At 36.0% G+C, this 62,032-nt stretch overlaps 1 protein-coding gene and 1 long non-coding RNA gene across 2 annotated transcripts; one reads left to right on the top strand and one right to left on the bottom strand.

Moving 5' to 3' along the window:
• The first annotated feature begins 9,920 nt into the window (after positions 1-9,920).
• Positions 9,921-25,297, top strand: LOC140822955 (uncharacterized). The gene is made up of 8 exons (XM_073183983.1): positions 9,921-9,935; positions 10,059-10,111; positions 10,173-10,337; positions 10,392-10,540; positions 10,877-11,017; positions 11,965-12,036; positions 22,497-22,566; positions 22,650-25,297. The coding sequence occupies exons 3-8, from the start codon at positions 10,229-10,231 to the stop codon at positions 22,922-22,924; spliced, it is 816 nt and encodes a 271-aa protein (XP_073040084.1). The 5' UTR covers positions 9,921-9,935; positions 10,059-10,111; positions 10,173-10,228; the 3' UTR covers positions 22,925-25,297.
• A 174-nt stretch (positions 25,298-25,471) lies between these two features.
• LOC140822956 (uncharacterized) lies at positions 25,472-33,612 on the bottom strand. The gene is made up of 3 exons (XR_012116079.1): positions 33,411-33,612; positions 27,347-27,387; positions 25,472-25,931 (listed from the first exon to the last, which is right to left on the bottom strand). It is a non-coding gene; the product is annotated as an uncharacterized lncRNA (long non-coding RNA).
• Between the last annotated feature and the right edge of the window lie 28,420 nt (positions 33,613-62,032).

Here is a 62,032-nt window from a genome sequence, read left to right as displayed (position 1 = left end):
CCATTGGTCCTTAAAGCGTATTCTCAAAATCCCTATATCTACAGCTATAGTAATCAGGGCATGATTTGGTAAATGCCAATTTGAGCATTAGTCGTATATAAAATGATTTCTTTCACTTTTGAATCCCAAACAATTCGATTAGGGGTCAGTACACAAAGATTTAAGGTCATTTCTTCAAATTGATCTCGATTTCTAAGTTCACAACCTTCGTGGTAACTTCATCGATATTACCTACCAAATAAAAGGCTTGTTCAGGAAGACCATCTAATTCTCCGGAAAGGATCTATTGAAACCCTCTAATAATTTCTGCTAAATCAACATATTTACCTGAAGAACCGGTAAATACTTCTGCTACAAAAAAGGGTTGTGATAAGAAAACGCTCAGCTACAGTTAAATGATCCTCTTTGGATAATTCGTCCAAACCGAGGATATCTATAATGTCTTCAAGTTCTTTATAACGTTGTAAAGTTTCTTAACTGTTTTCGTAGTTTCATACTTTCTCAATAGGAGGGAAAAAATTCATGTTTTTCCTATAACATAATTTAACTGAAGTTTCATCAAAACGTTCAGTCGAGCCAAAGCCATATATATGGAACAACCGTAAAACAAAACCCCATCCTTTGTGGTTTTTTATGCGTATCCAAATCCATGCAACTCAATTTAAACAAGTAACAAATTGAACTACTAGATTCAATTCATCGGATATATCAGATGATTTCAAAAGAAAGAAATTCATCTTTTTTCAATATTTGTTGGAATTGATACTTTAGACGCAGATAAATCCTATCGTGTAAATTATTTTTGTCAATTGACCCTTTAATTTATCTTTTCTTTTGTGTTCCATTACTAATATTAACCAATAAAGTGGTTTTCTTAATAATGAAAACCGGTCCATCTCTGTCTTGTTTTACAACTTATATTTTTTATCATCACAATATCTTTCTCTCAATTATCTCATGGGTAAAAGAAATATTCGATCACATAGAGTCGACGAATGAAGTGGTTAATTAATAATTCACTGATGAAAAATGGCAAAAAAAGAAAGCATTTATTCCTCTTTTGTGTCTTGCATCTATAGTGTTTTTGTCATGTTGGATTTTTCTCTCATCATTTACTAAAAGAATGGAATCTGGGGTTACTAATTGGTCGAATACTGATCAATCCGAAATCTTTTTGAATGATATTCAAGAAAAAAGTATTTTAGAAAAGTTCATAGAATTAGAGGAAATCCTCTTCTTGGACGAACTGATCAAGGAATACTCGAAAATACATCTACAAAAGATTCCTATAGGAATCCACAAAGAAACGATCCAATTAATCAAGATACACAATGAGGATCGTATCCATATGATTTTGCACTTCTCGACAAATATAATATGCTTTGCTATTCTAAGTGGTTATTCTATTTTAGGTAATGAAGAACTTGTTATTCTTAACTCTTGGGCTCAGGAATTCCTATATAACGTAAGCGATACAGTCAAAGCTTTTGCGATTCTTTTATTAACGGATTTATGTATCGGATTTCATTCACCCCACGGTTGGGAACTAATGATTGGTTCTGTCTACAAGGATTTTGGATTTGTTCATAATGATCAAATCATATCTGGTCTTGTTTCCACTTTTCCAGTTATTTTCGATACTATTTTTAAATATTGGATTTTCCTTTTATTTAAATCGTGTATCTCCGTCACTTGTAGTTATTTATCATTCAATGAATGATTAATAAATGATCCACCAATATTAATCTAATCAAATAGAATGTTTCTTAATGTATAGTTCTACATAAGCATTAAAAACTTTCTATCCCGGGGGATTTTCATCCTATAGCATTCCAGTAAAATGATTCCAGTTAATAGCAGAATCGTGGATAGGGAACTATACGAGCGACCTACCCAATTTATTGTAGAAATTTTCGGATCAATGATTAGACCATGCAAACTATAAATACTTTTTCTCGGATAAAGGAATAGATTACTCGATCTATTTGAGCGTATCGCTCATGATATATATCATGACTCGAACATCCATTTCAAGTGCATATCCCATTTTTGCGCAGCAGGGTTATGAAAATCCACGAGAAGCCACTGGACGTATTGTATGCGCCAATTGCCATTTAGCTAATAAGCTCGTGGATATTGAGGTTCCACAAGCGGTGTTTCCTAAGATTGTATTTGAAGCAGTTGTTCGAATTCCTTATGATAAGCAAGTGAAACAAATTCTTGTTAATGGTAATAAATGGGGTTTGAATGTAGGGGCTATTTTTATTTTACCCGAGGTGTTTGAATTAGCGCCTTCCGATCATATTTCTCCCAAGATGAAAGAAAAGATAGGCAATTTGTCTTTTCAGAGCTACCGCCCTAATAAAAAAATAGTCTTGTGATAGGGCATGTCCCTGGTTAGAAATATAGCAAAATCGCCTTTCCTATTCTTTACCCCAACCCCGCTACTAAGAAGGATGTTCACTTCTTAAAATATCCTATGTACGTAGGGGGAAATAGGGGAAGGGTTCAGATTTATCCCGACGGAAGCAAGAGTAACAATATAGTTTATAATGCTACAGGAGCGGGTATAGTAAGAAAATCATACGAAAAGAAAGGGGGGGGTACGCAATAACCATAACAGATCCGTCGGATGGAGGTCAAGTGGTTGATATTATCCCTCCTGGACCAAAACTTCTTGTTTCAGAAGGTGAATCCATCAGATTTGATCAACCATTAACGAGTAATCCTAATGTGAGTGGATTTGGTCAGGGAGATGCAGAAATAGTACTTCAAGATCCATTACATGTCCAAGGTCTTTTATTCTTCTTGGCATCTGTTATTTTGGCACAAATATTTTTGGTTCTTAAAAAGAAACAGTTCGAGAAGGTTCAATTGGTCCGAAATGAATTTCTAGACTCGCCGATTTATCGACATCAAGTTCGTAAAAAGAAACAAATTATTGTTGTCGATTATGTTTCATCAAAAAAAAAACTGAAATTCTGAAAAAACCTTTATTTACTTGTTTATACTATTTTTCTACGAGCTTCGGGGAATCTCTTGTACCGCATTCGTAGTCATATCATATATAGGTAGATCTTTTTTGAAGAAGACTATTTTATTTGACTTTACCACCACTTTATTTGTTTTTTTAGCCAAATTGAATTCGTACGACCATGTTACTATACTATATGCCGGATTTCAAATAGAATAAGATTGGGATAGATAGTCGCATAAGTAAGCAAGGAACTATAAATGCGGGAAACAAATAATTCTAGGAGGGATTATTTGTCTTCCTATTCTTCGACACAAGAATAGGGGTGGAGAAAATTCCCCTTCTTGTGTCGAAAAGAGTAATGATTTTTGATCATGTTCGTCAAAAATTCCTAGTCTTGGTGTCGGTTTTCAGATTAGAACTTTCTTTTTTTATTTATTATGTACAATAAAAATAAAGCAGTGGACAAACAAAAAAGGTGGGAATCTCATTTTTTTTATTAAATAGAAGTTATTCAATGAACTTGTAAAAACTGAAATCTTTCTGAGATAAGAAAATAAAATAGAAATTAGAAATAAAGTTGAGAGTATAGAAAAGTATTTGTACGATATCCAATCTACAGAAATATAGATAATCCGAAAATTGAGTAATTCCCCCTTTCTTATAACTTGTAAAGTACCCATAGATACTATCAATGAGCAGGTGAATCAATCAATGAAACTAATTTTTTCAAAAGGATCATCAATCAGAAAAAACGAAATGGAGTTTTTTGGAATAGTAGAAAACTAAATCAACTTTGTCATTTAGACGAAAATAAGACTCTGATTCTTAAAAACCCAACGGGCCCTTTCCCCTCGAATCAGACAAACAAAGAAGGGAATCCCGTCGGGTTCTTACATCTACAACGCAATTCATCCGATTAATACAGGGATGAACCTAATCCGGAATATGAACCATAAAAGAAAATACCTATTAAACCAATCACAAGAATACCAGTTATAGTACCTATTATCCATAGAGGAATCCTTCCAGTAGTATCGGCCATTTACTCCATTTCCCTCCAATTTTATCAAGTGGTCGTGCTAGAGACATAAACAGTCATGGATAATTATGAGATGAGATCCTTCCGAATGAACTAATACAATGCCTAGAATTATTATTATTTTCTTTCGTTTTCATAATTGAAGAAATAATTGGAAAATAAAACAGCAAGTACAAACATGAGTAATAATCCCCAGTAGAGACTAGTACGATTCAATTCAACATTTTGTTCGTTCGGGTTTGATTGTATCATAGCTCTATAATTCGGGATTAGGTTTATCGTTGGATGAACTGCATTGCTGATATTGACCCCAAAAAGAAGACGGTAGGTACAGCTAGACCATGAACAGCCAACCAGCGTACTGTAAAAATGGGGTAGGTTCGATCTATAGTCATTTGATTAGGGCCTCCTAAAATGATCTACTAAATTCATCGAGTTGTTCCAAAGGATCAAAACGGACCTGTTATTAATGGAATTCCTTGGCGGCTATCTGTGAAATATTCGTTTGGCCGAGGGCTTCCAAATACATCGTAAGCCAAACCGGTACTCACAAATAACCAACCTGGCAATGAATAAGGAAGGTATAGTAATGCTATGAATGACCCAATATCGAATACTGGTAATAATATCAGCAAAAGAACGTTCTCCTGTGCTTCCAAACATGCTCAACTCCATGTATTCTTGTACAGTCAAAGGAGATTCGATTCCGCAAAAGATGAGATCAGTAAAAGGCAATCACAAAATTAGATCTTTATAGGATTATCAATATAGTACCGAGGGCATCTTTAGAGTATACCGAATCAGTATAGCTCTCTTTCTTCTGACACAACAACGCTATTTGCATCAGTATCGAAAGGAAGTGTGAAATAATTGATTTATTGCTTTCCTTTAACCTGTTGTTGTGAAACAATGCTGTATTTAATATAAAATTCTTACAATGAAATATATTTTAATATTTTCACAATTTTAAGTAGATCCGAGATCTAGAAATTTATTTTTCATGATTGTAGAGACAATTTTTTTTTGTTGGAATCCCATTTTCCCATTTTAAGGAATTGTTTAATCGTCCAGTAACAAATACGAGTAGTAGATTTTATTCGCTGAAAGAAAGCGAAGAAAGAATTAAATAAATAGTTGTAATGAGGATATCAATCTAAATCTTGATCTATTTAAAAGGATGATGCTTTATTTTCCAATATAGAAATAAAAAATGTCAAAATGGTATTCCATACAAATCGAATTCACAATTAAGAATTCAAAAGGAGTTTCGTTTTTGAATGAAGTTACACGATCTAGTTTGTATTATTAGTTTACGATCAACGAATCGGTTGATAGGAATCACGCGATGGGTAGATGTTAGAAATTATGAATCGGTTTCTTTATATGTCTGGCACTTTATCTTTGTTCGTGCCGTCTATAATGATAGATGAATGAAAAACTTTCAATTGAACTTATTTTTTCAATTGTTATTTTTCTATATTTTCCTATTTTACAAAAATAGGAAACTTAAGTAAATGCTTCAGAAACATATTTATAAAAATACCGTATTTCATTTAACCCCTTGATGCTTACTATAACTAGTTATTTTGGTTTTCTACTAGTGGCTTTAACTATAACTTCAGCTCTATTTATTGGTCTGAGCAAGATACGACTTATTTAACTATTTGAAAGAAACAATTCATAAAAAAATCTTTCTGTGAAATTCTGTATATTCTATAGTTCCTTATCAATTGTAAATGTTTAGTCATTGAGATTCACGTCAATTCGGATTACTTTTTAGGTCTAGATATTTCCTATTTTTGTTCTCCTTTTCAAAAAATTGAGATGATTGAAGTTTTTCTATTTGGAATCGTGTTAGGTCTAATTCCTATTACTTTGGCTGGATTATTCGTAACTACATATTTACAAACAGACGTGGTGATCAGTTGGACTTTGATTTATTAACATTTATTTTTTTGATTGACCTCCTCATTTCTTTAATTCACACGGGTTCAAATTTGAATTACTGTGCAAGTGATTGAATCGATTTCAGTCTATAATTCGATCTACGAAGAAAAAACCACGCTCTGTAGGATTTGAACCTACGACATCGGGTTTGGAGACCCACGTTCTACCGAACTGAACTAAGAGCGCACTTTATCAGGATAAATAAAAGACTGTAAAGAAAATGATTCTTTTTGTAACCCTTAAATATATAGTTTCATAAAAATGAATGATTCCGTCCAATTTGATCTCAATTGATTCCTCGTTACTACTCCTTTGAGTCGTAAAAGGTATGGATGACAGGATTTGAACCCGTGATATTTTGTACCCAAAACAAAGTCTTGTTTTCCATATCCATAGTTCTTGCTGTGAGAAACACAAAATTTCTGCTCATTTCGTCTTTTCAGTTTTATTTAACATATGATAATAAGAAAAGGAAAATCTTATGGATCATTTTACATTTCAATTTTAATTAGGGATTTCGTGTACAACTCTAAGTGGCCCTTAACTACATATGCATCTGATATATATGCATTATCATTATTTTATGTATTACAATAAATAAAAAAAGAGGTTTTTCAATGCGAGATCTAAAAACATATCTCTCCGTGGCCCCAGTACTAAGTACGCTATGGTTCAGGGCTTTAGCAGGTTTATTGATAGAGATTAATCATTTTTTCCTGGATGCGTTGAGATTCCCCTGTTTTTCATTCTACTTATTGACATCAGAAGGAGTGAAGAATATTAAATATACAATCAAATATCTGTGACTAATCCTCCCCCTCCTTTTTTTTCTATTTTTTTCCATTTATTTCTTATTTTTAGAATAAGGGACGAAAGAGAAAGAATAAATGTGTATTCAGCGTCTGCGAGACTCGGGTTTAGGTTCGAATTAAAAAAATTAATAGAGGAACGGGGGTGGGGTAGAGTAGAAATGTGGGTTTAGGATAAGAATACATGATCTTTAACTGCAATACCGTGCTTGGGATTGAAATACAGTTTCAAAAGCATAGTCTTACTTCTTTTTTACTACAACTTTACTTTGATATATTATTACTTAAATTGAATTTATTTTTGTCTTTTAGTTGTGGATTTCAAGTTAGTAACTTCTCTTTTTTTCTTCTTTTCTTTTTCTTCATTTCGAATAAAAAAAAAGGAAGATGATATTAATGTACCGGTTGTATTCGATGATATTAATGTACCGGTTGATATTAATAAAAAAAGGAAGATGATATTAATAAAAAAAAAGGAAGATGGCCAAGAGGAAAGATGCACGAGGAACGGTGATTTTGGAATGTACCGGTTGTATTCGAAATGATATTAATGTTAAGAAGACATCAACGGGCATTTCCAGATATATTACTCAAAAGAACCGGCACAATACCCCTAATCAATTAGAATTGATAAAATTCTGCCCCTATTATTAAAAACATATGATTCATGGGGAAATAAAGAAATAGATATAACCAAGCCTTTCAAGGACTGTAGTAAAATCACGTTATATAGAACATATTCATATTTAAATCATCCTATTTTCGGTTAAAATGACAATTCAGAACTAGGATTTTCGGAATAAGAAAATAATAAATAAACTAAACAAAAAAAACCATGGATAAATCCAAGCGACCCTTTCTTAAGTCCAAACGATCTTTTCGTAGGCGTTTGCCCCCGATTGAATCGGGAGATCGAATTGATTATAGAAACATGAATTTAATTAGTCAATTTATTAGTGAACAAGGAAAAATATTATCTAGGCGAGTGAATAGATTGACCTTGAAACAACAACGATTAATTACTATTGCTATAAAACAAGCTCGTATTTTATCTTTGTTACATTTTCTCAATAATGAGAAACAATTTGAAAAAGTCGAGTCGGCCGCTAGAACTACTAGTCTTAGAATCAGAAATAAATAGGCTTATTCTTTGTTCACTTGAATCAGAATTCCAATCTGAACTCAAACTCAGATTGGTATTTTGTTCGACAAATAAGAAAAAAAAGCGGAGGGAGCGACTGGTCTAGATCGTGTTTGCTATTCATGAGTAATCAGGTTCGCATCAAACCAGGTTCCATGACTATTAATTTCATTCTTTTCAAGTTGTATTTCTGGCTCCAAAAGTCATAAATAGGGCATTGGGAAGCAAAAGCAATTGAACCTAGACAAGAGTTTATACATTATTAAGAACTTTGACTAATAAAAGGCTTAGCTAAACTAAGTAAATTAAGAGCAGATTTTGCTTCTTAGGACACCGCAAGGACATGGAAGCCTTCACCCATAACAGATAGTTAAGTATAATAATAACAATAATAATAATAATAATAATAATAATAATAATAATAATAAAAGACTCATATTTCCAACCTCTTGCAGATTGAAGTCACTAGAATAGCTGTGAAATTTCTAAGACTCTAGTGGTTGTTGAAAAATTTGTTTCCCAGTCATTTTGCAACAAGGAATGTCATCACTGATGGAATCAATTGGTGCAGCTAATGGATACAAAACGCAGACATAAGGAATTGGCACCTGCCGCATGAATTTCAAGCACACTCACAAACATTTCAACGTGAAACCTCTACCTTAATGGTTTGGAATTACAAAAAATACTGCTACAAATATCAAGTATGCAAAATGAAGTGATGCAAGAACATAATGGTAACATCTGAATCAACTATTATCTCCTCTTATCACCAAATTAACAACTGGTTCTTTTTGCAACTTAATTAAACGACAAGTCAACTCTCAATGGGCCTAGTATGAAGAAACTAGTTCACGATTCAACCAATTATTCAAAATTTAATATCACATTGGATGATCTAAAATTAACCCAAAAAAATAATGCATATAAGGTTTGAATTAACTTAATACAGAGCAAGATCAAGAGTTCAACTATGTTATAATTTTTTTATTACCCCTTAAATTTTTGTGATTGACAAAATAAACAACATCGAGTGTTTTTGGGATTCAGCCACTCATTTATTTTTAAAACAGTTTTTCAGACCGTTGGATCAAATCAAACATTTCAAGTAGTTCTAAGTCGTTCTGTCAAAGAAGTCAAACTGCTGTATTTATTGAACTCCAGCTACAAGATATAATCTGCCAATCTGATCGGTCCTAACACTTATTGCAGTACACATGTTCAAACCGATGAAGCTTTATTGTATGCAAACGGTCAAAAAAAAGTATTTCAAAACTTTCACGTCCCGAAACCGAGGTTAGTCGACACCGACATTGTTTAATAATTTAACATCGAAACAATAAGCCTCATAGTACAAATCTTGCCAAAACCAATCTATTTCATAATTAAAAAAAAAAACATTGTCTTTCCAATGAAAAATACGGAAATGCAGAAGCGTAAAAAGTATTAAAAGCAAAATAAGAAGTGACTTATTCACCATGCAATTGTGATCTTAAAATTTTTCTTGTTCGAGTTGGTTTGTCCGTGCCCGTAGTTGTATGATTTAGTGTAAACTTGAAAATGTATAATTGCTCGATTACTTGTCCTCGTATTTTAGATGTGATAACACATAACATTGAATATTATATTTAAATTTAGTCAATTGCCATTTTGCTATAAAGCAGTACATGTGCATACAATATCACTAGTTTATTCTCAATTATTTATTTATTTATTTATGTTTATCTAAATGTTGTGGTAAATAATAACAAATTAGGGAAAAGTAACCACACACAAGTTTTTATGATATACTAGAATTGTTTCATCATCCAAAAAATTTAATCTTAGATAAATCTTAATTAGAAATATTATATATTGGAAAATACCAAAAAATGTACAGAACACCACACCGTCAAATTCATGGCAATTTATTTGGTAAAACATCAAAATTACATAGTTTATCATGTAGTCAAAATCTCAATTATACTATATTTAATAATCGGAAACAAATTGTGTATATATATTTGAATTAAGCGCGGAAACGTATGATCTCCTTAATCTTGGTTGAATATCTTTTTCAAGTCCGAATAAAATCAAACGTACCTTCAGCACTGCACTCACTTTCTCTTCTTCCACTTCCATGGCTTCTTCCTCATCTTCTTCTAGCAGCGGTGACGGTGGAGAGCATGCGAGAAGACGAAGACCAGTTCGAGTTTTAGGTTTAATCTTTCATTCTTCTTTCTTTTTCATTTTTGATTGATGTACTCATAATAATTTCAGAGTTCTTGGTGCGAGGTGAGCAACGGATACGTAGGGTAAAAAACCACAGGGAGAAGATGGAACCATTCAACAAGCAATTTTTCAAATGGAAAAGGAAGACGAAACAAGAATTCTGTCAAAGATGCAATTTCCTGTTCCGAAGCCTTGGACAGAAGATAAGATTAGGTAATTAGTATTTATTCTTTGTGTTTCTATAGTTCATTATGCACGAAATTGCAGAACTCTACTCCTTCCATACCAATTGGAAATTTAGAATGGTAAGCGTGAGGTTGGAACAAGAAGAAGAAGAAGGTGAGGAACATGACCTGAACGAGGATGAGGAAGATGAAAGTGATGGGCAAGATGGAGAAGATGAGGAAGAGCATCAGGTATGAAACTACGTGTTCTTCTTCTCTTTTTTTGCATATTAAGATTGAATGTCTTTTTTAAAATTTTATCGGAACCAAAAACTAAAGTGGAACGGGAACATGAACAGAACCCCAACCTGAACCTGGAAGGGTACCCCGAGAACTATAACCGTGGCCTGAACCTGAACGGTGATGAGGAAGATGAAAGTGATGGGCGAGATGGAGAAGATGAGGAAGAGCACCGGATATGAAACTACGTGTTCTTCTTCTCTTTTGCATATTAAGATTGAATGTCTTTATTAAAATTTTATCGGATCGGGAACCAAAAACTAACATGAACTTGATGAACATGAACAGAACCCGAACTTGAACCTACAAGGGGACCCCGACCTGAACCTGCAAGGGGACCCCGAGAACTATAACCGGGGCCTGAACCTGAACGATGATGAGGAAGATGAAAGTGAAGGGCAAAATGGAGAAGATGAGGAAGAACACCAGGTATGAACATAGTTGTGAAAAGCGCTCGCCTCGCTCGCTTAAGCGCGAGGCGACGCGAGGCGGCCTACTTGCGCTTCGGATTGTCCCGAAGCGCAGCAGGTTAATGAAGCCCACGCTTTAGTGCGCTTCGCCTGGATTTCTGAGCGATATCGCTAGGCGCTTCAGCCCATATGTGTTATTTTAGTTCTGTCCAAGCCCAAGTCCAGCTCCAAATGAAAGCCCAGCCCATGTATATTAAAATATTTGTCGTTTAGTGCTTCTGCCTCTGCCAAGTCTACTGCCTTTGCATTTGTGCGTGAATCTCTTCTGCCTCTGCCTTGTCGCCACTGCTCCGCCGCCGTCGCCGCCGACCCTGCCGCCGCCGCCGCCGCCGCCGTCGACCCTGCCGCCACTTCTCATTTGCTACCCAATTAGTAAACCACTAAACCCTAATTTTAGGATTTTTTTGTTTAAAATTACAAATTGTGTTTTTTATTTTTAATAATATAATAGATGAATTGTTTTTTATATTTCAGAATTTAAACATGTTAAACATGTCAAACACACCAATTGATTTTTTTGATAATATTTTGTTTATTGTGGCGTGACGTAGATTTGAAAGATGAAGATGACGATTATAATGACATGATATTTCATGTATCACATTTTCAAAGACTTTTTATTTTATTTTGAATTTTTGGATGATAATTTGTTTGTTGCGCTTTTTTCCGTAAAGCGTGCGCTTCGCTTTGCGCTTTGCGCTTGAAGCCCCAAGACACTTGAGCGCTTTTTTGCGTCTCGCGCTTTTGACAACTATGGGTATGAAACTACGTGTTCTTCTTCTCTTCTATTACATATTAAGATTGAATGTATTCTCATTTGGAAAAAGAATTATCGACTGATTTATTAAAATTTTATCGGATCCGGGACCGGAACCAAAAACTAACGAGGAAGGGGAACATTAACAGGAACGGGAACATGTACAGGAACATGAACAGGAACGTGGACAGGAACATGAACAGGAACATGGGCAAGCCCGGGTATGAAACTGAGAATTGTTTTGAGCTCATCTTTATTAATAATACCTTTGGCTTAAACTGCCATTCAATAAACAATCTTAACAGAAATGAAAAAACAACCCATTTAGCGGAAATAAAGCCAAGTCGTATCGGAGACTTGAAACAATTCAAATACAAGTAGATGTTCCTAAAGACTACTTCTTTATTCTAACACAAATCTGCAATAACCTCATTCTTTCCCTCCTTTAAACTAAATGTTGTGAAGCAATTAGTTTTTATCAGAAATTTCACATACTCCCAGCAGCTCTTGAAGCTTCTGAAAAACTTCAAGCTTAAATGATTTGGTCATTATGTCTGCCACCTGATCCTGACTCCCACAATGAACTAATTCAATTGTACCCTCCTTAGTAAGATTCTTTAAGAAATCAAACCTCACATCGATATACTTTCTGTGACCATGCATAACTGGGTTTTTAGACATCTTGATGGTTGAACTGTTGTCACACATCACAGTAGTACAGCCTCCATCAGAATGTCCCAGCTCCTTTAAAATCCTCTTCATCCAGATTCCTTGACAAGCCCAGACTGCAGCTGCCACAAACTCAACTTCTGTTGTTGATAAAGTCCCAATAGGCTGTTCTTTTTAACACCATGAAACATCACTTCAACTCATTAAAAACACGTAACCAGATGTACTTTTCTTGTCATCTATATCTCCGACATAGTCGCTATCTGTAAATGCCAACAACTCACCATCTACTCCTTTCTTATAATGAATTCCATAGTTCACAGTTCCTTTTAAGCATCGAAGTGCTCTCTTAGTTGCCTGTAGATGAATCTCCATTGGTTTTGCCATATATCTACTTATGAGACAAGTATCAAACAGCCTGTCAAGTCTCGGTGCAATGAGATACATCAAACTACCCACCAACTGTTTGTAGTATGTCTCATCAACAAAGTCTCTAATTCCGTCTCTGCTTATCTTGAAACCTGGAATTATTGGACAGCCCACCTAGTTACTTTCCATCATACAAAACCTTTTCAAAAATTCCAATGCATATTTCTTTTTACATATATAAATACCATCAGATAGTTGAGCACCTCGATCCCAAGAAAAAACCTCGTTTTCCTCAGGCCAGACATATCAAACTATTTTTAACGCTTTTAAATTCAGACATCATAACTTCATCATTACGAGTAAAAATTAAATCATCAAGATAAACACTTGCAATGATAATTTTTCTTTATCTGCTTGCTTCTCTTTGTGAATGATGTATGCTTGCTATCGCACCTCCGAAACCCTTCACCAATGAAATATGGTTTTCGATTCGACTAAACCAAGCTTGTGGTGGTTGTTTTAATCCATATAGGGCTTTGTGTAACTTGTAAACTAGATGTTAATTGCTCTTTTTTTCATATCCTCTTGGCCGCTTCTCATAAACATCTTCACTCAAATACCATGGAGAAAAGCCAACTTGACATATAGCTGAAAAATGGTCCAATTCTTATGCAGCTAGAGCAATAATCAACTTTTTTATTCCTTAGAATCCAATACAAGCAATAATCAACAAGAATAAAAGAAAGATTCACAATCAAGCCTAATTCCCTTATCTTTGAGTTTCACGGTTGCCCCTTGCATCTTCTAATATGTCTTTTGAGGTGTTTTTGACGTGAAGTGTGTGTGTATCCCACATGAGTCCTCTACGTATTTATAGATATCACCGGTGCTTCCTATCAAGATTCCATTCCCTTCTAGACTTCGAACGAGTATCAACCATTGACTTTGTATTCTACAAGTATACCGACTCATGTTTGCCAACTTCTTGCAGAAAGAGAAACTCGGCCTTTTTCCTTATCCTCTAGAAGGCCCAAGCTTTCGAGACACTTCCTTCAACAAGAATCAACAGAAACCAGTTTACTGGTGGTGGAGTTTGATTCTAAGTCCCAAGAACTTCTTCAGAAGTCGAAAATTTTATTTTTGACAGTGTCCTTTTTTATTGTTTTTCGTAATGAAACTAGCTTTAGAAGTCGAAAATTTATTTTATTTTTGACTTTAAAATCTTGTGTTATATCATAAGGTGAGACATCAATTAAGACGTGGAAGTGGAAGCCAAAGTGACGATGGATATGTGAGATTAAAGTAGAATCGTTGTTGTTGTTGTTGTTAATGATTTGAAAAGATTACATAAATTTGATGCAATATCTTTTTCTTATCAGCTATCAACTTAGGAAGGTAGAAAATGCTATAGACAGGAGGAAAAGAATGATTGCAATGATAAGGAAAAAAGCATTTGCAAATATTAGATATTTTGTCATTCTAGCAAAAATTTCTGCCTTGTTTAAACTACTACTGCTGGAGTTACCGATCCAGAGGTTTCCTATGATGGTGACATAGTTTGAAGAGAGAATAAACATGGAAATGAGGGAATCATTGGGCAGAAACGTGCTAAAGCACAACATGCCTACATCCACGGTTTATGATTTGCTAGGTTCTTGTTTTCAAGCGATAGTTCAAGGATTCCAATTGAAAACGGATGCAGGGCTTTGTTATATTTCTGAGTTGCACGGAAGGTAAGGATATATATGTTTTATATGTTGCTAGAAAAAAATTATTGTATCATTCTAATTCTATTTTTATTATTATTATTTTTTAGAAATTCTGAAAAAACAGATAAAATCAAACATTTGGAGATGTTGATAGTTGAGCTTGATTCCTTTCAGTTGCAAAAGGAAGAACTTCTATGTATTTGAAAACTATTTTAATTTAAATACAAAATATGAATGCATAGTTATATATATAGTTTTTTTTTTGTCATAAATTCAAAATCGGAAATTGGAAACAATGCGAAGACGTTGACGCATGGAACTTGGGAATTGTCAGATTATTGAGAATGACGAACTTATGTTACATCGTCCGGTCAATTTTCTCTATTTCATCGTACTTGTTTGGTTAAATATAATACTTCTGTGTTGTCCTAAATTTCTCTGTAGTTAATTAAATAGATAAAATTTAAAAAATTTAGGACAACACAAAAGTACTATATTTAACCAAACAAGTACGATGAAATAGAGAAAATCGACCGGAAGATGTAACATAAGTTCTTCATTCTCAATAATCTGACGATTCTCAAGTTCCATTCGTCAGCTTCTTCGCATTGCTTCCAATTTCCGATCCTGAATTTATGACAAAAAACTATATATATAACTATGCATTCATATTTTGTATTTAAATTAAAATAATTTTCAAAGACATACAAGTTCTTCCTTTTGCAACTGAAAGGAATCAAGCTCAACTATCAACATCTCCAAATGTTTGAATTTATCTTTTTTTTTTCAGTATTTCGAAAAAATAATAGTAATAAAAATATATTAGAATAATACATAATTTTTTTCTAGCAACATATAAAATAAATATATCCTTACCTTCCGTGCAACTCAGAAATATAACAAAGCCATGCATCAGTTTTCAATTGGAATCCTTGAACTATCACTTGAAAACTTGAAAACAAGAACTTAGCAAATCATAAACCATGGATGCAGGCACGTGGAGCTTTAGCACGTTTCTGTCCAATGATTCCCTCATTTCCATGTTTATTATCTCTTCAAACTGTGTCACCATCATAGGATACCTCGATCGGTAACTCCAGTAGTAGTAGTTTAAATAAGGCAAAAAAATTTTCTAGAAAGACAAAGTCTCTAATATTTGCAAATGCTTTTTTCCTTATCATTGCAATCATTCTTTTCCTCCTGTCTAAAGCATTTTCTACCTTCCTAAGTTGATAGCCGATAAGAAAAAAAATATTGTATCAAATTTTTGTAATCTTTTCAAATCATTAACAACAACGATTCTACCTTAATCTCACATATCCATCGTCACTTTGGCTTCTACTTCCACGTCTTAATTGATTCTACAAGATTTTAAAGTCAAAAATAAAATAATATAAATATTCGACTTCTAAAAGCTAGTTTCATTACGAAAAACAATAAAAAAAGAGACTGTCAAAAATAAAATTTTCAACTTCTTAAAAAGTTCTTGGACTTAGAATCAAACTCCACCACCAGTAAACGTGTTTATATTGATTCTTGTGGAAGGAAGTGTCTCGAAAGCTCGGGCCTTCTAGAGGATAAGGAAAAAAGACGAGTTTCTCTTCCTGCAAGGAGTTGACAAACATTAGTCGGTATACTTGTGGAATACAAAGTCAATGGTTGATACTCGTTTAAAGTCTAGAAGGAAACCGTGAAACTCAAAGATAAGGGAATTAGGCTTGATTGTGAATCTTTCTTTTATTCTTGTTGATTATTGCTTGTATTGGATTCTAAGGAATAAAAGAGTTGATTATTGCTCCAGCTGCATATAAGAATTGGATCATTTTTCAGCTATATGTCAAGTTGGATTTTCTCCATGGTAGTTGAGTGAAGATGTTTATGAGAAAGAGCCAAGAGGATATGGAAAAAAGAGCAGTTAGCATCTAGTTTACAAGTTACACAAAGCCCTATATAGATAAAAACAAGCACCACGAGCTTGGTTTAGTCGAATCGAAAAGCATATTTCATTGGTAAAGGGTTTTGGAGGTGCGATAGCGAGCATACATCCATTCACAAAGAGAAGAAGATAAGGAAAAATTATCATTGAAAGTGTTTATGTTGATGATTTAATTTTTACTCGTAATGTTGAAGTTATGATGTCTGAATTTAAAAGTGTTAAAAGAGTTTGATATGTCTGACTTGAGGAAAACGAGGTTTTTTCTTGGGATCGAGGTGCTCAACTATTTGATGGTATATAAATATGCATTGGAAGTTTTGAAAATGTTTGGTACGATGGAAAGTAAATAGTAGGTGGGCAGTCCAATATTCCAGGTTTCAAGATAAGCAGAGACGGAATTGGAGACTTTGTTGATGAGACATACTACAAGCAGTTGGTGGGTAGTTTGATGTAATATTTTTGAAGCTAAATTCAATCTATTCCTTTTCGAGTTAAGATCAAACATGCAAATAATTGGCCAAATTAAAAGCAAGAACTTTATGCAAACATTAATCATTAATATAAAATTAATTCATAAATCATATAACCCAATGAATGAACAAGATCAATAGTTTGGCCCTATCGTGGTCCCGATCACAAGAAAAACTACTCCATCAATTCAAAACTAGAAGAAAATCTAATATTCGAAATCATGAATGAAAATAAGAGAGGAGAAAATCTCAGCGATGGTTAGCGCTGGGCATAAAACCCGGAAAACCGAAAAAACCGATCGAACCAAATAATTCAGTTTAAATGGTTCGGTTTTATAGGTTTGTCGGTCGGTTATGGTTTTAAAATTTATGAAATTCGATTTTTCAGTTCGATTTTTCGGTTGGATTTTTGGTTTTAGTCCCCCAAAAAAATCGAATAACCGAACCGGCCATATTATTGTTAAATATAGGGTTTTTACGTATAAAGGCCATATTATTGTTAAGTATAAGACTTTTTTTTTATGTATAATGGGCCTATTAAGATCATTAACTCTCAATTTTCAATCCGATCATTTTCTCTTCTTTCTCACCACTAACCAGTCGATGTTTTCTTTTCTTTTCAATATATATTTCTTTGTATATATTTCTTTAAGTTTTTCGTAAGATGATTGGTGTTCCATTCGAGCTGGTTGACACCTTGTTATCATTCCTATTACTGAATATTCCGTTGGATTTATGCATTTTCCGTGTTTACATGGTTAATTAGTTATATATTCTTATTATATTCGTATGACATGTTTGTACACAATACAATTTGAAAAAGATTAAGTCTCACAAATTAAATGTTTGAAAAATACTATGATTTAGATTTTAAAGGCATAAGGTGACGTATAATTTTATTTCTTAACAAATTTTAACTAACCGTATATAACCGGCCGTATAAACCGAACCGTATTACAAAAAAAACCGAACCAAACCGTAATAAAATAGTTTGATTTTGGACTAGAGATATTCAATACCGAAAATCGAAAAATCGAACCGTTGTAGAGTAAAACCGAACCAAACCGACCGTTGCTCACCCCTAGCGATGGTGCGCGCAACTTTTATGTGAAGCGCGTTTTTTCTCCCTTTTCTCCCGAGTCGTAGCCGTCTTCTCTCCAATTCTCTTCCAGTCCAAAACGTTTCAAAAGTCCCTTTCCAAATCTTAGGTTTCCCTTTATATTTTCTTTCCAAAAAGCCCCCCAAAATTTGTTATTTTCGAGCTATCCTCAATATCTTCTCCAAAATCTCCTAAAAATCTTCGCCAAATCTGATGCTGATATGAAGGACACGAACCCTGTTTATGCATCCGGGTAAGTGTCCGTGTAGACTCTGTTGCAAAATTCTCACCGGGTAATCATGGGCACGGACCCTGTGTATGGGTCCGGAATGGGTCCGCGCAGGCTCTGTAAATCCCATTCTCGGAGGCTAATTGACACGGACCCCAGGTACAGGTCCGGAATGGGGTCTGTGTAGGCACTGTATTTTTCTTCTTCTGGATTCTATGATACGGACCTGTGCACGGGGTCCGTGTAGGGGTCTAGATACGCTTTTTGTGCTATTTCCTATTTTTCCTGTTGTTTCTGACGTGGCATTGCGAAGTTTGACTTTCTTTCCCTTTCGTTGGCTTTCATTATCTTTTAGTCAAACCTGGGAATAGCAATAATAAAATGAATTAAGCGCGAAGCAACGCCTGTTGCAGTTTGGGCTGTGAAAAAGCTAAATTTGGGCTGTGAGAAAACCTGGAGCACAAAGCATTTTGGGCTGTGAAAAAGCTAAATTTTGACATGAGGGCATTGGGCGAGCAACGCCTGTTGCAGTTGAATGATATGGAAGAATTCAGGAATGATGCATACGAGAATGCTAAGATATACAAGGAAAAGACCAAGAAATGGCACGACAAGCATATTCTTCGACGAGACTTCGAATCAGGGCAACATGTGTTATTATTCAATTCTCGACTGAGGTTGTTTCCTGATAAGTTAAAATCACGATGGTCTGGACCATTCACAGTGGAAACAGTGTACCCACATGGTGCAATTGATTTAAAGTGCAACAATGGTCAGACATTTAAAGTCAATGGTCAAAGGGTCAAGCATTAGTTTGGAAATGAAGTGCGACACATGGACAACATCCCACTTGGAGAACCAAAGTAGACAGGAGAAAGTCAGGCTGATGACGTTAAACCAAGCGCTGTGTGGGAGGCAACCCACATTTATTTATTTTTGCATACGTTTTGTTTTTTTTTTAATTTCTTAGTTATTACTTTTTATTTTCTATATTCAAGAATTAATTTGAATCGTTTTATTTTTTCAAGTTATTTAAAAAAAAAATTAAAAGCTACTGGACAGAGTGCGTCGCGCATATGTGCGTCGCGCATATGCGCGATTTATTTTCGCGCACATGCGCGACACAGGCAGAGGAGTCCGCGTATATGCGCGACAGACCGCATGCGAGGCAGTGACCATCGCGCATATGCGCCACAAAGGACGCGCATATGCGCCATATGCAACAAAAATTTACAGTAGCCTCGACGCATATGCGCAGATTTAAGATGCGCATATGCGCGCGACTTGAGTTAAAAAAAAGAGGATCGCGAAACCCATCTTCAGAATTTACACAGCAGCAGCCTCCCCTTTCAAAAACCCTCACGCCGCCGCCCCTATCTGAAAGCCGCCGTCGCCGCCCCTATCTGAGAAGACGACCGTCGGCTTCAAGCACCGCCCCAAGTTCCGACACACCCCGATTTTTGACCGTTTTCTGGTGCAAGTAAGAATTTATTCTGATTTTGTTCTACTGTTCGGAATAGTTGGAATTTGTGCTCAATCTAGTTAAAAGAACTTTTGATATTGTAGGTTTGGTACTTTGAATTGTTCTAAAGTGGTTTGTGACTGGGTTGTACGTGGCTTTTCTGTTTGTTGAGTTTAGTGTGTGGTTGTGATATTTGATTATTGAGTTGATGGCACCGAAAAAGAAATAAAAAAAGGGTGCATCTTCCTCTTCAAGCTTCGATTCTCACAGATTTTGGAATGAAGAGGCCCAAAAAATATATAATAGTTCAATGGCACGGCCCATCATATCGGAACGGGGGTTCAATTTATCCATTCTACGTGGTGTGATCATAGAGGAACTGGAACGTAGAGGATGGGTTGAATTCGTTCAACACCCGTCGGATGCTGTTATCTCGGTTGTGCGAGAATTCTACGCCAACCTCCGGATTCGGCATGACGAATCTAAAGTATTGGTCCGAGGTAAATTGGTGTCGTTCGACTCTCGAACGATCAACATGCTATATCAGATGTCCAGCTTCGACCAGGACGAATACATTGAATTCCTCGAAGCAGATGTTGATTACACAGAGGTCATCCGAACCATATGTCAAGCCGGCGCTGTCTGGAAAATGAGCTCGAGCGGGCCTACTTCTTTAAAAAAAAAGACATGGGTCGCCCTAACGCAAGCGCTTGGACATTTTTTGTACTGACCCAAATTCTCCCATCCTCTCACTACTACGATGTCACCAAATACAAAGCCGCATTGGTTTATGCCATCCTGATAGGCAAATCAGTTGACGTGGGGAGAATCATTTATGGCTCGATTATGAGAGCCGGCGCAGAGTTAGCCACGGTTGCTCTTCCTTGTCCCCACATTGTTACCGAGCTATGCCGCCAGGCCGGCGTATCATGGGCCCCTGATGAACTCTGTGTAATCAAAACCTGGTTCAAGGAATTCACTGTATTCGTCCTGGTCGAAGCTGGGCATCTGATATAACATGTTGATCGTTCGAGAGTCAAACGACATCAATTTACCTCGGAGCAATACTTTAGATTCGTCATGCCGAATCCGGAGGTTGGCGCTTCGCACAACCGAGATAACGGCATCCGACAGGTGTTGAGCGAATTCAACCCATCCACTACGTTTCAGTTCCTCTATGATCACATCACGTGGAATGGATAAATTGAAACCCCGTTCCGGTATGATGGGCCGTGTCATAGAACTATCATATATTTGTTGGGCCTCTTCATTCCAAAATCTGTGAGAATCGAAGATTGAAGAGGAAGAGGCACCCTTCTTTGATTTCTTTTTCGGTGTCATCAACTCAATAATCAAATATCACAACCACACACTAAACTCAACAAACAGAAAAGGCATGTACAACCCAGTCACAAACCACTTTAGAACAATTCAAAGTACCAAACCCACAATATCAAATGTTCCTTCAACTAGATTGAGCACAAATTCCAACTATTCCAAACAGTAGAACAAAATCGGAATAAATTCTTACTTGCACCAGAAATCGGAGTGTGTCGGAACTTGGGGCAGTGCTTGAAGGCGGCGGTCGTTTTTTCAGATAGGGGCGGCGGCGGCGGCTTTCAGATAGGGGCGGCGGCGTGAGGGTTTTTGAAAGAGGAGGCTGCTTTCAGATAGAAGCTAGAGGTAGCGAGGTTGGCAAACGTATTGTACTTCCCGCATCATTTATTGGTGGACCAAGGGATATGCGTCGGCGGTATCTTGATGCCATTGCATTGGTGAGGACTTTTGGTAAACCAGATTTGTTTATCACTATGACATGTAATCTCGATTGGCGTGAAATAAAGAATAATTTGTTTGAAGGACAACTCCCTCAAGACCGTCCGGATTTGACATCGAAAGTCTTCCGTGCCAAATTACAAGATCTGAAGGATCGGATAATTAAAAAGCGTATATTTGGACTAGTTGCAGCTTATGTGTATGTAGTAGAATTCCAAAAACAAGGACTTTCTCATGTCCATATGCTCATTATTCTGCAAAATGATTATAAGATTAATTGTGTTGATATGTTCGATGGCTTCGTTTCAGCTGAAATTCCGAACAAGGATTCTCACCCACGTATGTTTGGTTTGGTTCTAAAACACATGATGCATGGACCATGTGGTACTTTAAACAGAAATAATTCGTGTATGATTGGTGGTCGATGTAAAGTCATTATCCTCGACAATTCTTTGTGTATTCTGTTCAAGAGTTTAGATGGTTATCCAACATATCGAATGAGAGATGATGGTCGAACTATTTACGTTCAAAATGCTGCATTAAGTTGACAGTGGGTTGGTTGTACATTATAATCCTTATTTGCTTTATAGATATGAATGACACATCAATGTTGAAGTGTGCTCTGGAATGACGGCTTTCAATACCTTTACAAGTACATTTACAGGGGTCATGACGAAGTAGGTGTGAATCTTTTGTTTCATGAATCACAGACATTGGTGGATGAAATCAAAGAATTCCAAGATGCACGTTGGGTTTCGGCACAGGAATCAATGTAGCGGATTTATGAATTTGATTTAAATGAAATGTCACCAGCTGTGATTAATTTACCACTCCATTTACCGAACAAACATTGTGTGACGTTTTGGAAAAATAAAAACTTGATTTCTTTCATCTATGTTCTACTATATCCAAAGCAAGAGCATATTTGTATTCTGAAATCCCTGTATGTTTGGGATAAACAGGGTAAGATTTGGATCGAAAGAAAACGAAGAAAGGTAATTGGACGTGTCAATGCATCAAATCACGTTGAAGGTGAAAGATTTTATTTACGCTTGTTACTCCTTCATGTTAGAGGTCCTACTTCGTTTAACTATTTATTGACATTTAACAATCAGATTTACTTCACTTTCAAGGAAGCTTCGCAGTCCTGAGGATTACTCAATGTGATCGAAGTAATTTTGAATGTCTGAATGAGGCAACGACCTTCCAGATGCCCTATGAATTGAGAAGATTATTTGCAACCATCTTGACTTATTGTGAACCCGCCAATGTTCAAAATTTGTGGGACTCATTTTACAAACATTTGTCTGAAAATTTCACAAGGCATGAAACGAATGATGATTTGGATGTTTTGTTTGAGACACTGAATTCTGTTGATTTTTTCCTATAGAGTATGGGAAAAAAATTAGAATTATATGATTTGCCAAAAATACCTCTTCAAAAAGATATCACACAGAAAGATGTCTCCAGAGAGATTATGGATGAAATGTCAGTTCCAGATGATGATGCTCGGTTCAAGTTAAATAAAGAACAACAGAACGCATATGATAAGATTATTGAATGCTTGGATTCTGTGAGAAGTGGATTGTTTTTCGTTAATGGACCAGGTGGTACAGGTAAAACGTTCTTATATCGAGCTTTGCTTGCGACTGTCAGGAAAAAAAACTTGATTGCTTTAGCAACTGCTACTTCGGGAGTCGCAGCTTCTATATTGCCTAGTGGTAGGACAGCACACTCTCGCTTTAAGATTCCGATTGGTGTGCATGAAAAAAGCTTCTGCGGTATTTCAAAACAAAGTGGGTTGGCTGAATTGTTAAGAGAAACTCGGCTTATTATATGGGATGAAGCACCTATGGCAAAACAATTTGAAATTGAAGAAGTTGATCGAACACTTCAAGATCTTGTTGGCGTAGCACAAAATTGGTTGTTTTAGGTAGTGACTTTATGCAAGTAAAGCCCGTGATTCCAAAAGCCACAGTTCAGGAGACTATCAATGGAAGCTTAGTACGATATTACTTGAACCCACGTATGCAACAATTAGTTTTATCTGAAAACATGAGAGCAAGAGCTGATCAAGTTTTTAGCAAATTTCTACTCAGAGTTGGCAAAGGAATAGAAGATATTGATGATACGGAAATATCGAAATTCCCGATAAAATGAATATTAGTTTTTGTGGTGATGATATTTGATTCATTAGAGCAAAAATTGATTGATGCAGTCTTTCCAGACCTTGCTGAAAATAGCCACTTGCCAACATATATGACAAATCGAGCAATTCTTGCAACAAAAAATTCTTATGTAGATAAGCTAAATGACAAAGTATTGTCATTGTTCCCCGGAGAATTGAGGACATTTCTAAGCTTTGATGAAGAAATCGATGACACCCGAAATTTTTATCCCGGTGAATTTTTAAATAGTTTATCTCCTATAGGTTTGCCTCCTCATCGTTTGTCATTGAACAAAATTGTCCGGTTATGTTGTTGTGAAATCTTGATCCATCCGATGGACTCTATAATGAACACGAATGGTTTCTGAAGGATTTTAGGATAATGTTATACATGTTGAGGTAACCGTAGGGCAAAATTCTGGAAAACAAGTTTTTATCCCTCAAATACCATTATCACCTGATGAAAATGAAGGTTACCCTTCCCGGTTTAGAAGGAAGCTATTTCCTATTCGAGTTTGTTTTGCTATGATGATTAACAAATCTCAAGGACAAACTATTCCAATCGTCGGTATCTATTTACCGGAGCCCGTCTTCTCCCATGGTCTATTATATGTTGCAACGTCAAGATCAATTATATGTTGCACTGTCAATAGACACGTTTATGATGAATACAAAAGTGATGATTAAACCAGATCTACTTAAAAATGTTGGTGACTCGCAAACAAATTGGTGTACGCTTGAACTATATGGTAATTATCATTCATGTCCAACTTAATTGGCTGTGCTTCTCCTGTCTTAACATTATAAGCAATACAGTATCTCTGAGGCTGTGCACCATCGAAAACCAATACCTCCCTATCTATTAACCAACCAACGGTTCTATGTGTTCCATTTTTGTACGCAGGAACTTCTTTATTTTCGCGCTCTGAGGTTCCAAATCAAAGCTAAGCAACTTGCTCCATTCTAGAATTTCCGGATTCATTTCCCAAACATCCCCATTAAATGTCATTGGCAGTAGCAATAATGGACATCTTACTGCCCATTGGTAAATTTTTTTGGTATTTTTTCCCGAATGGAGGAATAGGAAACTGGCTAACTATTTCAGTATCGACGTTCATAATCAAGAGAACAGTTTCGTCAACCCAGTACATAAAGCCTCCACAAACCAATGGGAGTAAAGCTCTCCTAGCTGTGAGAGACAAGTGCTCGATATCAATATGCCTCCAAACTTGATCAACCCCAATAGTTAGCACTGCACATTTTACATATTCGAAACCTCTGGAATAATCATAGGGCTGCACCACTTTATACTTCATGGACGCTTCAAAAAATGATAAACCACAAGGCCCATGGTGTTCTATTCTACAGAAAAACCGAGGAAGAAGGAGCTGCTGCTTTGTCATGGGATTAGCAATGTAAAGATGGTGTCTGTCTTTGAAATTGGTCAAAACTAAACCATTACAGCTAGTCCATAATAAACAACAAAACACACGGTCAAACTTGGATATCTCGAGACAACCAGATTGCATTTCCACAAATATGGCACTGTGAAACAAATGCCGACTCTGGATCATAAGTCCACGTGGTGAATTCAAACGGTGTTCATGAATGAAATTTCAAGAACGGATCATACGGCTCCAATCTCGGCAAACATGCCTCATCACATCAAATAAAACTAAAGCTGGCAGACGTAAAAGTACTTCGTAAACCATTTCTAGAGGAAGAAAGTCTTTCCTTCGTCTCTTCTTGGCAATTACACGAACACTCCATGTTGAAAAAATGAGGTCAGCCAATAATTTTTTTCGAAATGGAATGATTTCAAAACGAAAATATTTTTATAGGAAATTTGCAAATGGAAAATGGAATAGAGAGCAAAGATTTTTTCCTCTCTTCTTCGCGGCGGCCAGACATCTGTGACTAATGTATAGTTTCTACACTATATGTAAGGAAAGGAAATAATTCACGACCTCATAGCTAAAACATAACACAGACGAAGTAAATAAATTGATGATTTTTCTATGTCAATCAAAGATAATAACTTTGTGAATTACCTCTGTCTTTGGTTCACAAAAACCATCTGCGTCAGCCAACTGCTTCGATTGATGTCTCTTCTTATGCGGAATCGGAAATGATGGTGAAGAGTGGTTTGCTCATGGCGGCGAAAGAAACTGCAAATAGGGTTTCAGCCTTTATGGATTAGCTACCGATCAACACACACCGTATAACATATCTACATAATATAATTCAAAATCAAGCTCGTTTAAAAACAAAAAACAATATAAGGCTACATAATAAAACATAAAAACCCAAAAGTTTGGAAAGACGGAATGAGCACAATGAATTCTACAAGATGGTCAAACATACAAATACAGTTCTGTCAATATAAGTATTTTCAAGTCGAGAGAAAAACTTATATAATAATAAAACACAAAAAACCTAAAAATTGGAAAGCATATGCTCTTACAATATTTGATCGCCTGGGTTGAGCAGCATAAACAAAATTGACCCATTATTCAAACTAAAGATTACATCTATTTGGATAATTGATTCCCACATTTATCATTAATAAATTATAGGGGTGTCAATCGGGTCGGGTTGGTCGGGCTTCGGGTCAACCCGTGAAATTTTATTCTATTTTTTTCAACCCGAACCCGAAGAAACCAGAAAACCCTCAACACGAACGCGAACCCGTCTAACCCGACTCAACCCGTCTAACCCGCCTAACCCGAATTTTATTTATTTTTAAAATTTAAAAAAAAAATAATGAAAACATTTGAAAAAATAAAAAATAATAATAATATTTTAATTTAAACACATAATAACAAAATATCCGATTTAAATTTGAAAGTTTAATTGTAGAAAATTAAAAGTATATTTACTAAATCGAATAAACAATGGTTAAAAAAATAAAAAAATATACAAAATAAATATTAAATGATGAAAATTTATCATATAAATATACAATAAATTTTGTTCAAACATACCATATATAAAAATATAGATAATATTTTCAAAAAAAAGTTTTCGGGTCAACCCGACCCAACCCGAAACCCGTCTAACCTGGCACTAACCCGAACCCACCCGAACCCGAAAAACCCCAACCCAATCCTAATTTTTTTCGTGTCGGGTTGACGAATCGTGTTGTATTTTATCACCCCCTGTTAATGTACGATTTGTAGTAGTAGAAAGTGGAAGGATCTTTTCAAGAAGTCACGAACCATGGCTACAAAGAAAACAGAAAACTTGAGAAGGGAACTCCTAGAATTTAAGAAGAATCTGCCATAAGCAAACTGCATAAAGCAAATGGGTATTCGATGAAAGTAAAATTCACTTAAATTCCAAGAAAAGCAACCAACTTTTACCCCGTAGAAAGAAAAAAGTTAGAAAAAATTGCACAAAAAATATTTTTTTAAAAAAAAAAACTCCTACCGAAACTCTCAAAAAAAAAATCCACCTCTCCGATCATCAACATACGAATTCACTTCTGAGAACTTCCCTAGATCCTTTAAAAAGCAAAGACCCATAGATTGGTATAACTTTTGGGGATAGATCAAACACAACACCCATCCATGTAGAATTCAGCTACAAACACATTGTTAATGCAGGAAAAAAAAAGAATTTGGGATTGATGGGGGGATCTTGTACCTTGTCAGTTTTCTTCTGGTAAGAATCCGCGTTGAGCCTCACTGCAAATGCGGAATCAAAAATTATAAAAGCTTACATTTTGGGAGATAAATGCTCCGACTGTTTAAAAAGAAACCCAAGGTCAAGACGATGCAAAGAAGAATAGTCAGGTTTGAGTTGCAGGCTGAAGAATATTATATTCTAGGCTCAATTATTGTTAAATGGGTGGTGTTTTATTTTTTGTAAAGCCCAGAAGTTGTAATTGGAAAAAAGAGGACGTCCATGGGCTGAAGGCCAAATCCATTCGTGCTTTTGTGAGGCTGTCTTACGAGCCAATTTTAAGATACGGATAGTCAATCCGATCTGATTTGACCCAACCCATAAATATTATTAATTTTTATTTCTGAAATATTATTTTTCGCCACAAAAGTATCATTTTTTGTTAGATATGACATGAAGAAATATTATGTAATATATGCTCTTTTGAGCGAAAAATATCACTCTTTATGAAAAAATGTTACTTTTCACTGTATACATTAATAGTGATACTAGCGAGTCAAGCTACTTGTGAGCAGCTCGATCAAAACTCGACTAGAGCTTGACTGATCTCGAGTCAAGTTCGAAAAACTTGACCCTTTACTCTACTGGAGTTAGGGTTTTAAACGTTTCTTTGTAAGTTTATACATGTATCTTTGAAATAAAATCTGAAGTGGATATTGTTTAAATTTATTGGATTGGATGACATTTGACATATGATAACATACACATGTTAAGCTAAGAATGAATTAGCAAGTTTGGGTGTGTTGCAATCGATTGATTATGTTGTGATTGACAAATCAAAGGAACACGAGATTTACTAATGATAAAATGTCAAAATGATAAATTTTGTAAAATTGGTCTGTCTTCGATCTATACTAAAGCTAAGTGCAACTCGATTTTTATAACTCAGACTCAATTAAAGAAAAAATAAAATAAAATCCAAGTTTGACCAAACCAGGCTAAGTTATTTCGATTTTATGCTTGCAAAAATGGTAAATTTTAACTTCTATACTAAAATTTCAACCTTCTTGAAATTTTTATTTAAAATCGAAATGGGTTTCCAGAAACATCCAGCAATGAAAGATGTAGTAAAAAATGAGGTATTGAAATTGTTGAATGCTGGAGTGATTTATGCAATTTTTGGTAGTAGTTGGGTGTCTCTTGTGCAAGTTGTGATTAAAAAGGGTAGAATGATTGTGGTAAGAAATGAAAATAATGAATTTATCTCTACTCGTCCTGTGACTGGTTGGCAAGTATGTATTGATTATAGGAAGCTAAACAATGTCACATGCAAAGATCATTTTCCACTTCATTTTATTAATCAGATGCTTGATAGACTTACTGGTTATTGTTACTACTGCTTTTTAGATGGTTATTCAGGTTATAACCAGATTGCTATAGCACCAAAAGACCATAGCACCAGAAGACCAGGAAAATACAACCATTACGTGTCCCTATGGCACGTTCGCTTTTAGGATGATGCTCTTTGGGCTGCGCAATGCACCTGCTACGTTTCAGATGTGCATGATGGTCATATTTGTAGACACAATGGAGGTAATCATGGGAGTCTTCATGGATGACTTATCGGTATTTGGCTCTTCTTTCGATCATTGTTTACATAACCTTTCTCTCGTTTTGCAGATATGCCAAGAAAATAATCTTGTTCTTAATTGGAAAAGGTGTCATTTTATGGTTCAAGAGGACATTGTTCTTGGACATAAAGTGTCTTCCTGGGGATTAGAGCTAGATAGAACCAAAGTTGTTGCTATTGAAAAGTTTCCACCACCAAGGAACATTAAAGGAATAAGGAACTTCTTAGAACATGTCGGTTTTTATCGTAGATTTATTAAAAAAAATTCTGAGATAACTAAACCCTAGTGTAATTTGCTAGAAAAAGATTCATCCTTTATCTTTGATGATGATTGTCTGTAAGCTTTCGAAAAGATCAAGACTGCAGTGGTGATATCACCAATTATGATAGTACAGATTGGAAGGAGCCCTTCGAGTTGATGTGCGATGCTAGTAATTATGCAGTTGGCACTGTTTTGAGCCAAAGAAGAGGCAAGACGTTTAGGACAATTTATCATGCGATTCACACTATGGATGCAGCACAACAGAACTACACCACCACTCAAAAGGATATGCTTGTAGTCATTTTGGCATTTGATAAATTTTGACCTTATCTGACTAGCACAAAGTGAATTGTGTATACTGACCATGCAGCCATTCACTACCTGTTCACCAAGAATGATGGATACTGCTACTGCATGAGTTTGATTTCGAAGTTATGGACAAGAAGAGGACTTAAAATCAAGTGGCTGATCACTTTTCTAGACTCAAGTTGGAGAAGAAGAATGAAGAAGGTGTGTCATAAAGAATTATTTCCAAACGAACAACTCTTGAGGTAAACTCTATCCTCCTTTTGGTTTGTTGACATTGGTAATTTTCTGTCATGTGGTGTTCTTCCTCCAGAGTTAAATCACCATCAGAAGAAAAAAAATTTCCATGACATCAAGTTCTTTCTGTGGGACGACCCATATGTGCTCAAGAGATGTGCGGATCAAATCATTAAAAGATGTGTGGATGGTAAAGAAGCACATAAAGTATTGGAGAATTGCTATTCTGCACCATATGATAGGCATTTTGGAGCATCAAGGACAGCGGCTAAATATTGCAATCTGGTTTTTATTGGCCAAATTTATTTAAAGATAGATATACCTAAGTAAAATCATGTGATAAATGTCAAAAGATGAGTAATATCTCTAGACGTCATGAGCTACCACTCACAAATATTTCGGAGGTGACATTTGGGGAATTGATTTCATGGGGACACTTCTCACCCTCCTTTGGCCAATATTATATTCTTTTAGCCGTTGATTATGTATCAAAGTGGGTGAAAGCAATTACCACCAGTACTAATGATATTCGTGTTGTAGCTAAGTTTGTGCATAAGAATATCTTCACACGCTTTGGAACGCCAAGGGCCATTATCAGTGACGAAGGTACGCATTTTTGCAATACAATTTTCAACTCACTTTTGGCTAAATACAGTGTGAAGCATAAGGTGGCACTGACACATCACCCATAGTCGAATGGACAAGCTGAAATATCCAACTGGGAGATTAAACAGATCTTGGAGAAGACAGTGAAGACTAACTGGAAGTATTGGGCAAGCAAGTTAGATGATGCACTTGGGCATACCGGACTAGACACCTATTGGGATGTCTCCCTATAGGATGTTTTTTGGTAAAGCGTGTTATTTGCCACTCGAGTTGGAACATAGAGCATTCTAGGCAGTGAATAAGCTAAATTTCGATCTGAAGGTTTCTGGCGATTTGAGAAAGCTATAGTTAAACGAGATGGAAGAATTTTGCAACGATGCATATGAAAATAGCAAGATCTACAAAGAACAGACAAAGAAGTGGCATGACAAACAAATCATGTAAAGAGAATTCGAACCAGGCCAACAAGTGTTGTTATTCAATTCAAGTCTGAAGTTCTCTGGTAAGCTGAAGTCGCGATGGTCCGAGCCATTTACAGTAGACACAGTGTATCCTCATGGGGCAATTGAGCTAAAATGTAGTGATGAAAGAACATTCAAAGTGAATGGATAGAGAGTCATGCACTACTATGGAAATGAAGTGTAGAATGTTGATATAATTCTACTGAGCGAGTCGAACTAAGAAGTGGTGCCAGTCAGGCTGACGATTGTAAACCAAGTGATTTCTGGGAGGCAACCCAAATCAGTATCTTTTTCAGTTTTCTTTATTTTCTCGTTTTAAGTATCATATTTCTTTTGCGTTTTTTGCTTTTTATTTTGAATTGAGCATGTGGAAACTAGGCACTGATATGATTATTCTTGTGCTAATAGTGAAAGAACTGAAGTAGGATGCAAGTTTGATCATAAATTGTTGATGCCTTAGCGCTATAGCACCACAAAGAGGCGACACAGCACCTAAATAAAGCTTGACATGCGAAGAATTAGCGCCATGACCCCTCATTCAGCGTTGCAACACCTCAAACGCCGTAGCGTTAGCGCCGCAGCTCCAGTTCGAAGACTCAATTCATTGAAGAATTCTAGCGCCTCAGTGCCTCTAGCGACATAGCCTTAGCGCCGTGGCGCTCGTTCCGTAAAAAAGAAAAACAAAAAGCGCCTAAAATCATTCTACTCTAGCAACCACTTCATAGTGCCGCGGCACCCTCAGCAACCCATCGACAGAAACACTAAGGTCATGCACTAAATCGCTACTTATTCTCTCCACATCCTCTTCTTTCTCTCTTCTACATATCCCGCTCAACTATACTCATTGCATCAAGAGTGAAGGGTTAGAGTTCTTGGAGACTTCAAAGATGCATCATCCAAACCATGTTTTTGGTCGATTTTTGGTGGTGATTCCTGCGATTACATCAGAAGGTAACTCACTTGACTTCATTAGGTGTTGATCGTTAGCCTCAGATTGGAAGAATTGTGGTGTTATGATATCTGCATCAAAGGTGATTGATGACGTGTCTGTGAGAATTCATGTTTGAGAATTGCCGAATTTGAACTATCAGAATTGTTGTGTGGTGGATTGTAAGGGGTGATGTTTGTCTTCGAGGCAATAGTTGGTAAATAGGATTGTTGAATTGTTGACAAATGTCGTCGAAAAAGAAAAATAAGGGTGACGAAGCTTCATCGTCTTCAACTCCTAATTTCCTTGATTTACTTCGCATATTCAATAGAGTAATAGGTGGTTAATTGCCTGAAGTTGACGCACGTGAAGTAATAGGGCACAATTTTACTTCGTATTATAACCGAAGTCGTATCCAAGAAATTAGCGAAGTCTTTTGTCGGTTCAATGAGGGGAAACCGATCCGGAATTAGACTGATGCCGAAGTAAAAACATCTTTTACTTCGTCGATTTCGTAAAGTGCAGAAGTAATACGTTATATATAACTTCATAGTTTACACTGATTGACGAAGTAAATGTTTTGTATAACTTCACATGTTTTGTATTTTGGTGAAGTAATTGATGCGAACGACTTCGTAATTACGGAACTATGATGAAGTAAATAAATTCTGTAACTTTGCCATAATTTTTATTTGTGGAAGTATTTGGTATTTTGTTGCTTCATAAATTATATTTATTGACGAAAAAGTCGATTTAAAAGACTTTACTTTTTTTTATTATAGTGAAGTAATTAATAAAACAACTTCACAATTATTGAGCTATGGTGTAGTAAATTCTTTCTTTAACTTCGACTCAATTTTAATATGACAAGTTATTTTTTATTTTATTATTTAATGATAATGATAATAAAGCATTCATTAGTATATAAATCATGATCATATGGCACCTTAACCTTTAAATTTACTAAGCTGCATGCTTCGGTATTAAGCTATATAAGATTCATTCAAATGCTCGGCCTTGGTTAGCATCTAAGCGCAAGGTCTGAGTTTCATTATGCCCTGAGCCTAAACTCCACGAATTACTCATGAAAATATCAAATTTGAATCTTTGTACTTCTAGATCAGTTTAAACTATGCTGCAACGATTCTGTACCTCTTTTTCATAAAGATACCTCCTTTTCTTAAAGATTTTATACAGAACCATATTGGTCATCGGAGAAAACGAGCCATTTTTGCAAGAATCATAAGATCAAATCAAAATAAAATCTATGAAACAATACACACCAACTGGAGGGAAGGATACACAACCTATCATTGATATATAAATGCACCGAAAGAACAGGAAGCAAAAAACAGGCTTAGGATGACCATATACAACCGTTGCAATCTAAACAACAAACCAGTGAAATCCTTATTTTTTCCAAACAAGAAGCGGAAACTGCAAGTATAGTAATTAAAATTCAGTAATGGGCTGTCAATTCCTATATTCAAATCAGAGAGGCAAGCAGCAACCATATTCTTATTTCTCAATTCACAGGAAAAGAAGGAAGCATACCGACACATTCTTATTTCTCAATTCAAAAGCTACAAGATATCACTAAAATTGAAAAAAAAAAAAAAAAAACCCGGAATCAATGAGATAAAGCAGGCACAAACCAGACAAATCAGAACCAAACTTCAGCCGATAATCATCCCAAACCACCACATCTTTCCCCCAATCACCGGAAAACTAGAAGGCGCGCGGTGTGACAGCAGCCGAAGTGCCAAACCACCAGCGGCGAATGAAGAATAAAGTACAGATCTGAAGGTGGAAGTGATGGAAGCAGTAGGATCGGAACTGGAGATGGAGAGAAGTCTGTGTTTTTTAATTGCTGAAGTCTAACGTGTATTTTAATTTGTTAGTTTTATAACTGAAGTAAGTAAGTATGTATTACTTCGACTTCGAAGTAAAAAAACAAATTAACATTTTAGTCTCCCTTTCAAATAAAATGAAATCTTTAAAATTTTATTTTATTTTTTTAATTCACAGATTTTAGGTGCTACAAATTAAAAATCGAAGGAGATAAAAAGTTAACTATCAGTTCATTTTTTACAAAGTAATTAATTAAGAAAAATTAATTAAAATTATGGTTAATTTTTTACTTCACTAAATATAAATTTTAATTTTTTTTTTAAAATTTTTTACATCATCAAAACTATTCTGTCGAAGTAAAATATTATAAAAAATTAGAAGTGAAGCCCGTGTTTTTTAAATGTTGAAGTAAAAAATAATGTTTTATTTGTCAATGTTATTATCGAAGTTGATTGGTATATACTACTTCATATTAATAATCGTCAAAATATCTAGTGAAAATATCTAGTGACGAAGTAAAAGCCAAAAAACAAACCGCTGAGAATTATACTAAGTATTGGAGAAGAGCATGCACCGAGAGCATGGTATGGATCAGAAACATCCCACTTGCGCAACTTTAGTCCTTGCCAAAGAATTGAATTGTGACACGTTTGTGAAGCCACACGAGGATACTGTGATGTCCTTAGTGCGGAATTCTATGCTAACCGGAGTAACCCGAGTTCCATTTTGAGTATTAAATGTAACAGATTATATTAGGTCTTCATTTAACAATTTGTTTCGGGGGTATCGTCACAAAAAACAAGTCGGTGAAAAGACGTTCGTAGACCGAAGTAGTTTGGTGGAAACATCAGTGCATGTTCTCATATAGTCATGTTGAGTGAGATCGGACGCGTGGAGTTCAGAAGGACCGAATTCAGGATCAGTCCAACCGATCTATACGTGTCTAGGTAAGTGTCAAGAGTGCATCAACACGTGGGAGATAACTAGTGATCGGAGGACCCGAACTCATGCAACCGAACAGTTGTCAAGGCTGTGTTGACACGTCGGCCATGCAGGGATCGGACGGACCGAACCCGAGATCGGTCCGATCGATCGAGGCTATAAATATAAGGTCGAGATTTCCGAATTCTTGCTCATTCCAAACTTCGCACACTCGTATTAACAGCAAGATTGAATAAATAAATATATTCATATCTCATCTCATGAAAGTATAGATATGCAACCACCTTATTGATATGATAACCTCAGTCAATAGTTTATCTGTTATGCAGTCATGCTAAACTTGTCAAAAGTAAAGAAGAACATATCAGCTCCTAACCTTCTTAACCTTATCCCAAGAAAGACTAAAAGTTCAAGAAAGAAATCACATTACATGACAGCAGATGACGTATATTCCAAATAATTCCAATTGATCGTATAAATATTAACAAACAGAAACCAAAAGCAATGAAAATGTACAAGTCAAGGTTTTTCCTGAAAGAAAATTAATTCGACCCATTTCCTACTATTTACACCTCATAGGGCAGATATTATACATCTTCCCCATAAGGGATGAGGAGATTTCGCGAAGAACTTAATTTCATTTAAATATGACAAAAAAATTAACAAAATGAAAGCTAGCAATTTCAACTTTTACCAATCGCCTTCATAATTTTCATCCCGTAATAAAACTTTAATAGCAACGGAAATTAAAAATTTAAAACCAAAACAAAAGGAGGAAAAACAAATGCTTCACGAAATAACAGATCCAAAAACACAATCTTACAGTAATCACAAGATCCAGGTAGCAATTCACAGAAACCACATCTATCAGAACATTGCTTCCACCAAAAGTACAGTTTACAAACAGCAATGACAGCAATAACTTAGAAAATAGAGGATTTCAAAGGCAAAAAACTCTTACCTTGAACACGAGTGAGAGAATCGCCGACACATACCCTTCGGCTCGATGACAATTTTAGATATTTTTGTGGATCCTTTTATAGAAATATAAATACTCGTATAGATATTTCTGTGTGTTAACAATTAATCGCAAATATACATTTTTTATATTTCCTTTATTTATCTTTTTGGAAATATAAACAAAAATATTATAATAATTAAACAATTAATCGCAAATATACATTTTTTATATTTCCTTTATTTATCTTTTTGGAAATATAAACAAAAATATTATAATAATTATGATATCATCTTATTAATCAATTTTTATGAGTCAAGTCTTTGATTTAAACATAAAAGAGTAGATATCTTATGAAACGGTCTCATTCGTGAGACGAATCAATCCTATCTATTTTTAAAATAAAAAATAATAATTTTGATGTAAAAAATAATACATTTTTCATTGGTGGCCCAGATAGACTATCTGTCTCACAAAATTGATCTGTGAGACCATCTCATATAAATTTTTGTGAACATAAAATATTAACCAAATCCACTCGTTCCTCTTTTTACTCCGATAGGCCTAGCCCAAAGTTTCAATAGATCATTTATTTTTACTTTAACCCTAATTACAAATTATTAAATATGTTGAAAATTTGAAATATCAGTTAATTTTGTATTCTAGCTAGTGTTTTCTTGATGTGGAGAACGGTAGATGAGATCCTATCTATGTGGCACTACTCTCACTTCATTTCAACAGGTAAGATCTTGTCACACATACAATTTCAAAAAAAAAGTGGGTCTTATATATGCATGGACAAATCATGGCCATCCATCCTATCATGGGGGCAATGCCCACATGGATAGGATGAAATAAATCGTGGAGAACCGAACATGTGAGTGGGGAATAACTTCAGGTTTTCTTTTTATAAAATAAAATAAAATATGAAGTATATTCATTTGATTAATGGCAAAAACTTATGTGAGACGGTCTCACGGGTCGTATTTGTGAGACGGATCTCTTATTTGGGTCACCCATGAAAAAGTATTACTTTTGATGCTAAAAGTATTACTTTTTATTGTGAATATGGGTAGGATTGACCCGTCTCACGGATTATGACCCGTGAGACAGTCTCACATGAGACTCACTCTTGATTAATTGTAATTGAAATTTGTGTATGAACTTATTTCAATAAAAGACATAAAGCTGGAATTCTAAGTTCTGGTTATAATTTGGACACTTAAAAATTTGGATTTGGAATTGGATTCACAAATCATTAATGGATTTGAAATTGCATCTTGTGTTTTGTTTGAGATTTAAAAATTCTATTTAGAATTCATTTTTTGTTTGGAAAAAATAAGATTTGTATTTGAAAATTTAAAATTTTACTAAAATAATCTTAATTATCTTTACATAAATCAATATCTAAAATATATTATTCACATTATTAAAAAACTGAAAAACTAAAATAATTTTATCATATATTTCTCTATATCATTTCAATTATATATTTGTATTATATAAACTACATAAACTCTTATATAATTAATTAACTATTGTTAATGAACACAAAATGAATTATTAAAATAAAATAATCAAACATAACAGATAAAAATTCTAATTTTAATTCTACTAAATAAATTATCTCAAAATTAAATATTCAACAACATCTTAATTTTATAAATAGAAAAATAATTTATTATTGAATAAATGATTATTCAATATTAATGACAACTATAAGTATAGATCTCAAGAATTGAAAATACAAAATAAAAATAAATAAATTTGTCATTCTATATAACCATGATATATAAAGATGATAGAAGGATAATAATTAAAAAAATGTGGTATGAATAATTTTTTTTATGTTTATTCAAATCCAAATCCCATCAAATCTGACAAATTTTTGAAGAATAGTTTTTACAGAATGAAGTGGTTTCCTAACTATGTTCAGAACACAGTACGATGAAAATGGGACATCAAGATTAATATTTGGATATAAGGGACGAACGTACTCCCCGTGATGATACCAACAATAATAATCTGGTTCAAATATATATCGACCTAAATGTACTTTTACTGTATCGTCATCTAAAAAAGTTGTGTTCGGACATTTTTTGCGATTACATGGACAATATGCTTTGCCATTTAATAAGCATTCCGGATGACTTAATGTAAACGCCACAAATGTCTCTACATCATTACAATACTCATGGGGGCAAAAACTTGTATGAGACTGTCTCACGGATCGTATCTGTGAGACGGATCTTTTATTTGGGTCATTTATGAAAAAGTATTACTTTTTATGCTAAGAGTATTATTTTTTATTATAAATATGGATAGGGTTGACCCGTCTCACATATTAAGATTCGTGAGACAGTCTCACATGAGATTCACTCACTCATGGGTTATTAACTTATTCTCCAACCTACGTAAATCCAACTTCTATCGTTGTCAGTCATTTTATCCTACATATATTTGACAATTTTATTGTCGATTTTAATTTTGATGGTCATTTTTTTTTATTAATTATCGAAAAATAATATGATTTATTTGAATGATAGCATAAAAATAAAATGTATGCACGTACAATCGATATGCTAATGTTTGAATACATATATACAATGATTTATTAATGTTTGAATTTATAAGTATATCTTAAATTTATATAATAAAAAAAAATTGCAAAAAAATATGTATGTTGATATTTTTATAAAGTTTAAACAAACTTAAAGAATATAAGTGTATAACTAAAAATAATACTCGTCCATACCATTGAGAATAGCCTAAAATCGCTTAGAAAAATGAGGGGGTGAGTGGGATTTTCATAGACGATTGTCTACGATTTTTGGATAAATCCGTCACTAATAACTGTCGCTAAATAGCGATGATTTTTCAGAAACCGTCGCCTAATTCCGTCCACAAATCCAAATTTTGAAATTGGGATGGAACTAAACTATTTATTTCCGTCACTAATTAGCGACGAAATGTATAAGTCAATCATCGCTAATTAAATAATTCTCTCAATACCTTGTGTTTGTGACGATCTATCAATAACAGTCACCAACTACAATGACATTTCAACCTATTCCATCGCAATTCGGGATGGTTTGTATGTCAATAGCGACGGGATGGTTAATTCGTAGCTAATAATAGCAACAAAAAACTCAAATGGTTGCTAAATAGCGATGATTTCGGTGCTAATTTAGGAAAACCAGTGGGAATTGACAGTGGTTTTGTTAAAACCGTGGGCATGTTCAAATTAGCGACGGATTTGTCGATAATATTAGCATCGATTTCTCTAATTCCATTGCAAATAAGTCCATTTTTGTGTAGCGTACTAGTGACAGGACACACGTTGCTTTCTGTAAAATTAAAAATTTTTGTTTCGATTAAAAACTATGAAATCTTGAATATATAAATTAAAAATTACACCTAGCAGTTATAAATTAAATATTTTAATTCGATTAAATTAAACTTGTCATAAACCGACATATAAGGATTTTGGCGAATGAAGCTATCTAGAGCTTGATGCGTCTGAATCATTCCATTGAAGGCAAATGAATGTTCTAGAGAATTTGGAAAAGGGGAAGGATATGAAGGTTTATTTCTTAAGGATTGTCTATATGCTTACTGTGTGTCAATTGTTTTGTCATAGACTAAAACTTGCTTTAGTTAACAGTTTCTACTTTTCAACACTAAGTTCAATTGTCAATTTTGTTGGTGCTTTTCCTAAACATAATTTTCAATTTAAAACAATTCGAGAAGCAAAATTAATTGTTGATTTTATAGTATCGGGGGAAGTTGAAACTGGTACTTGAGCTAATTAAAGTTCTTCTTTGCAACGAGTTGGAACTACTCGTTGGAGCTCAAATTTTAAATCTGTTAGGTGATTGATTGATTAAGTTCAACATGTATACTTCTTGAAGATCTTATTGACAATAATATTTGTGGAGAGGATAAATATTTGTACTTGGATATAAAACCATTTGAGTTTGTTTTTATCTTACTTTTTATGCATGAAGTTTTGGGGATGTGAGATATGTATGTTGTGTCAAATATTGATATGCCTGACTTGAATGACCATTATATGCAAGGTACAAAACGTTTTTTTCAGTAGAATAATAATACAACAATACATGATCACTATCACTTTCATATATTCAATGTCGTGACAGATTCTTAGTTGATGGATTTGATCGAAAGATTTTAAACTAATTCAATGGAACTTCTTACTCTTAGTGATGAATTGAGCTCGGTTGATGGATTCAAATCATTTTCGTTATCTGCTATTTGTTGTTTAGTTGATAAGTTTTATCATCATGATTTTATTAAAGAAGAAAGATAAGATTTGGAGAGACAATTAGATCGTTACAAGTTTGATGTGCCTCGTCATGTACGATTTCAAAAACTTGATTCTCTTCATCACTTGTGTCAAACAATGGCTACAACAAATAAGTCACATCTACCCCTTTTAATGGATAGAGTGATTAGGTTGGTGTTGACTCTTTTAGTTTCCATTATGACTACATAACGAGCTTTTTCGAGTATGAAACTTATCAAGACGCCGTTTCGTAATAAAATGGAAAATGAGTTTCTAACCAAGTTAAAAACTTGTGTGAGACGGTCTCACGAGTCATATTTGTAATAGGGGTCTCTTATTTGGGTCATCCATGAAAAAATATTACTTTTTATGCTAAAAGTATTACTTTTTATTGTGAATATGGGTAGGGTTGACCCATATCACAGATTAAGATACGTGAGACGATCTCACATGAGACCACTCTCTAACCAATACCTATGGTCATCTATATATATTGAGAGGAAGATTGGTCTTGCTACAAATACTGCGATGTCATTGACAAATTTGACATTTTGAAGAATCTCATGTTGCAATTTTAGTAGAATTCTATTATATTTTTGTTGTATATTTTGAATACATTCTTTTTATCCTTGAAGATAATATAGTATGTTATATATTTCGTCTTTATGTTTTATAAGTCTATGGCATTCAAAATTTCCCACGAAGGAAAACATTTTTGATTATGCCCAATTCAATATCTATATATAAAAGCTGAGTTTTTATCTAAAATAATAAGTTTCCGCTAAAATGACAATTCTAAAAAAAGAAATATATATCATTAATCTCGAAATATGTCTGCTAAAATAAATGACTAAAAACATTTAATTTTACGAGATTTTTGTTGATATTTTTTTAATAAATACTTCTCTATTCTCTTTTTTTAAAAAAAAAAAATTTCAAATGTGCATTGAATACGTAAACTTTATCTATTGATTGTATTAATTTTTTATCAGTTCAAATTTAAATTAAATTCATTTTTATATCAATTTAAATATAATTTATGGATTATATGTTTTTTGTTTTCTTTATTCAAATTGAAACTCAACTCTATATAATTTTGCATTTATTATATCAATTCATTTAATTTGAGATATGGTTTTGAAAGTCCACGTGAACCACATCCATGCAAAATTATCAAATCTTTTATGTATTTTAATTAAATTATTTTAATTGCATTTATTAAAAGTGGTAGGAATGTTTACATGTTTAAAATATGATTTTCAACTAGAACGCATAAAACGATGTTTTAAAGATCATTCGAGACGTGATCGAGGAAAGGAGACAGAGGACTACATGAGGGAAAATATCTTACACGCGAGTCGTATTTTTAACCAGTGTTCAATTTTCGACGAAAATATGGACTTTTCAAGAACTCGACTAATATTTTCGCAAACTTTCCTAAACGAAATATTTAAATAATAAATAATGTGCCTATTATACTAGGTTATTGGGCCCCAACCTTTTCCATGCTAATTTCTATCAAAACTAGAGTTTGCAAACCCTAAAAGCTACGTCATACCTCACGCCTCAAGCACAAAAAAACACAAGGACTCCTCCCAACAGCAGCACACGGCCACAGACATCACACACCAACACCGTCATGTAAATTGGGCAAGGAAATTTCAGCGAAGCTCCCTCCCCGTCCTTCCGTCAATGTCCCTCGCGTCAAGGAATTGTTTTCTTGCGTAAAATATGCAAAAACACGCCTTAATCTTCCTTCAAACATCTTTCAAACCATATTATGTATATTTAATTATGTTTGCATGAAAAATAAGATGCACCACTTGTATTTTTGTTTTATGGCTAAATATGCATAAAGCTAGAGTTTTCATTTTCTAAAATTCTTACTAATGATGCACAAAGGAGCTGCCATGGTAGGAAAATTTGAAGGGATGTTTTTTCACATGTTTAAGGGTCCCTAGGTGTATGTCTAAAGGGTGTAAAATTTAGGGTTAGAGGATGAACGAAAATAGGGTTTTCATTGGACAAGGTTACATTTTTTGCCCTAGGAAGAAGCAGGTTGTTAGCTACTGTAGGGACGTGATCATGGGTCTTATTATGGTCTATTCATGGTCCTAGATGGCTCAAGTGAATGCTGGTGCGAAGCCTAAGAAGGATACGCAAGCATGAAGTCGTGCGTGGCCTTTATGTCATGGCTTGAGGGCTGCGGCTTCTAGGCTGGTTAAGCTCTGTCAAGTATGGTTCCTAGGATTTGGTCATGGTCCTAGGATGGTTATCTATGGTCCGGACAGGTTGGATAAGGGGTAGGGTTGAAGGTTCCCTGGGATGGTTAGGCTAGGGCTCGAATAAGATAGGGCAAAAATTCAGCGGATGGTATAGGCTTGTTCAATGGTCTTACTTGGCTTGATTTGGGTTGTATATGGTTTAGTTAGGCGTTAAAGCTTTGGTCCAAGTTCGTAATTTTTTGATAAGTTTCGAGTCAATACGAGTCAAAACCGATATGTACGCCAAGTTTAAAAACGAATCGATGAATTTATTGAAAAGCTAAATTCTAAGCCTAAGGAATTTCTAAAGGAGTGTTTTAAGGTAATAGGTTAAGTTTGGAATGATTTGGGACGTCGTTTAGAGGTCTACGGACAAATACGGAAATTTAGGGTTTCAGAGGCAAAACGGTCATTCTATACCTGAAAAATTTTAGACGTCCTGGCAGTGCCCTGAATGCTGCAATAAGTTTAAAATATTTATTTTGAAAGTTTATGAAATTTTATGATAAAACGATAATGCTAAAAGACGTGTTGCATGTTTGGTTTTAAAAGAAAATTGATACATATAAGCAAGGATTTTATAAGTGATGGAAATATGAAAATTTAAAGGAGATGAATTGATTGTGACTAATATGATAATACGATCATATGATTGGGGATACCGTGAGGGAAAAGGCCCCAGAGGGGTCCCGTTTACGGGAGAAGGCCCCAGAATGAGCCCGACGATCGTATTTCCATTGATATGATATGATATGATAATATGTTAGGTCAAGGCTCAGTTGACGGGTGACAGTGTCGATGATGTCCCCGCTGCCTAGTACCATGGTTATACGTAGATGGATCCATTGACCTACAGCTGATACGAAAGTCACAATTAAGGATCTGAATTCATCAAAAGGAAAATGTATATGTATATGATGAAATGGAAAAAGTACATGATGAAATGAAAAAAAAATATGATGAAAGGAAAGAAAATTTTATGATGAAAGGAAAAGGTTTGAAGTTTATGCTCATGAAAAGCTATTATAAGTATAAGTATTTTCGTTGTTACATGCGGATGTAAATGTATATCATTTATCAGTATTATGGTTTGATGATTGAATACACTCAATAGGTGTGATTCATGCAGGTGAGCATGATTTTGATGGAGGTCTTGATGGTTGAAATAATTGGACTGAAGGTGCACATAACACGAGGACCTTCACTAGTTTTCCGCACTTACGTTAATGTTAGTTACTTTAAAATTTTATGACTTATGATGCTTTTGATTGCAGGTTTATGTTTTATTTTGCAAAATGATAAATTTAGGTTGGTGTTGGGTGCAATAATTGTCCTTGCTTAGTAGAGCGATCGAACAATGGTGCTTGTGATGCTGTACGGTTAGAATTATTGACGAGTTACGATTTCATGTTTGAATGCTTCATTTTGGATTTTCAAATAATTAGTTGGGGAGTTTATTTTAAATGGGACAAAGGTATTTTAAAAGTATATATGTTACACGTGCGAGTTCGGCCGAATATATGAAACAAGAAAGAAAAAAAATTCTAGTATATTTAAAGAAAAAGACGTTTCGGTTTTTCGTTACTATGATATATCTAGTTATTATAAATTTTGTAAATAATTCAGTCTGACTTCTACATTACATCCAGACAGTCAATTTTCAATCAGAATAAATATAAAAAAATTGAGTGTAATGTTCAATATCATTCGTGAGGTAAATCATTAAAAAATACATTTGGTGCTCAAACTATGATTAGTTCATTGATATGATCTACCAACATATGGTAATAACAGAAATAAAATGTATTTTCTATCATCGAAACGTTATTATTATATTTCCATACTTTTTATTTAGGAGTATTATTTATATTTTCTTTATTTTATATGGTTCACACACATTTAAACAGAGTTTTTGCCATATTTGGAAATTTTACGCCAAAAATAATATGTTATCAAAAGAAAAATTTATCACTATTAATGTATTCACCTACCGCATTAATATTTGAAACAAATAAGAAATAAATATATAATTAAAATAAGAATTCTTTTCAATTTATTTTTAAAAGTTCAAATTTAAATATGATGTTCTTGAAATTATAAACTACATTTAAATATCTGCATTGATTATATCATTCTATTTAATTCCGATTATTATGATTAAGTTGTATGTTACTTTTATAGATTTTATGTTTACTACGATCTATCATACTAAATAAAATTTAAAATTTTTTATATAATATTACATTTCCCAAATTTTTTAAAAGAGTGTCAGTATATTATTGTTATTATTATGTATCTTAATAGAACTTTAAAATATATATTGTAATAGAAATTTAATATAATTTTTTTTAACATATCCAAAAACTAATTACATTTTTTATCAAAATTTATTAATCTAATAAATGACAAAAAAAATTGAACTTTTGAAAAATATTCATTTATTATTTAAAATTTTGATAAAAAAATAATATAAGATTTTTAAATATTTCTTATTTTTTTTATTAATAGCAGTTTCACTTAACCAAAATAATAAATCAATTTAACGACAAACTATTGATACCATCATTTGAATGTTATCTTAAAGGATATAAATATTTTGATATAATAATTATTTATAACAATATTTAAAATTTAAATATTTTCATTATATTAGATCAAAAATTTTAAATAATCACTATTACTTACAGATTTTAATCATTAATTATATAAAATAACACTCTATGAATCGTACGGGTGAAATATTAGTATACTAAAAAACAAGCATCAAGAAATTCATCGGTAAATCTTATTATAAAGCACTATTTGATAACAATTGAAAATTACAAGGTATTATTGAGTCATTATTAGACAATAATCATGTATCTTAAATTCAAACTATAAATGAGTAATGCTTCAAGATAATCTTACACTGTTAATAACAACCGAGTGTTACTAGATTTTATTGAGGCACTACAAGATAATAATTGACAATTATTAGATAGTAACTGATGTTGATCAGATATCCGATGAAGATCAATCAATTGAAATAAATAAGATCATCGATGAACAGGGACGGATCCAGAAATAAAAGTTGGGGGGGGGGGGCTTGAACTCAATATGATAAGTTATAAATTATTAAAAAAAAATTACATTATATCGTTCAACGAAGTTGTGCCCTACGAGATTTTAAAACGTAAAATTCATCAATAATAGATTTTACATCAATATGTTTAGCTAAATCTCGTTCAATATAGAGTGTCAAATAATCGGCAAGAAAGTCATCCTCCATTTTATTGCGAAGTGCAGTCTTCACATGCTTCATTGCTGAAAAAGCCCGCTCAGTAGTGGCAGTAGACACAGGATAATGTCAAAACAAGATGAATCAATCTAGTCAACATAGCATTAACACTTGACCGTCCACTCTCGGTCAATTGCTGACACAACTCAACAAGTGTAGAAACCTTTAAATTCTGCATCACATCAAGTTTATAATGTATCAATTAATACTCCAAAGCAACAATTTCTTGAGCTGTGAAATCTCCAGGATAAAACTTTTTCGCAAGCTTGCAAATATCATCACTCTTAAAAGAGTCAAATGAATTTTTAGGATCTAAAGATGCACTAAGAGAAAGAAGTTCCACTGATGACTCATTGAACCGAGTATTTAACTCCATCAAAATGAAATCTATTGCTGCATTAAAAACATCAAAGTGGTAATGATGTTCTATTGATGTTCCATTTTGAAATAGTTCAAGTTATAATCCTAAACAAGAATAAAATAATTATTAAACAAGTAAACATGTAATAGTCAATCAACAACTCAACAACAAACAATCAAGAAACCACAAATCATGCACAGAGAAGCTATAAAAAATAAAATAAAAAATGTATAGCCGATTCTTACCTGGATTGTTGCCTTGCCGATGAGCAATTCGATTTCTTCGGGAGTCCGCAATTCTATTCTGTCGCTAAAAGGCTTGGGACTTGGGAGAGAAATTTTGTAGAATTGAGGTGGGGCGGATCAGAGGATATGGGATGAATTTGGTCTCATCCTTATAAATGGACGGGACTTGATTGGACTAAGACATTGATGTACGACGGTTTTTGAAACAACCGTCGTTATTAGCAAATGTTTTTCAAAAGATTGTCGCTAATAGCGACAGTTTGAATTAAAACCGTCGCCGATCCACATCGGCGACGGTTTTACTAAAACCGTCGCAAATATTAGCGACGGTTGCTAAAAACCGTCGCTAAATAAAAAGTGGGCTGGGCTACAGCCCAGTACAGCCCTAGAATAAATCTGTCTCTGCCGATGAAGATCAAATTGACGTACGGATTATTCTCAATTGGTATACATTGATTGAACTTCATATAACATTTGATCACCAACACCCATGATCTTATCCATCAATTATTAGCTCAAGAGTTTTTCAATTTGATCATCAACAAAACCAATGGCCTCATTGATTTCAATTGATTGATCTTCACATGACATTTGATTAATTAGTACTGATTGAGAATTATTCTTCAATGTTTAGTTCAATAGTCATTTTTCAATTTGATCATAAATGTTAACGATCTTGATTGATATTCATCGGTGATGCATCATAAAACCCCGGGTAATGGATGACCCGAAAACAGTGGAAAGAGCCCGGGTCATGGACGACCCAAGACAGTGCATGGATAGCCCAGATCACGGTGAGTTGGCGGGGTGATTTTGTGATTAGCCGGGCAAGCGAGCGCCCGAGACGTCATTCACCCGGGCAACCAGAGGCCCTACCTCTTGACCAAGCTCTCGGGTGATGACTATCTACCCGGTATCCCTCGGTAACAGCATCGCACTCGAGTGCTTGAGTAGATAAGATCTCGTTTAGATAAGCATTCCTGACAGAATCCTACTGATTTGATGTGATGAAAAAGTAGGGTGGCGTGACAAGAAGTCAACATCATAGGCTATAAGTGGTATGTGGGCACTGAAAACAAGGTAATCATGGGATTTCCTCCTATAAATAGCAGGTTTACTTTACATTTATAACAATTGAATTTTCATTCACTCACACATATATCCTCACATATATTCACACCAGTAGCATTTATTGCTACACTGGTTTTTATCATCTTCCTCACTTTGCTGACTTAAGCATCGGAGTGGCCAAGCCGGACACCCCTCCGACGCTCATTCACGTGTTTTTCTCTTATTGACAGGTCTTCATCCGAAGTTTATTCAGGAGAATATCTTACAGGCCATTCCCCCTATCAACTTTATCAGATTCCGTGGATATCCGACCCATCTCACCTTATCCAAGTGGATCACATCATTGGCACCGTCTGTGGGAAACTTGAGTGCAAGGCATTGATATGGCTCCTATCAGAAGAACTTACCAGGAAAATTCTCGGATTCCTGAAGAGAATCCACCTCTCTTTGGTCCAGGAGGTCATCCACTCATAGGACCACATCCTACTATCATCTTGTCACCCGAGGAACTGGCACGAATTTTGTCTGATGCTATTGAGAAAGCTATTGCAAGGAAGGCAACATCATTCTGCTCAGCCAAAACATGAGAAGGAGCAAGTTCGAGAGCAACAAGTTAAAGAAAAGGAGGTAGGAATGGAGGGGGAGTCTAGTTTTGGCTCTCAGTCTCCCGCTGTGGCTGAGGAATTGGAGGCGTTGAGGTAGAAGATGAAGATCTTGGAAGGGCAACTGGAAAGTCGAAATAATGCTCGGGTTTTCACTAAGGGATGTCTTTTTTCTGATGCCATTTTCCGGGAGCCTCTACCCGGGCATTTCAAATATGCAAAAATCAAGGAATATGATGGCAGTGCTGATCTTGAGGATCATTTGGCCCGATTTGAAAACATGGTCATGTTGTACTATTATGCTGACAGAATCAAATGCAAAGTATTCTTAACCACCATGGTGGATTCAGCCCAGAGATGGTTCGAGGGACTGGCCCTTAAAGCATACAATCTTTCGAGGACTTCCGAAAAGTATTCTTGCACCACTTTAGTAGCAACAAGAAATACAAGAAAACTGTCTTCAGTCTTTTTGAAGTGAAACAGAGCCCGGAAGAGAGTTTGAGGGCTTACATCCGAAGGTTTAATCGAGTTGCTCTGGATGTGCCCTCATGTGCCCCTAAAACCAAAACTACTGCGTTTACTCAGGGCTTACGGGAAGGTGAATTTTTTCGATCGTTGACTAAGAAAGCGCCCAGGGACTTTGAAGATCTTTAGACCCAGGCAGAAAAGTACATCAACATGTAGGAGACGCAAAAGCAGAAGAGGGAGGCTTTGAGAAAGGAGAAGGGTGACCAGGTGTCTAGACCCAAGGAGAGGGGACAGAGAATGGGTAACCCCGGGCATTTTTCTCATTATGTACCTTTAAAAATTGCCCGAGACCGAGATATTCAAGAGTAGCAGGGACTTGCCTCCCCCGCAACAATCTTCTAGGCCCAATAATAAGGGATATTTTACCATTCACAAAGTGTGTTTTCATAACACAGAGGACTGTCTGATGCTAAAGAGACACTATGTCCATCCTACTATCCGCCTACTGTCCTGGGATATAATTCATCTAACAAGAAGCCTAGATTGCTGACAACTCAGCGGCCATGGCATATTACTCGGGATGACTTGAGAGGAGCCCCGATTGGGAGTAGGAGGCTAGAGCCTGAGAGTAAGAAAGACCCATCCCCTGCTTTAGGGGTCATAAAGATGATCTCCAGAGGATCTACTGATGGTGATTCCAATTGGGCAAGGAAGTCAAGTTGTACGATATAGTGTTTGGAGGTGGATGGGTTGAGGAGGAGTGAGGCGTTCATCAGCTTTGGCCCAGACGATCTCAAGGGTGTCAGTCTTCCTCATAATGACACTCTTGTAATTCAAGCAAGGGTGGCCAACTATGACGTTGAGAGTTTTTGTGGGTTCTGGCAGTTCTGTAAATGTCATATTTAAAGAAGCCCTGGTGCAAATGGAGGGTATCAGTTGGAAGCTGTAGAGACTGTCATTTTTGGTTTGCCAGTCATGCTATATACCCAGAAGGAAAGATTGTTTTGCCCTTGACTTTGGGCACCCGGGAATTAAGAAAGACCGTTATGACAACTTTTACAGTAGTGGATGCCCTATCTTCATATAACATAATTTTGGGGCGACCAGCTATGTATGATCTAAATGCTGTGGCTTCCACTTATCATCAGAAAATCAATTTCGCAGTCGAAAATCGAGTAAGAGAAGTCCGGGGAGATCAACCTTCTTCTCGGAAGTGTTATGTTAAGATAGTTCAGGTGGATCAGAAGAAAGCAAGGGGAGGGGAGAAGGGGAGGAGGTTGTATGAAGAAAGATAGAAGTGTGGTTGGGGAAGGGGAGGTCCATTTTGTGGCGGAAGAAGAGCAGGAGGTGGTGGAGATTGTGCCCGGGAAAGAGATTCGGGTGGCTCGAGATCTTGACTCGTCCACGCGGGTGAATTTATTAAACTATTTGAAAACTAACGTGAGTGTTTTTTCTTGGTCCCAACAGGAGCTAGTCAGGATATCACCCCTGATTGCCGAGCACAATCTAATAATCCTCCTGGGTTCTCAACCCATTAAACAGAAGAAACACTTTGGTCCAGAAAAGGAAAAAGTGATTGACGAACAGGTGCGAGAACTGTTGTGGGCCGGCCACATTCGGGAAGTACAATTTCCTACTAAGCTTTCGAATGTGGTGTTGGTTCCAAATACTAGAGGGAAGTGGAGGATGTGCGTGGATTTTAGTGATCTCAACAAGGCTTGCCCTAAAGATCATTATCCCTTGCCCCGGATTGATCAGCTAGTAGATTCCACATCCGGGTATGAACTTCTCAACTTCATGGACGCTTACCAGGGGTATCATTAAATTCCCCTAGCCAAGAAAGATCAAGATAAGGCCAGCTTCATTACCTCAGGTGACATCTTGGGAATGTCTCCAGAGACTTCTTCCTTCATTTCTGATTTGGAAGAGACTTTTGCTACTCTCACGCAGTATGGGATCAAGCTCAATCCAGCCAAGTGCATATTCGATGTGAAGAGCGGAAAATTTTTGGGTTTTGTGGTAATTGACCGAGGGATCGAGGTGAATCTGGAAAAATTCAATTCATTCTTAGATATGCCATCACCTCGATCTGTCCGGGAAGTACAGAAATTGACCGGGAGAATTGCTTCACTATCCCGGTCTACACATCGAAGTTATCTATTTTTCCATATCCTCGGGAAGGCCCAGAAGTTTGGATAGGATGATAAATGTGAACAGGCATTCAAATATCTGAAAAGCCATCTAGCCGAGCTCCCTGTCTTGGTGAAGCCAGAGCCCGGAGAAAAATTGTTTGTCTATTTATCCACCACCGAGTATGTTGTCAACTCAGTGCTCATTTGGGAAGAAGGTTCTGATCAGAAGCCCATTTATTATGTCATCCATGCTCTCATAGGTCTCAAACTCCGATATAGTGAGGTCGAGAAGATAGCTTTGGACTTGATCATGACTGCTCGTAAATTGCAACCTTATTTTCTCTCTCACCCGATCACTGTACTCACAAACAGCCCCTTGGGGAAAATCATGACTCATTTAGAAGTTTATAGGAGATGGTGAAATGAAATGCTGGGAGAATACGACATTGAATATAAACCCCGGGTAGCAACCAATGCTCAAGCCTTATCAGATTTTCTATCAGAAATGATTTAGCGTGATGAAGAGGACGTTTGGCGAGTATCTGTGGATAGATCAGCCATTTTATCCCGATGTGGAGTAGGAGTAGTGGTCATAACCCCACTGGGAGAAAAAATAAAGTCGGCTTTGAGAATTGATTCCCGATGACCAACAATAAAGCATAGTATGAGGCTATTCTTGCTGGGATACGAGCCGACCGAGAAGTAGGAGATTCCTGTATCATTTTATATTCCGATTCACAATTAGTTTCTCAGCAGATAAAGGACGTTTGTGAAGCCCGGGATGACAGAATGCTCATGTATCTAAAGCTTATTAAAGCCCATGCCAAATCTTTCATGGATTGGAGTATTGAGCAGATCCCCTGAAAAGAAAATAATGAAGCAGATGCCCTAGACAAAATGGCTGCCTCTCTGGAATAAGTAAATACCCGGGAGGTATTTGTGGGGACCCGCGTGCTATCTCTTCTTGTTAATCGTTCTTTGGGACTAATTGGATCAATTGTGCATGCTTCTTTGATAAAAAAAAATTCCTTATAATATCAAAGCATTGCTAATTAAAAATGTACACAAGCATACAAAAAACTAATTTTCTTTATTGTACAAGATCAAAGGTAAACTCTACAACACATGATCCACGTACAAATTTATTCCAAATACAATTCACATAACTAGTGTTTTTTGTTCTTTACTACAAGTCTAGGAATAAACCAACACTGTCTTATCTAAGCCCAGATCACCACGCTAATCATCACTAGTTCAAGCTCTTCTCGACGTTGATCTCGTCCCATCTGTTTCCATGCACACATACAAACACGGCAACAGCCGGAAACTCCGGTGAGAATAAATCCCAATATAAAACATGTATACATGCAATGCATAAAAGCATATACAAACATAAACCATATATCAAGAACATTAATCATGACTTTATAACACATTAGTGAATACAGATAAAACTCTTGACTCGACTCACATCTAAGTCTAGGGATCCCGGTATGAATAAGACGTAACAAATCTCCCACCTACTCTCCCAATCGGGGTGGCGGTACTTATTATTCCTAGACTTCGGTCCTTTCTGTATCGAACATCTATAATAGGAAACGATCTTCTCCTATGTAATTCGATACCACCGAACATCTAATAACTTGGCCGTTCTTCCAATGACTCATCTATCTCAAGTGCATTTCTATAATTCAATAGACAAAATATAAACATCTCAAAGCATAAACAATCTAGTATGTAGTTTAGGGAAACTCCAGTCCAATCTGACTCGAGTCGTATCTCCCGGTTCAACATCAATTTATACCTTTATTTGTTCGGTGTTTGGTTGGATGAAATCAATCTCAATCTTCGAAACCTTCAATACAAATCTGAAATAACATATTTGATACGCACTATATCAATGTCCAACTCAACGCAAGAATATAAATATGCAATCTCAATACATTTCGACGGCATAACAGCGAAATCTTGATATACCGGCAATACAAACATCGTAAGATCAATATCACCAATTAATGACAATAATCATATGCATATCATAACCCCAAAATTCTGTACAACTCATGCCATATAAGCTGGAAAATGAGAACAATAACATATGGTATCTTTTCTTCAATCCGTTTCCGATTATACGTTCATCGTAAACTCAAGAACACATATTCTCAAGCATATCATAATTTCTCCAACATATAAAATCTGAATCATGTTGGAAATCAATAAAACTTGCGTCCTTTCAAAGCCGATGATAAGAGAATCACAAATCTAAGCTCGGATCGATAATTGAACGGGCGGATTTTCCACAATTCAAATTCTAGTATCAAGACTCTACAAATTCTCCCTAGCCCCTTGCTTGTTTCCTTCTGCCGTTTCTGAAGAAATGAAGTTTGTACATATATATATATATATATATATATATATATATATATATATATATATATATATATATATATATATATATATGTATATATATATATATATATCATGCATGGTGAGGGGCAAATGGCTTCACCTTAGCAACACGTCTCGCGCATATGCGCGACCTCAACCGGCGCATATGCGTGAGACCTCCTGGTCTCGGCAGTCTTCCCTTCAACATCTAGCGCATATGCGCGCACCTTTTTCGCGCATATGCGCCAGACTTACTGTCTCCGCACAATTCTTCCCGCACATCTTGCGCATATGCTCGCACTCACTTCACGCATATGCGCGCCTCTTGGTCGCGCATATGCACAAGTTGTTCTGTCCTCGCACATACCCTCTCATATGCAATCTCATTTCGTGTCTCGGTTGGCCCCTTCATCATCACGTCTAATCATAAATCAATAATCGTAGATTAACAGATAAAAATCCCGGGCATTACAGTATTGCTCTTCACTCGGCTAATCCTCTCCACTGAAGAAAAATCGCCACAAACACCAAAATATTCATGGATGACACCTCTCATTGAGTTCATGACTCGTGACCGACTACCTGCAGATCGATCTCCAGCCCAAAAAATCAGGAAGTAGGCCCCCAGGTTTGTTCTCTTAAACAATATTTTATATAGGAGATCATACCAAGGAACTCTATTGAAATGCATAGTCGAGGAAGAATTATATTATGTCTTTCGGGAGATACATGAAGGATGTTGTGGGGAGCACCTCGGAGGAATTGCATTAGCCCGGAAGTCCATGTTAGCCAGATTCTGGTGGCCTGCTTTGCACCAAGATTCTTCTCGGATGGTCCGATCATGTGAGGGATGCCAACATCATTTCAACTTTCAACATACCCCGACCACTCCCATGAAGCCTATTTGGGCATTTTGCGCCTTTGATCAGTGGGGGATGGATATTTTTGTCCCTTCCCAGTGGCCTGAGCTCAAAAGAAATTCCTTCTTGTAGTTGTTGAATATTTTTCTAAATGGGTGGAACCTGAACTCCTGGCCAAAAATACTGAGGATGAAATATTAAAATTTCTTTGGAAGAATATTGTATGCCAATTTGGAATTCCTCGGAAGCTTATCTCAGACAATGGAAGGCATTTCCAGGGGAAAAAGATAACAACTTGGTGTCAAGAAATGAAGATCACTCAGTCTTTTACTTCAGTAGCCTACCCTCAAGCTAATTGGCAAACAGAGATAGTAAACAGAATTATTGTGCAAGCCTTGAAAAATCGGTTACAAGGGAAATGAAAATAGTTGGTGGAAGAACTTCCTAGTATTCTCTGGGCATAAAGGACCACACATGGCAGCACCTGCTCGAGAGACTCCTTTCAATCTGGTGTATGGTTCTGAGGCAATTCTTCCTGTTGAAATTGGGCAATCTTCTGCCCGAGTAAAATCTTACAAGGATAATAATGATCAAAGCAGGTCAATGGAATTGGGCTTAATAGAAGAAAAGAGGGACCAACAGCTATTCTAATGGAAGCTTATAGAAGCCGGGTCATGAAATCATACAATAAGCGGGTCTAGGTCCGAGATTTTCAGATAGGAGACCTGGTAATGAAGAAAGTGAATCCACTGGAGATGTTGATAAATTAGAAGCTCGGTGGGAAGGACCTTTAAGATAATCCAGAAAGTCAGCTCGGGAGCTTTTTATCTGGAGAACGCTCAAGGACGTTCTCTTAAAAGGCCGTGGAATATATTTTATTTAAAAAAAGTATTACGCTTAGAAGGACTTTGTACTAGCAAGTTATTCAATGGAAAAATCATTCAACAATTCATATTCTCTAAGTCCAGGGATCTGTACCCTGGCCCGGGGCTCCGCACCCAGGCCATTTTGATGTGATCCTTCAACCCACGAAAAGCAAACGCGCTCAAAACGGAGTCACGCCCTCGATTCGATGAAATAAAGAAACAGTTGTGTTGTCCATATCTTTTTGACACAAGTAAGGTGGTAATATTCACCTCTAAATTAAATAATTTAGCAACAAATATTAACGAAGGATAAACAATCGAAATTCAAGTGAACCTTCAAAGAACTCATCTTTGACAATCCAAGTGAAGAACAATCGACAAACGCCACAAAGTATTAAACTTTGATAAATTTGATTTTAGAAACACACTAAGATGTATACAAAGCCAAGCTTTGAAATTGAGAGAAAAACTCAAAAATATGATTAAAATCAAATAATAATATGTTTACAATGATGAATTTTCGTGTATATATTGTTTACAAATCAAAAGGATATCAAAAATCTAGTTACCAAAATAATTAAAACTCTAAAATAAGAAACTAAATTTTCTGAAGTTGTGCCGGGCGCATATGCGCGACCCATACCCGTGCATATGCGCGGATGTCTCTGCCTATGCGTTTTCTTTGCGCGCATATATGCGCCCTAGTTCCGCGCATAAGCGCGAAGTCCTCTGTTCAACACTTCTGAAAATATATGCGCGTCTCGTCCAGTGCATGTGCGCGACCTCTCGCGCATATGAAAGTCATGCATTCACGTATGTGTGCGAGGTTCTCTGACCACTGTCCTCTCGGGCCATTTTGTACTCACATGCTTGGTTGCTCGGGACTCCTTCATTATATTCTTTGTTGAACTCCACCACTTGCTTGAATATGATTGATTCATCATCATTAAGCTTGATATTCCGAGACAACAATGTTTCTTAATTCTTCTTCCAACCATTTGCACGCCACGCCCGATCAGATTCGTATCATACTCCCCTTCTTCAAAAAGATTTTTCCTCAAATCTTGCCCACCGGCTTAAAAACGAAGCAAGTTAGTAATAACAAGGATGATACTATCAACATACTTAGCTTTAAGCTCAAGTTTATAGGTGTTATTGTTTGCTCGCTCCTTCAGCTGGAAATCCCAACATCTCTGTTGTCTTTCATATAAACTCATCAACTTTACCACATACCAAATAAAAAAATTGACACCAAATGATAGAATATCACTAAGTATCACAAATATCAGATTTCTCCTCTTCTTAGACCTAGTCAACACCAAAATAATATCCATACACGTGTACGACCATATTTCACTAGGAATAAGATATAACGTATGCATGACATAAGAATATAGTCGACATGTCATTCTCCAATGTGCAATGCATGTATCACAATCACAATCAACATGTCGTTTCATATGCAACCAACACATATAATCATGCATTATGTCAATTATCGAACCACTACAATACTCCTCGATATCACGTAGCTCATGTAATGAATATAAAATGAAAAATTTATTCTCTTTAAACATATATTCATCATAAATGACGAAAGTATCATATCCATTCATGCTCTTTGCAATGGCACCATCAAGCAAATATAGGACTTGCAAATAGAACATGTCACATGTACTATTCATAGAACCCCTTGTCTCATCACAAGCATCTAAGTCTAATATAAATAAACTCTTGTAGCAAACAAATCCCATCAACTTAGTAACTCGCAAGAAACCAAAATTCATAATAGGTGCAAACAATTTATCACTACTCTAAAACAATCACCAACCAAATAATAATCATACAAATAGGACACACTAAATTTACTATCCATGCAATCATTTATCACATCAAAATAATTGAAGTCTAATGCATATAAAATTTTGTAGCCACCAATTCCCACCAATTTAACAACTCGTGAGAAATCAAAAGCAACAATGTTCACACTCAATGCATGAAACTTCTCATAATTCTCTCACTCATAAAATTTAGAAACAAAAGTGAAGATACGATCACCTCTCTTAAAATCATCATTTTCAGCATTTCCTCTTAAAATTTTGAAAATAACACGTCAATGAATTAAGGTAATGAAGCAAATCATACCTCATGGTTGTTGCGTTGGGAAATAACATTACCTCATCTTGATTGCCTCCAACGTCATGTTGATCAACAAATGGCCTTCCTCCACCATAAGTTCTTTCTTGCCTCCTCATCATGACATCTCCATAATCCTGCAAGGGTGAAATAACAATGCTCAGGATTGAACCGGCGATATCATCACGGTGATAATAAACATCTTTGTACAAAGGTACATGAAGAGGTTTATGCAAAAACAAGTAACTCTCTACCTCACTCTTTTGGGCCTTTAATTTATTTTTCTTTTTCTTTGGCCTCTTTTTCTCTCACTTTTTCTTTCATCTCATTTTTTTCATCTTTTTTTCTTTCTTTTCATGGCCATCTCACTCTTTTGTTCTCTCTTTCTTTCAACCATATCATATTTTTTTCCACTCAATTCATGAATTAATTTCGATCCTCAAAAATATTTGGATTCAATTGAACCAATGAGAAATTTAGTTCCTCAAGAAATTGATGTACAATAATTGCTCCTTGCCTAATCTCCTCTTCATTAATAGACAAATCATGCACTTCTTCTCCACCTAATGATTCAGCTTCCACCGTACATCGTTTAACATCATTCGACTTATCGGCTAGTGGAATACAATCATCAACAACATTCTCAATTTCATATTCAAGTTCAATATCTACCACAACTTGAGATTCAGATTCAACAACCACCTCAGCCTCAACCTCCACTTGAGATTCAAGCACAACCGCAACATCAACATCCATTTGAGATTTAAGCTCAACTGGAGATTTTACTACAGTAACCTCCTCACGTGGACATTCGCTGATATCATGCCTAACGGCTAAATGTACATTGATATTCATATTTGGTAGTTTCACAAGTACTAGAATTTGAGTTGTTAAATGTACCTTGATATTCATAATTGTTAGTTTCACGTCTCTTCTCCTTCATTGGCCTAGCAATGATTTTCTCTTCCAAGCTCGTCCTCCACGTGGATGTCAATGACTCCCTATGCACATCACGTTCACTTTTTCTACCAACTCTTCTATCCTCCTCACATCGCCTATCATCATCTCGATCCAAATGCGACACTCTATTTCTTCCAAATCTACTACCTCGTCTATTCCCATCAACATGCCCATGACATGTCTCCTCTTCTTCACACCTCCTATATTGTTTTTCGTAGAGGCTTAAACTCTTTCTCCCACATTTTATCTAACCCTCCTAACATTAATTGAAATTGACGATCGTCAATAATTATACCTGCAAGAAAAGGTTAGTATAAAACAATTAAAGATAAGTTCCTCACCGTGAATCCTCACTGGTCACTCCAATGAAAATTCACTCGACTCTTTTTCTTTCTTCTCTCTTTTTTCTCTTTTTTTGTCTTCACTACAAAACCTCGCACGTCACTCCAAGAAATAATCACTCTCCCTCAAGTATTTCACTCGATTTTGAGAATTCTCTCGTAGGGTATGCTTTTCAGGCTTTGTAGCTTGTGTGCATCAAAATCACAAGTTCAAACTTCACGACACTTGCAAACTGACTTACACGGACTACGTAAAACAAGAAATTTGAATTTTTTTTTATTGTAAGAGTCTTTTGAATATGACTTACAAAAATAAACAAGATACAATGCTAAATAATAGCACAATAATATATTTTTTTTTGGATTGTGAGATACACTTGAATATGGCTCCCACAAGATAATAGAACAAAATACCAAAACCAATCTATGTCAAAATTTCGGAATTTTTGTACTTTTTTTTGGAAGGATGGTTGTGCAAACTCGAAAAAAAAAGAAAAAAAATCAAAAATTTTTAGAATCGCAGGATTCACGAAAGATGAGTAAACATATCTAATAACACACGATAGATAAACACAATCTGATAATTAAAAAGGATAAACTTACTTGAATCAAAGAGGACCTAAAGTTCTGATACCAAATGATGTGATCCTTCAACCCACGAAAATCAAACACGCTCAAAACGGAGTCACGCCCTCGATTCGATGAAATAACGAAACGGTTGTGCTGCCCGGATCTTTTTTACACAAATAAGGTTGTAATATTCACCTCTAAATTAAAAAATTTAGCAACAAATATTAACGAAGGATAAACAATCAAATTCAAGCGAACCTTCAAAGAACTCGTCTTTGACAATCCGAGTGAAGAACAATCGACAAACACCACAAATATTAAACTTTGATACGTTTGATTTGAGAAACACAATAAGAGGTATACAAAGCCAAGCTTTAAAATTGAGAGAAAAACTCACAAATATGATTAAAATCAAAATAATATTGTGTTTACAATGATGAATTTTCATGTATATATTGTTTACAAATCAAAAGGATATCAAAAATCTAGTTACCAACTAATTAAAACTCTAAAATAGGAAACTAAATTTTCTGAAGTTGCGCCGCGTGCATATGAGCGACCCATACCCGCGCATATGCACAGATGTCTCCGCCTATGAGTTTTCCTTGCGCGCCTAGTTCTGCGCATATGCGCGAAGTCCTCATTTCAACACTTCTGAAAATCCTTCTGGCGTGAATATGCGTGCCTTGTCCAGCACATGTACGTGACCTCTCTCGCATATGCGCGTCATACATTCCCGTATGTTCGCGAGCTTCTCTGACCGCTGTCCTCTCGGGCCATTTTGTACTCACATGCTTGGTTGCTCGGGACTCTTTCATTATATTCTTTGTTGAACTCCACCAATTGCTTGAATATGCTTGCTTCATCATCATTAATCTTGATATTCCGAGCTTAATTCTTATTCCAATCATTTGAACGCCACGCCCGATCAGATTCGTATCACATTTACAAAGTCGTACCTAGCCCGAGGCTCCGCATCCTGGTCATTTACTAAGTCTAGGGATCCGTACCCTGGCCCAGGGCTCCTCACCCTGGTCATTTACTAATCCTAGGGATCTGTACCCTGGCCCGGGGCTCTGTACCCTGGTCATTTACTAATCACAAGGATTCGTACCCTGGTCCGAGGCTCCGCACCCTGGTCATTTACTAAGCCCAGGGCTCCATACCCTGGCTCGCGGCTCCACACCTCAATCATTCCAAGTCCCAAGATCCAATCCCCGGCCATGGCTCTGTACCTTGATTATTCTATAAGCCCAGGGCTCCGCACCCTAGCTCAATGCTCCTCACCTTGATCAGTTACTGAGTGAAGGGATTGATGCTCGGCTCAAGGTTCAATATCCCGATTACTCATTGAAAATACCAGTTATTTTACAACACTTGGGAAAATTCAGAGGTTCAATATTCACAAGCAGTTTTTGGTTAAGAAGAATCTAGCCATTTCTAAAGGCAGTTTATCTTACAAGCATTTATCAATTTAAAATATAAGCAAGATAGACTTATAAGAAGAAAGTCATTGATAAAATGCTCGAAGGTAGAAAGTAAATATAAAAAAAATGAAAAATTAAGTACAATCATATTCCAAATCTATCGGGCTCGACTCTGGCTGCTTCTCCTCTACGGGGTCCTCCTTCTCCTCTCCTGCCTCCTTGGGAAGGGACGCTATGGCTCAGCCGAAGTCGGGAAAATCTTCCTTCTCTTTCGAAAGAAGCCTGGCCTCTACAAACTGCTCCCGGCACTTGTCGAAACATGTTTGGAAGAAAGAGTAGGCCCGATCTACAACCGCATGCTTAAACTCGGAGGACTGGAGGAAGAAGGGCCGCTTCTTATCATGATTGTATTGGGCAGTAGCCAGGGCATTCTCAACGGCTTCTTCCAGGGAAAATTGTCTCTCCAGGCTCTCAGACAAAGAATTATTCCTTGTCTCCAAGACAGAGAGATGCCTCTACAGAGTCTACTCTCGGGAAAGGCCCTCTTCAATGCTATCACAGGCCTTTTCCAGATCTGCATTTGCATGTGCCAATTGTTGGTTGGCAGTATCCAAGGCAGCTCGGAGGCCGGCCACTTCTTCTTCATGTTCAAACCGAGCTCGGGACAACTCTCCTTGTATTTGCTCATGAACCTCTTGTGCAGCCCGGGCTTGATTGCCTTTCACAGTGGCCACCGCTGCTACCTCTTCAAAGGTCGCCACTAGCATTTGTACACCCTGTTCAAAAGGAGTCGGTAAAAAAAGCAAAAAAGAAGAAGAAGAGAGAGAGAGAGAGAGAGAGAGAGAGAGAGAGAGAGAGAGAGAGAGAGGGGGGAAATTAAAAAAACTTATGGTTATGATCCGGTTCGATCCCTCAAAAAGCTTCGGGGCTGCCATGGAGCTCTTTAGATGTGCCTCCTCAGCAGGAAGAAGCATCTGTTTAAGGATTTTGAGCCAAGTCGCGGTGGCACCCTCCAAGAAGAGATTGGCCCGGGTAGGCAAGTTGGGCTGGGAAGGCTCTTGGGTTGAACGGATTTGGAGAGGAGGGGCAGATTGAGCCATTTGAGAGGTGCCCTGGTCTCCTCCCTACACACCCTCATTCAAGATCATTTTTGGGCTTATGACAGCCTTTCGCTTCCCTTGAACGAGGGGTACATGGTCTTCAGACTCTTCTCGAGAGTCCTCCCGAGTCGCTTCCCGTTCCTGCTGAGTTTCTGCCCGGGAAGATTCATTCCGCCGGGCCGAAACCTCCTCAACCTTTTTCTTTCTTTCGGCAGCCACTTTTCGGGCTGGCAGCTTCTTCTCCCTCGCTGCCCTCTCGTCCTCCCACTTCTTGGTAAAAACTTCTTGCATTATTGAGCTATCTGCCAAGAGAAAAAGCGAAAAAGACAGAGTCATTGGCAATCAAATACACAATATAAAAAATAAAAGTTTAAGGGGAAGATATTTACCAGGTTGGCGCTCGAAATAGCCACTTCATCAACCACCCGGTCCACAAGATCTTCAGCCCGGACACTCAACCCATACATTATTAGATTCTCCTCAGAATGATGGTGGAAGAAGAAAAGTTTTGGCCCTCTACCAAGTCTTGGCTTCGGGTAAAAGGTTCCTCAAAATTATAGGATTTGGGAAGAGTGGGTTGAGGAGGAAGAGTAGGAAGAAAGCCGGTCAAACAGGGAAGATGACGCGGGAGTTGTATAACCATCCCTTCTGAGAAAAGGGGATGTCATCAAGGGAACGAGTTTTCAGCCTGGAAGATAATGAGAAAGCATTATCTCCCAACCGGCAAACAAAGAAATAATGGAGCAAACCAGGGGGCTCCCAGGGTTTCAGAAGAGGGGGGGCTTGAAGCCCGGGCTTTGCCCTTTTCAGGGCTTAGGAAGGGCCAACGGAGGAAGAAGGTTTGGATTTTCTGGATTTTTGGGTCAAAAGGTGTTTCGGGGGAGAAGAACATGAAGAGTCGGAGCATATCGTGGTGGACTCATACCCATATGAGTCTCGCACATTGGCTCCGGAGGTAGAAGATGTAGAGTTTGACATTTTTGGGGAGAGAATAGAGGTGAAGGACTTACGAGTGATTTTTTAAGAAGTTGGAGCTGACAATGATGGTCACCGGAGCAGGAGCACAGAACGCCGAGGTTGGGTGCGAGATCGTCGGAAGCACTGAAGGAGATTGTGGAGAGAATTCAAAATTGCAAAAGTGACAAATGAAGA

This window comes from Primulina eburnea, chromosome 2 (assembly GCF_022965805.1).
Source record: "Primulina eburnea isolate SZY01 chromosome 2, ASM2296580v1, whole genome shotgun sequence".
Lineage (NCBI taxonomy): Eukaryota > Viridiplantae > Streptophyta > Magnoliopsida > Lamiales > Gesneriaceae > Primulina > Primulina eburnea.
Note: the sequence above shows the minus strand (reverse complement) of the source record. Positions and strands in the feature narration are given on the sequence as shown.

Bases quoted from the DNA above. Each gene is read 5' to 3' on its own strand.
- LOC140822955 (XM_073183983.1), top strand. From the start codon at position 10,229: ATGGAACCATTCAACAAGCAATTTTTCAAATGGAAAAGGAAGACGAAA. The intron at 10,338-10,391 runs GTAATTAGTATT...ACGAAATTGCAG, and splicing joins TGGACAGAAGATAAGATTAG to AACTCTACTCCTTCCATACC. The intron at 22,567-22,649 runs GTGAAAGATTTT...TTTAACAATCAG, and splicing joins TGCATCAAATCACGTTGAAG to ATTTACTTCACTTTCAAGGA.